The 72089-nt window shown below is 40.1% G+C and overlaps 4 protein-coding genes and 1 long non-coding RNA gene across 5 annotated transcripts in view; 1 reads left to right on the top strand and 4 right to left on the bottom strand.

The window, feature by feature from the left end:
* LOC149750929 (E3 ubiquitin ligase PQT3-like) overlaps positions 1-2815 on the bottom strand; it is a 5370-nt gene extending 2555 nt beyond the window's left edge. The window contains exon 1 of the mRNA XM_089928364.1: positions 2693-2815. Coding sequence (XP_089784490.1) covers positions 2693-2699 — 7 coding nt within the window. The 5' untranslated portion in view covers positions 2700-2815. The remainder of the gene's footprint in view (positions 1-2692) is intronic.
* On the bottom strand, positions 2692-15635 carry LOC149750928 (E3 ubiquitin ligase PQT3-like). The gene is made up of 10 exons (XM_089928365.1): positions 14481-15635; positions 14236-14363; positions 13945-14048; positions 4635-4734; positions 4327-4408; positions 3973-4139; positions 3716-3795; positions 3246-3311; positions 2984-3140; positions 2692-2815 (listed from the first exon to the last, which is right to left on the bottom strand). Exons 4-10 carry the CDS (start codon positions 4712-4714, stop codon positions 2755-2757), a joined length of 693 nt encoding a protein of 230 aa, XP_089784491.1. The 5' UTR covers positions 4715-4734; positions 13945-14048; positions 14236-14363; positions 14481-15635; the 3' UTR covers positions 2692-2754.
* Positions 15636-38368: 22733 nt separating this feature from the next.
* On the top strand, positions 38369-40162 carry LOC149750927 (uncharacterized). The gene is made up of 3 exons (XR_016399026.1): positions 38369-38586; positions 39342-39658; positions 39775-40162. It is a non-coding gene; the product is annotated as an uncharacterized LOC149750927 (long non-coding RNA).
* A 4050-nt stretch (positions 40163-44212) lies between these two features.
* Positions 44213-49586, bottom strand: LOC149750926 (E3 ubiquitin ligase PQT3-like). The gene is made up of 8 exons (XM_088714028.2): positions 49464-49586; positions 46339-46438; positions 46031-46112; positions 45679-45845; positions 45422-45501; positions 44952-45017; positions 44690-44846; positions 44213-44520 (listed from the first exon to the last, which is right to left on the bottom strand). The coding sequence occupies exons 1-8, from the start codon at positions 49468-49470 to the stop codon at positions 44460-44462; spliced, it is 720 nt and encodes a 239-aa protein (XP_088570154.1). The 5' UTR covers positions 49471-49586; the 3' UTR covers positions 44213-44459.
* Positions 49463-62408, bottom strand: LOC103699329 (E3 ubiquitin ligase PQT3-like). The gene is made up of 10 exons (XM_088714029.2): positions 61251-62408; positions 61006-61133; positions 60717-60820; positions 51406-51505; positions 51098-51179; positions 50744-50910; positions 50487-50566; positions 50017-50082; positions 49755-49911; positions 49463-49586 (listed from the first exon to the last, which is right to left on the bottom strand). The coding sequence occupies exons 4-10, from the start codon at positions 51483-51485 to the stop codon at positions 49526-49528; spliced, it is 693 nt and encodes a 230-aa protein (XP_088570155.1). The 5' UTR covers positions 51486-51505; positions 60717-60820; positions 61006-61133; positions 61251-62408; the 3' UTR covers positions 49463-49525.
* Between the last annotated feature and the right edge of the window lie 9681 nt (positions 62409-72089).

The following is a 72089-nucleotide window of genomic DNA, read 5'->3' as shown; positions in this document are numbered from 1 at the left end:
ATTGGAGACCATGAGGTCAAAATCGGTACCCCTTCCCAAATGCTTGGATTCAAAAATTCGTTCTTTCAAATTGGCAACAGATATGAATTGACCCTCAATTAGAATAGATTCGTAATATTTTGCACTTTTAAACTTATAATACACAGCCATTATTTTTTTTCCCTTTCCGGCCCTTCCTCTGATCTAATTGCAGACCAGCTCGACCACAATGAACAAATTGCCCGGAAAAAAGCAGCAAACTGAATTTAAAAGGCCGAAAATTAAAAAGCAGGCCTGATATTAAGGCCTGATACAAGCAATCCTTGATGTCGATAACGCTCAATTATCCCATCAAGAAACGATCTTTCCGGAAGGGAAAAGAGGAAGAGCTCGAGATGAGTTCTCCGCCGACCCCTTTACGTTCCGAACGAATAGAACAGCGATCCCAACAGCAAAGAGCCACGATCCGCAGATAAATCCCCAAGATCGCCGAACGCCCCCAGCCGCTACAAGAGGAGAGAGGCTTCCGCGAAAAGAAAAACCCCTTCGATCAAAGGGATTCAGCCGGAGGAGGAGAGATTGGATCCGAGCTCACTAGACCGTCATCGCCAGAGCAGAATCGCCCGAAGCCGCGGCGCATCCGAGGATCCCCCGAACAACCACTCCAACCGGGAAAATCGAGAAGAGAACGAAGAAACGACGGCTTCTACGATCGAGAGAACCCCAAATCGAACGGCAGAGGGACCTGGATGGATCAACCGGGGAAGGATCCGTAGAGAACTCAAAGCGATGGACAGATTTAAGGGGTGGAATCGGATCGAAGAGAGAGGATGGGGAGTTAAAAAAAGGGGTTAGGGTTAGGGATTCCCCGATCCTCCCCCTCTATTTCTCCAGCGCTCGGAGATGAAGAGGTGGGGAGCGGAAAGAGGGAATCCGGTTTCCTTTATAGAGCATCCCGGCGGCAGGCTTACCTTAATTTTTCACCAAAAAAAAAATCCTTACTTTACCAAAGAGGTGGGGCCCAGAGCAAAATGGTAGAGAATAGAGGCCACTGGAATGGAGATGCAGGCCTCCTTGTCCTTTTCCATTTGGGCTGGGTCTTGCAGGAGTTTAGATGGGACTCTGAGATGATTAGGGTTTCAACTTTAGATTAGAAGAAGGAATAGAGGACTCATGTTGTCACTTGGTTTGGCAATCCATTATGTTCTATTGGATTGTAAGTATTTGTAGTTGTGTTATTGAATTGCATTTGGTTGTAAAGCCAATGACTATTATCTGCGACACCAAGTTTGGCAAAAAGTTGTGAACATCAAGGTCATGTATATTGGCATGACAACATTGCATGCTTTGGTATTGCAAGAGTACTAGTTTCATGCAAGTCAAAAGTGTTGGATTAGTAAAGCACGACATCGGGTTATTGTAATGACTTGGTGGGTGAATGAGGCATTTCCCATACATAAAATAATTGCTCTTTTGATGCTTTCTAAGATCCATGCACACCGAGTCATATGAATTATGCATGTTGTGCATGACTAAATGTGGATGGCATGCCCTCACAAACAACAACAACAAAAACAAATGAATTATACATGTTTCTCAACATGCTTTGCTATGTATTATAAAACTTACCACAAAAGCATGTTGCCTCACACCATCACAAACCCCCCCCCCCCAACCAACAAAAATACGAAGAAGAAATCTCCTTCACCATTTTAAACTCGAAAAATAGTTTATCGAGCCTCAAAAGTATGCTTGGGCTTGGGTTGATCAACTTGGATTATAAGGCAAAACATAATGCATATTTAGATAGAGCCCCACATGTAGTGAATTTGCTGACCACTTATTATGTCTACAGAGATCATCTTTATCAAGTCATTCCACTCATAAAAAAAATTCAAAATTTAGAATCCTTCTTTATTGGTAGGTTTAGTTCAATTGGTTCGATATTGTAATCAAAAGTATGAGTTCATTATTTTATTGAGTCTAAACAATTTTGTCTAATCATGACTTGTACATAAAACAAGCCTATTTTAGCTTGAAGCAAGACATGTAAGAACTATTATAACTAATGAATGCTTGGAAGAATGAACATTTATAAAGAATCAATGGAACTGTAGACTAAACTATTGCATCTACCACATAATGTCATTTTATTTTTAACTGCCTTTCTTCTCTACATGTTGTAAATATTCACCCATGATTACATCCATCTACACTATGCCTATGAATATATGTGCATATTTTGGTCAACTATTTTATCTTATCTGATAAGTAATTATACTACTAGTTTCTCATGTAATATAGCAAATAAACCACTACGAGAAACTTAAAATTGAAAAAGAAAAAAAAAGATCAAGGAGTATCATGTGCATGTAATGTTATAGCTGTAACATTGTGTATATTAGCTTTCGCATAACACCATTAAAATTCTTATCTTTCAATTCCATTTAAACCACAAACAGCAAGCCTTGAACACATAAATTCCACAGCATAATTTTCATAAAATTACCAAACACCATTCTAGGACCTAGAAGCTGAAATCTCCTCAGCTGCCTAACACAGTTATCTTGTTCATGTGCGCAAATGCGTGTGCGTGCGTCCGTGTGTGTATATACACATTAAGCAACACTTCAGTTTGGCATTGCAAAAACATCAACAAATTCAGAAAAATGAAAAAAAAAAAACAGAACTAAAGAGTAACCATTTGAATTACCTTTCATTGAGTCGGCCCATTTCACGCTTCCATCTTAGATCAGCTTTCTTAGCCTCAAATTCTTACCTGGTCAAATATCCATGCCCCTGGTTCATACCCACGATGCCTAAATCGGACAGATCCCTGCAAAATGTATATTTTTTTCAATTTATGCAGCTTTCCCATATGCTATAAGTGAACTATGCATATAAAATCAAGAGAACTATGACAAAAAAAAGAGTTGGTCATCAGCTGTCATATCTATCACAATTCTGTAATAACAAGGAACATTGCATGAAGTCATCAACTTACTCATTTGGCTTAAGAACAGCAACAGCACCACCAGGCAATGCATAGGAACCATCAGGAGTTGCCATTAACATTGATTTAGGAATGCCAGTTGGGGGTCTCACCCTTTTAACATCATAACTTGGATCACCATTTGTGGGGCAGTGCTGGATAAAATTACCTGAATAAAATTAAAAAAAACTCTTAACATACATTAACTGGCGCTCGCAAATGCTGAAAACAATTAATTACAATGACCTCATTAGTCAACATATTATAAACGTACCTGGCACTTTGCATCTATGACAAACATAGCCTGCTGGAGGTGTCCTTCGCTCCAGCCCACCTCGGCCTTAATTTAATGAGAAAAATGAAAATGTCAGTATCCAGGAAAATGGGAAGATAAAATAAAGTGATACATGCAACATATATCATAAAACTAAGAATTTGACTGCTCTTGCAACAAAAAGTCTACAAAAGAATGGATAGCAAATGTTTTAATCCTAAAATGCATTTGTGGAATCCCTATCATCACAAACATATACAGGAACCAAGAGAGTATATGCTACTTTTAGAGGAATATACATATATAAAGATGCAATTAACCAAATCCTAGTTCAATTTAAAAAGTTAATGTTATTGTGAGGCTCTGAGTGTAAGACAGTCAAAGAAGGAAAATGACACAAGAATAAAAAGCTATACAAAGACGGGAAAAGAGACAAGCATGAAGAGTTCTACAAGTGTTCATGGGCTTACCAAAACCACGACCAGCCATCATCCTCCCACCCATTCCCCTACCAAAGCCTCTTCCAGCACCATAACCTTCTTGTGTTTGACTGCAAAGTTACATTGACCCAGTGAAAAACATTATGTTATAAATGATTCCTCATTGGTAAACAAAATGTGACTGCTATTGCTACTCCATTCTCTCGAACTTCTCTAAACTTTTTAATTTCTAAAAAATAAAACCACTGAAATATAAGAAATATCAATGATCCAATTAAATGTCTCACTGATTCCAGTCAAGGGCAGGTGTGTCAATTAAAGCCTTAATCTTGCTATCCTCATCAACCTTATTTGCAGGAGAAACATCTACCACTGAACAGCTTGACTGAGCAGGAAGGACTTCTGGAATAGCATACAAATCATTACCAAACTCATCCCATTCAGATTCTTCAGGCTGCAAAATGTGATTGAATGTGTATTATCAATATCCTTGCCATCAATCAAAGATGAGAACGTTCAGGAAAGATACACCCATTATCCACTCAAGAATTAAGATAATAATGGTGGCTGGCACCAATTCAGAATGAAAAAAAAAAAAATTAAGCACCTAGAGAATCATATTCAAAAATTATTAGTCTTACATATTTCATGGTAGATGGGTCGCCAACCAAAGTGTTACTTGCTGGTGGAAGATCTTCTAACTTATCCTCTACAACTTTTGTCCTGCAGATGGAATGCAAACTTTCAATATCAAAATCCAGTCAGGAAAGTCATCAACATTGTCTCAATTTTTATCTTACAAAATTTGATCCTAATAAAGTTTCAAAATATTTCAGTAACACTACATCCCTCCCACATAACCAAATCTACAAATCATTAGCAAAAGCATAATGTAAATGCAAATAGAAGAGCTCATCAAATGCTCAAGATTCAGAGTGTGAGATAGTACTCATCTCGTTCCGTAACAATGGGCTTCCATGGCCGTCCTGGGATGCGACAAATCAATACTGATGTATTTTTGGGTATCATAGCAGCTTCGTCTGCATATTCTGAAACCGAAAATGGAAGAACACAGAGTCTATAAAAATCCAGAGTGAGATTAGAGCAACCCACAGTGCTCCCAGCAAAGTAACTCAACAGACACACTATCAATCGAACAGTAGCCACAATCTCACCCCAACTCCATTACCCCTTATCTCTTAATTTTTCAAGCACAATTATCTAAAAATACTCCAATCAATCCTTTTTTTTATTAGTTTTTAGTCTAATGACAATTAATTCTGAATGAACTAAACTATCCTCCTACAAGTAAACTGCATGAATAAACCAATCAAGAGAACCTAGTCTAGAAGAAGAACCAACCTTCATTAGTCTGCGCATTGGAGACCATGAGGTCAAAATCGGTACCCCTTCCCAAATGCTTGGATTCAAAAATTCGTTCTTTCAAATTGGCAACAGATATGAATTGACCCTCAATTAGAATAGATTCGTAATATTTTGCACTTTTAAACTTATAATACACAACCATTATTTTTTTTTCCCTTTCCGGACTTCCTCTGATCTAATTGCAGACCAGCTCGACCACAATGAACAAATTGCCCGGAAAAAAGCAGCAAACTGAATTTAAAAGGCCGAAAATTAAAAAGCAGGCCTGATATTAAGGCCTGATACAAGCAATCCTTGATGTCGATAACGCTCAATTATCCCATCAAGAAACGATCTTTCCGGAAGGGAAAAGAGGAAGAGCTCGAGATGAGTTCTCCGCCGACCCCTTTACGTTCCGAACGAATAGAACAGCGATCCCAACAGCAAAGAGCCACGATCCGCAGATAAATCCCCAAGATCGCCGAACGCCCCCAGCCGCTACAAGAGGAGAGAGGCTTCCGCGAAAAGAAAAACCCCTTCGATCAAAGGGATTCAGCCGGAGGAGGAGAGATTGGATCCGAGCTCACTAGACCGTCATCGCCAGAGCAGAATCGCCCGAAGCCGCGGCGCATCCGAGGATCCCCCGAACAACCACTCCAACCGGGAAAATCGAGAAGAGAACGAAGAAACGACGGCTTCTACGATCGAGAGAACCCCAAATCGAACGGCAGAGGGACCTGGATGGATCAACCGGGGAAGGATCCGTAGAGAACTCAAAGCGATGGACAGATTTAAGGGGTGGAATCAGATCGAAGAGAGAGGATGGGGAGTTAAAAAAAGGGGTTAGGGTTAGGGATTCCCCGATCCTCCCCCTCTATTTCTCCAGCGCTCGGAGATGAAGAGGTGGGGAGCGGAAAGAGGGAATCCGGTTTCCTTTATAGAGCATCCCGGCGGCAGGCTTACCTTAATTTTTCACCAAAAAAAAAATCCTTACTTTACCAAAGAGGTGGGGCCCAGAGCAAAATGGTAGAGAATAGAGGCCACTGGAATGGAGATGCAGGCCTCCTTGTCCTTTTCCATTTGGGCTGGGTCTTGCAGGAGTTTAGATGGGACTCTGAGATGATTAGGGTTTCAACTTTAGATTAGAAGAAGGAATAGAGGACTCATGTTGTCACTTGGTTTGGCAATCCATTATGTTCTATTGGATTGTAAGTATTTGTAGTTGTGTTATTGAATTGCATTTGGTTGTAAAGCCAATGACTATTATCTGCGACACCAAGTTTGGCAAAAAGTTGTGAACATCAAGGTCATGTATATTGGCATGACAACATTGCATGCTTTGGTATTGCAAGAGTACTAGTTTCATGCAAGTCAAAAGTGTTGGATTAGTAAAGCACGACATCGGGTTATTGTAATGACTTGGTGGGTGAATGAGGCATTTCCCATACATAAAATAATTGCTCTTTTGATGCTTTCTAAGATCCATGCACACCGAGTCATATGAATTATGCATGTTGTGCATGACTAAATGTGGATGGCATGCCCTCACAAACAACAACAACAAAAACAAATGAATTATACATGTTTCTCAACATGCTTTGCTATGTATTATAAAACTTACCACAAAAGCATGTTGCCTCACACCATCACAAACCCCCCCCCCCCAACCAACAAAAATACGAAGAAGAAATCTCCTTCACCATTTTAAACTCGAAAAATAGTTTATCGAGCCTCAAAAGTATGCTTGGGCTTGGGTTGATCAACTTGGATTATAAGGCAAAACATAATGCATATTTAGATAGAGCCCCACATGTAGTGAATTTGCTGACCACTTATTATGTCTACAGAGATCATCTTTATCAAGTCATTCCACTCATAAAAAAAATTCAAAATTTAGAATCCTTCTTTATTGGTAGGTTTAGTTCAATTGGTTAGATATTGTAATCAAAAGTATGAGTTCATTATTTTATTGAGTCTAAACAATTTTGTCTAATCATGACTTGTACATAAAACAAGCCTATTTTAGCTTGAAGCAAGACATGTAAGAACTATTATAACTAATAAATGCTTGGAAGAATGAACATTTATAAAGAATCAATGGAACTGTAGACCATGATGATAGAGATGAAAGAAGAAGAAGAAGAATTGTAGATTGAGTGTTTGTCTACTCTCCTTTTGAAAGGATCAAGATCTTTTGTTTTACCAACTCAAAGTCGATAATGGACATTCTAAATTAAGAATACATAACATTGATCATGATATACATTAAGAAACCAAAAATCATGTTTCTTTGAAACCTCCTAACCATTCATCAAATAGCACAACCATCAACAGTTATAATAGTATTAATGTAGCAATGATATATGTAATAACTTATCTAAGCGGCTCATAACCAAAGTCTATACTCATTATTATATTTTACTAGTGGCTTCATCAACAATGACAAATTCTTGATCGAATTATAAACCTAGATTTGAGTTTGCTTTAGCACATTCAATTGTCTCCAATAATTATGAAAAAGATTTAGTAGCCCAATCCAAACATAAAAATTCAAATTACTAGTGTTTTCCACCAATATGAATGCTCTATAACCTTAAAAATAAAATAAAATAAAATCTATTAATAGAAATATACCTATTTATAGTATCCAAAAATGCCAATTACCTATATAATCCACATATAGATTCAACCACGAAGAACACTCCTTTTTGAAAATCTTTCTTAGTTCACTTTAGTACTATGAAAGATCCACATACAAATTCCACTTTAATACTATGAAACTCTTTCTTAGGCGATAAACTAGAATACGTGATCTACATATAGTTTCATTAGAGGTTATTGCCTCACAACTTCTTGCTAATAAATCCAAAATTTGCAACCGAACAATTAATAATAGAACAAGAACGTTATCATGGTTTGCACCCGCATCAAGTTTGGGATTCCAAATCACTTAAATGACGATTGAATAAGTACATATGGCATAATTAACCTACTAATGTAACACTATAATCCATAGCCAAAACCTCTTGCACTCATCTTAGGTCAACCCACTTATTGAAATTAGAAACATATATCATCTAGCCCTTCAGTACTCATCGTTTGCCAAACCCCATGCATAAATGTTATCACAATACCTAGCGATCTTAAACCTAGGCTCTGAATCTATTCTGTTACTTTTGTCATATCCCTAGTGATCATAACCTTAAGCTCTAATACAACTTTTGTCACAGTCCCTAGTGATCTTAAATCTATGCTCTGACACCACTTCTATCATGCTCCAAACCTATCATCCAGGTCGACCACATGACACAACTTGCATACTCCTTAGGACAAGGCTCTTCAGAACATGTAAAGCTTGAAGATTCATTGCAACCTCAATATTAGTAAATAATAATGATCTCGATTCATAACAAGTAATAAACTTGTACAATTTCAAAATTCAATCATCTAACTGGTATCAACCTATTTATCATTTCACCCATGATCCTAACCATAACCAAGTACTAAGAATTCTGCAACTCTAAAAAGAAAAGAAAAAAGTTAGTGTGAGCTTTACAGCCTCGTAAGATTCTCTGCCCATCTGTACCAATATAATATTATAATTTGAGAATAGTAATAAACGATATCAAAATGAAAACATAAATTATGGTACCTCTTTTCAAACATTCAGTATCACTCAATTAAACTGACAAATATCTGCATAAACATACATCAAATATTTGGCTTATCAAAAGGGATATATATATCACAAATACCAACAACCAAAACATTTTATTTAGCATTGGTTTCATATGTCTTATCATCCATTTCTTATTATCTCAATTCTAGGTTCTATAATAATTTACTTTCCAGCTTTGGACTAACCAAGATCATGTCTGAGTCCATGACTGATAAACAAAGTTTTTATGCATAAGCTCGTGGAGGCTACCCCACGTATAAGCTTGTGGAGGCTGTTCTACGTATAAGCTTATGGAGGCCATCTCATGCATAAGCTCATTGAGGCCGTCCCACACATAACCCCGTGAAGGCTATCCACATGACGAGTTAGTCCAAACCGCTTCTTATCTATCTGATTTTATACGTTATTCTTGTCAAATCAACTCTAATTAAATAATGTATTTCTCATAATTTCAAAATAATATGAATTAGAATTTATATAATTATAACTTCAATAGCTGATATCCATATATAATAACACATAAATATGTTCATATCTGAAAATCAAATAAAACATATCTCATACAAAACAAAATTTGTTGATGCAAATCTCACGATATAAACCCAGCGATACAAACCAATCAATCAGTATAAATCCAACCCGTCCTTGACCAAACATTAATATAAGAAATAAATCAATCATTGTTAGTTTCCTATTTTGGAGCTCTAATATCTAAATTACTCTTAAATCTAATTTTTCTTTCCTACCTAATTTGAGATTAAATAAATAAATAAGAAATTAGGGTTCTACCTTGATTGAAGAACTAGAGTATAAAATTCTTTTGTTCTTCTTCTTGTTTGAATGACTGCACCCCCAATCAATCTGTATAAATCCAACCCGTCCTTGACCAAACATTAGTATAAGAAATAAATCAATCATTGTTAGTTTCCTATTTCGGAGCTCTAATATCTAAATTACAGTTAAATCTAATTTTTCTTTCCTACCTAATTTGAGATTAAATAAATAAATAAGAAATTAGGGTTCTACCTTGATTGAAGAACTAGAGTATAAAATTCTTTTGTTCTTCTTCTTGTTTGAATGACTGCACCCCCATACATAACCAAGGCTGACCATAAAGTAGATATGCATATGAAGAAAAATGAGGCCGGTCGGGTGGCGGTGGCGAGTAGTCAGATTCGGTCAGCATAATGTATCCCAATTCATCTGATCAAGAAATCGGTCTCTGATCAAAGCAAATGTAACATGTCATATTTTTAGATAACCGACGAAGGTCGGAGTGGAGGAAAGACATGGCCAGTTAGGTAGTAACATCAGACGACTCCGGTTGATCTGATCTAGGTAATCTCACTAGTCCAATTATAAACCTAGAGTCAGACTATAGTATAGATAGCTCAAGAAAGATTAATGATGATGAAATTAAACTGTGCTTGGCAAGTGCTGCGGTGGGGGCTGACATGCTGCATAGCTACTCAAGGCAATCACAACAATGGTGCTCTAAGACTGTCTACAAGGTTGACCAAAGAACATGGAGAGGAACAAAAGAGGGAGAAGGATTCTCTACTGGATCCGCTTAGAAGCAAACAAAAGAGAGAGGAAGACAAGAGAGAAAGGAAGAGATAGAAAAGAGAAAGAAAAGTGGAAACTCTTTCCTTCTTTCTCAAAATAGGGAGGTTAGAGGTTGATCTAGATGGAGGCGACACTGGCGATCGGCTGCATCATCGTTAGCCTAATGTCTGGCCACTGGTGACAACCACAACAACATCAACGACTGTGTTGGTCAGCAGTGAATGAAGTCTAAATAGGGAAGGTTTGGTAACTTGAACTAGGGTGGAAGAGAGCCGGCATCAGTGGCAACTAGCACCTGCCACAGGCTCAGCCTCCAGTGAGGCTGCGATGGCGGCAGAGACAGCGGTAATGACAAGGTGGAAGAAAGAGAATAGAAAAACAATACAATGGTCAGCCTAAAACATGAACCGGAGCCTCACTCAGCTCAAATCACTCGCCGGCGGTCGAAGTTCCACCATGCGGGTCAAGGAGAGTCCCATGAAGACTTGGCCGAAGGTCCGACTGGCCATCATAAAAAATATCAAAGTAAGAAGGGGTAGATCACAAAAATAGGGGATTTGCTCCCGTTTCCAAGTTCGATGATCTCATGATGAGATCTCGGCTGGCAACGATGGCTCGATGAACGATGAGGTCAGGAGAGGTAGGGGTGTGGTAGCACAACTCCGGCGAGGCCCTGAGAAGAATGACAGCGAGGAAAAATGATGGTTGAGCGAGAGCGAATCTTTTTTTTTCTTCTTTCTGGCAACGACGAACCACTGACCCCTCGAGAGGGTAGAAGCTCGGCTTATAGGCAATGGAGGCTCCCCCCTACTTTTTTTGTTGGACCTATTTTAGCAATGGGCCAGGCCTTACACTATATCTTTTTTATTGAATATTATTTTAAAATTTTCTACCAGGTATACTTTACAGATAGGAATTTATTTTTGTATGTTAGAGAGACTAATGTAATTAAGATGCCTCACAATCCACCCAACTAAAATTATTGGCCACTTGTACTTACATTAAAAAGTAATAGGAAAAATTCTTAGGGAATAACCTTACGCTTTAGGTTATGCTATAAGAAATTTTGGAATAGATCCTAGTAAGCTATAAGATACTACCATAAGACATAAGCTTGGGCATAACCTTGAATCTGCATTAAGATTTATTTAATGGAGAGTGGAAATAACCTTACACTTTAAGGTACCTTATGAAGCCCTTCGCCTGGAGACATTGACTAACCAGCAAGAAGCCAATTGATACTTCCACTGTATATCAGCTCTTTTCATACAGAAATGGAATTGTTATTCATCTGCGTAATTTGCTGGAAGACACCAAATGGTACTTCCACTGCATTTAGATAGGTTGGAGAAAAAGACCTATCTGAGAAAATCAGAAATCTACACTGGCAAGCAAGAAGTCCAACCATTCAATCTGGCCAAAAAGGAAGGTAGGTTGGTTTTCGCCACTCGAACACATTTCGCCACCAGCTTTTCCTTAATTTTCATTCAAGGGTAGCAGTAAGGGTCTGGTTGTCTGCTAGGATTGGAGAGCTTCTAATCTTCTACAGACACGAAATCATATGTAGCCTAGTTGTTTTATATATACAAGTTGTTTAATGGACTTATGGGGGGCTAGTTAGAGTAATCGACCTGAAAGATCATGCATATGGTTGCATATTGAACGCTTACGAGAAAAGTAACATTTGCATAAGAAAGTCACAAGAAAAGAAATAGTTCGTGAACCATGAACTGGAACTCATTCTGATCTAACAAGCTTGCACATCAAACTTCAACAACCACTCTATGAGGTCATACTTGCATCACTAGGTGCAAAGAAAATTAATCCTACTAGAAATTTCACAGTTGGGAAAGCACTTTTAACAATCTGCATCTCAAGAAATGTAAGTAATATGCTCGTCCTTTAAGATCATGTGTTAATGGTCTCATCTGATCCATCTCTACTGGGTTAGACAGTAGCCTACAACAATGAAAAACACGATTCCCCTTGAAATATATGTTTTCATGCTAACAGAAGTACAATTGAAGCAATTTGGCACAAAATTGCGATTTTCCAAGAGCAGGATTTCATGTTCAAAGAGACGTAGTGGGGAACTGGAGTGTCCCTTTTCTTGACATTTTTAATAATGAGTTAAAACTGCAAGAGCTTCAGAGTTCAGTGATGTCCAGATTCAGAATGGGCAAATGGCCTTGGTACATACATCATGTATTTGCCTCCCATACTAAAGTAGCCAGGTATCTGTATTTATTGCCAGGAAAATATGAGAGCACGTGCCAATAATAGCTCCTCCTTTTCACGGATTGGAAATCTTATGTACTTCCACCAATTGCCTTCAAGAATTTTAATATAAAGCATGTGGCGTTGAAGAGTTTTGCTACAAGATTCGGCTTGAAGGCAATTTTCATATAACAAATTCATAAGGTCATCTTAGTCAAGAGAGTGAATTTAATAAATAGAAGCATATTGTTTCTCCCATCTAATTTTATTTGAACGTATAATGCACGTCAGGAAAAGATTTGAGGATTATTTTGGACTCCGTGAGGGTTCTATGTTTTCTTAATAAATATTACTTCAAAATGATCCACCAGGTATTCTTAACTGCAGGGTTTATTTCTCTTTGGGAGAGATACTAATATTTGGGGAGCAGGCACACGCATCTATACTCCGTGTAAATAAAAAATGGCTACACGCATTGCAATTAAGATGCTTCCTAATCCACCTAGCTAAAATTATTGGCCATTTGTAATTATATTAAGAATATTAAGAAAAATTGCTCAGCTACTACTTATCGAGGAAAAAAAAAATCTGCTGACATAAAAATTAGAGATTAAAAAAGATATCTTACTCTAATGAGCATTGAAAACGTTAAATAATATTTTTTTTAGAAAAACCGAAGAGCCAAAAGGCCCCTTTTTTTTATGTTTTCTCCCTCCTTAACTAACAAGCTACATATCTTACTGATAATACTAATATTTCCTCATTTGCCCACTAAAATAGAATTTTATATTATTTGTTTTAGTTTTCTTGTATATATCAATTTTGCTCTAAACTTGATTTTGTTTTTCTTGTTGTAATTGGCATTCCATATATTGCAAGTGAGCCTATATTCCACATAGTTTGTTTGGATTTTCCAAAATTTTTTGCTTCTTAAAACTTCCTTGATAATTCCAAACTAACACTTCGTTCTGCTATCCTCTATTAGCAATCTAAGATCTTCAAAGCGTGCAAAGTCAGGCCATTTCCACCCTATAACCAAAGCATATAATTTAATTTTCACAACCTACCATAAACGGTTATGCCAAACTTCAAAGATAAAGACCACATTGCCTCATTATATGCAGGGGCGGCCCAATGCATTTGGAGGCCTAAGGCGAACTTGCTAAGAAAGGCCTTTTTTTATTTTTTATTTTAAATAATAAAAAAATTTTAATAAGTGCAATATACTTTAGGAACCGTCTATTTACCAACCATTTGAAGTTACTAAGAAGGGTAGAAACTTATTTTTCTAATAAAAGCTTATGCTATCACTAGTGTTGGCGCCATCCTCACTTCACACCTCAACTCTCACATACAGGCACAGAATGAAAAACTAACAGCAGCAGCAAGGACAATAATCTTCAATTAATAAGCTATCAGAGAAAATACATACCTTATCCTGTGCAAGCAGAGGAAGATGTAGAAGAATTTCAAGTGGCTCTGTATCCACCGCCATCACAACAAACTCGGAGATGCCCCTGTTCAGAGTCTTCATCACTGTGCAGTCAAAGAATTAAAACCCAAATATAGATGTTCAACATAAATATAAGTAGCCGAAAAAAATCAAAAATGCAAACTTTTTCCTTCCCGATGCATCAAAATTCAGACTTTTTAAAGAAAAGCAACAGAGAGAGAAGCAGAGGGATGTTTGTGTATATATATATATATGGGCGAGAGTGGCAACCTTCATTAGTTTTCTTCTTGAGCTGCTTTTAGTTCGCTGCTTGCTGGACGAGATCGGAGATACAGTATGGTTATCATCAGCTGAGCATCGGCCAAAGGGTACGCCTTTGGATTCACAACCTCGACGCTCTATAAGTGATAGAAATAGAGAACGAATAGAAAAAACTAAAACAATCTAATTTACAAAGGGAAACAATGATACATATAAAAACCAGTACAAAACAAAGACAGAAAAGAGAAGATTACAGGGAAGCGAGATCGTGCAGGTGAGGGCAGACCGCTGCTTCTGGACGTTCGCAGACTTCTGCAGGCGTGTGATACCTTCCAGGCTACACATGTTTACAGGGAAGCGAATTGTGCAGCTGATTGGGTCGCTTCCTATGCGGCTCATCACACCGGGGATTTTATCTTGAGGGATTCCGACACAGTGCCGGAATCCCTTTCAGCTTTACTTGCTTCAGATTTTGCAGGCCGTATCCACACCCGTAGGGTGTGAGCCGCCGTTGTACCAAAAAAAAAAAAAAAAAAAAAAAGAGAAGATTAAAAGAGTTCTCAAGGAAGAAAAATACGACCGAAAACGCTAAAAAAATAGAAAGAAAACAACGGTCCAAGGGCGAGAAGGGAGAAGAGAGTGGAGGAACAGATCTATCACCATTTTTTTCATTGTGGATGGAGCCCCCCAAGAGAGAGGGATATTCGACTGTTGTCCTCTGCTCTCGGCGAAAGGGAGAGAGAGAGAGAGCATTGTATATCATGCGAGATAAATGCCATTTATTTTTCTATGAATAAACTTTCCCAACAGCTACCCACCTCTCTGAGCTCTCTCTCCCAGGAGAACGAGTATTAAAATGCCTCACATGGGCTCTCCAAAGCAAAAAAAATATTTCCGAACAAAACCATCAAGAAAGCTAAAGCTCGAACGATCTGAGGCTCTAAGCTATACTCCAAACACATCAGCTTTCCATTTTCCAACGAGACAAGATCTAAATCCACGGAGAGATCTTCCATTTCCAATATGTAACAGGATTAGGGATTTAGAATTTATGGTACAGAGTGGACTCACGACGAAGGCGAAGACGGTGCGGTGAAGCACAGAAGCAGAAGAGGAGGACGATGAGGTGAGGACTGAGGACTAGCCATGGTCGGCGGTACTCCTTGTAAGTTGTAACCCCGGTGGCCGGCCGGAGATGACCTCGCCCGCTCGCCGACGCCCTTGTTGATCACGACGAAGGTGAAGACGGTGAAGCAGAACTGCGGAAGAGGAGGACGATGAGGAGGCAAGGAGCAGAGGAGGAAGATACAGGAGAGCTGAAGAGGTAGAGGCGTAGAGCCAGAGGAGCCAGAGGCGTAGGTTTATAGCTTTTTGCCGTGGGCGATGGGATTGGGACTGGCGAACAGCGACTCCGGACTCACACCCTTTGACCCTCCTTTTCACACGTCTTTGTCGAGAGCCGTTGCTCTGCGACTGCAATTATAGCCGTTGCTCTGCGACTGCAATTCACTCATGTAGTGTAGATACGGGTTTGGGCGGGGGCCTTCCTATGGGCGGAGCCTTAGGCCTAGGTCGCTTAAGCTTGGGCCGGCCCTGGTTATGTGCGATTCTACATACCACAAGATTCTCAAAAGTTGTGGTGTTATCATGCTACACAATCACTGCAAGCCACAAATCTTTGAGATCCTAAAAACATTATTTATCGAATCATTTATTTCTCTTTGTATCTATCCACTTCTTTTTCCTTGCCAGCCTTGTTATCAGTGTCGAGTTTCAAATTTTGAAGGCCCTTGGTTATCTTGCTCTCTTGATATTTTTGATTTTTGGCAGGCAAAACTCCATGAGTGCGCTTGTCCATCCAAGCCACCTCCTAAACCACCTCCTGCTTTGTGCTTTGATACTCGGCAAATCTTATGGGACTGGCCGGCCTCCACTTTGGTGCTCAACGAAGCAACCCTTGACTGCAAGTGAGACGCGGAAATAAATAAATGCTAGATAAACATAAAATAGAATAAAATAAAGGAGGATGGGAAATATTTTATAGCTTGTGTAAACCAATGTAATCAGGGGCAGCCCAATACATTTGGAGGCCTAAGACAGATTCAGTGAATGAGGCCTTTTTTTTAATAATAATTTTTTTTAATAAATATAAAATACTTAGAAAAAAGATATAAAAATAGATAGTTATCAAGTACATTATTTCTAAAAAATGCATGTATGAAACAAAGACAGATAAAAAGCTTTTTTAGTTTAATATAATTTTTGAATGAAAGCACGAAAAAGTAATTATGCTTAAAGAAGGGCCATAAAATTGATTAAAAAACTGAGATAATGCTTGGGTTATCCCATGGCACTTCATGGTCAAGGTAAAGGAAAGAATTTGTCCCGGAAAGAATCTCTGTGAGAGAAAGTAGGGGCATTATGGGAAATTCACTCCATCTAATTAATAAAAGTCCCCCCCCCTCCCCTCCTCCCCCCCTCCCCCCTTTTCTTTCTCTACCCTCCAAGAAGTCCATCTCCAATCCCCCTATCTTTCTTCCTGATGGCCCGGCTGGATCAGGAGTAATGTGAGGGAAGGAAAACCAAGACCAAAACCAAAAAAGAGAAGGGATGAAAGATAAGAGTGGCTTCAGACGCGCGTGTATCAAGCCAACCAAATCCCTTCTCTCTCTTTCTCCCCACCCAGAACAAAACTACTGTCCCCAACTTCCCAAATTGCCCCTCTGCAGGCCAGGAAACTCTCCACCTCCCTTCCATCAAGAGAGAAGACTCGTAGCCAGCTCCTGTTCCCGTTTTATATGGGGCCTTTGCTTCCTTTTGGTCAGCCTCCCGGAGGCCTTCCATTGGCCCGAGGCCTTAGGCGACCGCCTCGGTCGCCTAGGACTCGGGCCGGCCCTGTCCAAAGCTATTTCTAGATACTTATGAATATAGGCTTAACCCAATCTATAATTCTATAATTTTGCTAGTTGTATTAACCCAATCCATAATTCTATAATTTTGCTAGTTGTATTAGCCCAATCCACGAATCCAATAAAATTTTCAGTCCAATTATTCAAACAAACCCTCAATTATAAGCTGTAGTAGGAAATTCTGGAAGACCAATAAATTCGTTGCGAGTCTTTATTTTCTCTGAACATAACACAGTTAGTTAATAAATTCAATATTCTCCAACTCGCATACATGAGGACTAGGGGCAATATCTCTTGTTACCGCGCTTGTGGCACTGCTCTATATAAATCCAGAAAATGCCTCTGACTTCTCTTGTTTGTGTCACTCATCTCGCTATCGCCAGACTACTCTAACTCAACTTTTGCATTATTGCTTTCCAAGCAGGCTTTGATATAAAAGCCATCCTCGAAAGAAACAATTGCATGTTTAGATCCTTTTTGTCCAGCTATCATCTTTGCAGTTTGTAATGCCTCAAACGCTGCATTCCTGCCAAATGGTATAAGATCACTTTGGCATTGCTCCATGACATGGACTACTTTACTAGAGGCTTTGGAGAGATACTCCTTGGATCCACACACTTCATCAAGAAGTTAATCATCTGAATGGTTGAGAGATGCTGCTGGGAGTTACTCTTTGCAGCACCAACAGATAATATCTATGAGCCAGATCGCATAAGCGACCTTGCATAAAGCTCGGTGATCATACCATTATGCTTCATCAAAGACATCGGCAAGCCCATATGAGTATTTACTTCGGTCACCTTCTCCACCTCCCACTCGATGTTGTGGATCACGCTGTCGGGGAGGACCACCATGTCCAGATGGACCATGGCGGTGAGGTCTACCTGGTTGGTTGCGCTCAAAGGTAAGGGCCTTCTCGATGAGCTCAACCAGCTTGCTACAATGAGAGTCAACGAGGGCAACAAGGATGGATTGGGTCGGCCTAGTCTTTCATCCCAGTTGGGTCAGGTCAACCTTATTGGGTTCTGGGCTAAGATAGGGCTGGGGCTCGGGTGAGATTTTGACAATTTTGAGTCATACTCAACTAAGGGCCTAGCCTGACCCAGCCTGCTTGATTCTAGCTCTAGCTAGTATCCTTGATGTTGGCATGATCGTCATTAATTAGCAAGCGAGATAGGCATCAAAGTAGAATCAAGTATGACATGTGAAGTTCATGTTATATTTTGCTACTGTAACCCTTTGGTTGATACCAATTAAGATGGTTCTTCAAATTTGTGCTCCTAAGGAATAAAGTTCTACATTTATCATGACCTCGCTAAATGTACACAAGTCCAATCATTATCTAGCCACTACCCCACCATAACAGTTCATAAATAACAACAAAAACAATTGCCATTCAAAATTTCTAGTGTTCAATAACATAAAATCTCTATATCTACCGGAAGATATTTATTTTCATCTTATCATGCAACACTTTTTTTTTGGTAATCATCCATTATTTTCAGTTATAATGGGCTGATTACAGTCGGATAGATAACAGCTGTTATTTCTATAAAATCCACAATTAACTGTTCCGTAGGAGCCCGTTACGTAGAAATATCGGTGTTATTTGGGTTACGAAACCGTAAACCCTAAAAACCACCTCCCTCTCTCTTATCAGGCCTCCACATCACATAGAGGAGAAAAGAGATGTGGAGATCCACAGGAGCTAGGGTTTTCCTTCTGAGATCCTCCTCGATTCAGAGGCCTCTTCCGTTCCATCCCCAATGTCTTTCTGAAATTCTAACCCAAATCCCACCACCAAACCCGATTCCATCCAGATGGATTCTCCCCACTCCCACCACCAGAACCATAGATTCTTCTTGTCCGGCAGCGAGGCGGTATCCGGAGAGGAGGATGGCAAAAGCACTAGCTTTAATTTTGTGGAGCCGGACAGCGCGTCGATTTCTGAATCCGGTGAGGCTGCAATCGATAAAAAATTCCGGTTTTGGCGACAAATCTAATGCTTCTCCAATGGCGATGTTGCTGAATTTGGTGAAAAAGGCGACACCTCTGGTGAAAATCCAGGCTTGATTTTGGAGGAATCAGAAAGTTGTTCGTTGGATTTTGGTGATGATAAGAGGGAGGTTGAGGGAGAGAAATGAGTTCTTCGTGGGAAGAAGGTCTCCATGGTGATGTTGTGGCGGATATTTTGCGCTAGAGGACAGAAGTGCTTGATAGTCCCAAACATCTAAAAGTCTAAAACAACCTTATCTTGACTGCATTGCTACAATGCTCCAAAGGAATTGCAACAGAACGTTTGAGCTTGCTGATAACATTGATATTTCAGCGGCCGAGTCAGCTAGAGGTCTTCAAACAACTGTTGAGATACTCAGGTATCCTGACCTTCAAAAACCTCTGCTTTAGTGGGAATATTTTGTGACTTCTGAGTTTCTATTGAATAGAAGTGCTCTTTTCATCTTAGGGGTTCACTTCTATCGAATTATGAGTTGGTTCCTGTGTATGCTTTGCTTAGTGATGAAAAACACATGTTTAGGTACACTGTTGGAGAATAATTAGTATATAAATATATGCTTATCTGAAAAAGTTAGAAACTCCACTTCTTGCCCTTTCCAAACTTTACCATAATAGAATTCTGTGTTTACTTGTTAAATTAATTCAAAATTCGTCAGTGTGTTGATGATGTATCCTAGTGTGGACCATCCTCTAAGTTCATCTGGGAAGGATATTGTAAATTCTTTGAGAATTTCTAGATTATCCAAGTTTTAACTGCAATGTTGTTGATGATGTTTGGGATGGCATAAGGCCCTAAGAGTACATTTCTGAATAAAATGCAATTAATTTTACTTTTTCTCTTCCTTTTAGGAGAGTAAACTAATAACTGATGACATGTTAGGGATGTATTTATGCAATTAACTTTGCAGATGTTGGATTCTTTACAAACACCTGGTATAGTTTATGTCTATTTTACAGGACAGGAAGTTTGTTTTCTCTATGCTTCTTGCTGAGAATGCATTGATACTAATGTGGATCCAACAAACCTGGTTCAAGTGATCTATGCTTCTGCCAGGAAGGCTTTTCAAGAAATGCATGTTCCTGCGACCGAAACTCAGAAGTAGAATTACACTGAAGCTCAAGAAAAAAAATGTGGTCATTTAAGACCTAATATTTTTAGCTAGTGATAGTTGTAAACATGACACACTATTTCTATTATTTTCATACCCAAAGCTTGATCTCATGTTAGGCCAGCTTGATAGGTCTCAGGCAGACTCATTTCTAGCTTTATTTTCTGTTACTAATTCAATGATCCTAAGTTGTGAGGACCTGGCCCTCTCATTAATTTGGCTCACCGGCCCATCTTGAGATAGGCTCATGTGGCCCGCATGTATGCATGTATGCCAATTTATGACCACATGCAGACTGAAAAAAAATAGCAAATCTTTCAATAATCTTCGTAGAGATACACTATAAAGGGTTTCCATTCTGTAACTACCAAAAATGGATTTCTATTATGTCACCATTAATAGTTTTCCTTTTTACGACCTATTCCAAAGAGCCCTTCATCCTTAAATCCCAATGCCAGCACCAAAAAGCCAAAGGCCCAAAACACCTTATATTTTTCCCCCCCTCATTTTTCTCTAAAGATGGCGGCCAAGCAGTCCTTGTTCATCGTCAGCATTCTCCTACTAGCTCTCGTTGTATCAGCCCACGACGGTCAGTATCACAAAAAATCCTCTCTCTCTCTCTCTCTCTCTCTCTCTCTCTCTCTCTCTCTCTCTCTCTCTCTCTCTCTCTCTCTCTCTATATATATATATATATATATATATATGTACATATATATCGATCTCTATTTTTTTTATATAAAAGTTTGTTTCTTTCAGCTTAGAGTTTTTGGAAAGCCTAATGGCGTCTTTGCATGCTTTTGGTTGGCAATGTCGAGCATTTGCAATTTCGCTGGGACGTGCAACTACTCGGACGAGTGCCCCAAAGTGTGCATTTGTTATCATAACAATGAATTCATATATGTATATATATAGTATATATGTAAAACCTCATCCTCAAATCCAGAACCAAACTAAAATTTGTTTACAATTTCCGATATTGTATGGATGCCCTTCACCAAGGCACATGTCTATCGTCCCCATCTAGAACGGCAACTACTCTTTTTCGATATTGTAGGGATGCACCTCATTAAGCCCTGTATGTTATAAGACTTCATTGGAGGAATGGGAAAGTTCTGGGAAACTAGTATAAAAATAATGCCTAGCCTAAAGCTCGACTGCTTCTGGAACCGAGGAAACTTAATTGTATGCGCGCGATCAAGTCAATGGAGGCCTCATTTGGTATCTGGGTTCTGGATTCAGCAACCACAAGCGACCCCCAAGACCACGTGCTTTGCCTTAAATGTCTCTAGGTACGCAGAGAAATTTTTATATCACGTTATAGGCAGAAATTCAGGCTTGTGTCAGCGCGTGGGATGGCTTTGGGCTCCCAGGAACCTAGAATGTACCTCAACTAATTCCCGTCTCCATGATGAAGGTCCTTCATCAGTTGAAGTAACCCAAGTCCGGCTGATGGCAATGCGGGACATCAATTCTATCCCCGAGTTATCCTTGCTTTACGAGATTTTTGACCGTAACCTGACCGACCAGCTGGAACATGCAGACTAGATAACTGAGAAATCCTCTACAAGGGAAACAGAGCAGAAACAGGTGTAATTATCAGTCTAGTTTAATCTAGCTTGCCCTAAACCCTATGTGGTGGTAGTGGTTCTTGCTCGGCTTCTACTATAATTAGCGGTTCATGTGGTGGTGGTGGTACTGGTTCTTGTGCGACTGCTACAATGTATTATTAGAACCGATATTTTTTTTTATACTTTTTATTTTTATTAGAGTAAAAAACAGATTTACACCATACCTTATCAACATGAGAGGGTATCAGAAAACTTTATAAGTGAGCAGGATAAATGATATAGTTAAACAAGATTGCCAATCATCTCGTAGTGATTTTCTCGATGCGAAAAAAAAAAAACACACACATTATCTACTTTTGCCCATATTGGTTTGATTATGTAGTGCTTCACAACATATATATATATACAGCCAGGTGCCTGCTCGTTCTTTGGACTGCAAGATTTTACTTTTAGTGAGCCCACATTTATAGATGATTCCTATATGTAGATTCTAAGGAAGAATTATTCGATTCCACTGGACAAGCTCCTGTCAACAGTGCAATGGGATACTGGTGCTACACCCCTCTCTTTTATGATAAACATTCGAAGGCGATACGGAAAGTGCCGGTGGGCAGAGGCAGCTGGAATCTGCGCGTGACAAAGACCATGGGCAGCGGGGGTGGAGAAAAGTGGTGCAAGCAAAATTCGAGGTATGACAAGAATAAAGTTGGCACACTCAAATTCAAGATGACACAATATTCGCTTGGAGGAGAAGATGATCAGGTTAGAACTAAGAAAAGCTCAGAAGATAGTTTAGCTCTCGACCCTTTTTCACTTTTTTTCTAGTAGAGATCTTATTTTGAGTTTGGCTTGAAAGTAAATGCCAGCTTGCCCAGACTCTCATTGACCCCGAGTGACGCATCTAATAAGATTGATGGTTTCTCTTGCCATCGTTATTGCAGCCCAAGTACGCTATCTGTCTGATTTTTCAGATCGCTCACACGACGGCTAGATTTCAGGGCGCTGCAACGGACTCTCGTCCTCCAGGCATAGGTTAGAGGGATCTCTCCCAAAACGGCGTTGTACCATCAGGTATTGGGGAAAAAAATATAGACTGGTCAAGATTTTTAATTTGATAAGTAAAATACAACATGCATGCGCACACGAGAGAAAATTTAACATTATCTAGAAATAATAATCACTTGAGCAAGATATATTCGACTCGAGAATAAATCAAAATGCTTGCATTCTGTGTCTTACTTTTTTCTAATTCATGCATCTGAATTTTCTTTTCTCGTTTGTTGTTGCATCAAGCAAGGTAATTTGTTTCATTAACCGTACGGCATACTATAGAACACATGTTTCATGCATACAAAAAGATATATATATATATATAAATATATATATATGAGTTTATTAGGATGTTTATTGAGAAATATGTATATAACATTTTATATTTTTAATACATAAAAATTTAAAAATAATATTTAAAAGTATAAATTAGTTAGAATTAAATTTATCCTATAGTCTTTGTATCTCTTTCTTTGCACCAGGGCCGGCCCGAGCCCAAGGTGATCGAGGCGGTCACCTAAGGCCTTGGGCCAATGGAAGGCCTCCGGGAGGCTGACCAAAAGGAAGCAAAGGCCCCATATAAAACGGGAACAGGAGCTGGCTATGAGTCTTCTCTCTTGATGGAAGGGAGGTGGAGAGTTTCCTGGCCTGCAGAGGGGCAATTTGGGAAGTTGGGGACAGTAGTTTTGTTCTTTTTTTTTTTTGCTGAAAACGGATTTTCATACAATACGTGTACGAATACACCCAATAAAGTCAAAAAATACTAACTCACGGAGTGCCAGTGGCAGCTCCCCCTCCCCCACCCAAAGGGTGTATCCTAAATGATGAGCCGCAAAGGCAGCCACCCAATCGGCCGCCCCATTGGCTTCTCTGAATACATGTTTGGCCTGGACGGCCACCCCAACTCCGCACATCATCCCTATATCCCGAACCAAGGGGTGGTCTGTGCCCTCACCCCTCAGCCTCTCCTGGATCCAACTGATGACTGTGGTTGAGTCGCCCTTCAGGACAACCGAGCCAGCCTGCAATACTTGCCTCGCATATCGAAGACCCGCCCAGGCAGCTCGTAGCTCTGCCCTGGGAACCGACGTGCCGAACAACTGACAGCCACCTGCTGCCACCACTCTGGAGTGCGGGTCCCGTATCACAAAGCTCGCACCACCTTACGCGCCTCCATCCAGAACCGATCCGTCGAAGTCGACCTTGAGGAAACTCGGGGGTGGGGGTTCTTAGGTGAAGAACACCGTCTGAGAAGCTTCTGGAGTAGAGAGGGAACCCCTGGTGTCCCGAGCTATTAAATGTCCATCTGAAGAAGGTCTGATCTCCAATGCATGTACTCACGCGAACTCCGCTACAAACCTCGGTGACACCCTGCGCTCACCGAAGGTGCGGGCATTCCTGGCCAGCCAGATCTGATGAGCTGTGCAGGTCGCTCTCATAGCCGCCTAACATGTCCGAGGGTTGGCCAACCACTGCTGTATCATCTGTAAAAACTGAAGCCTCCCACACCAGACCTCCCGCGGGATCCCTGCCCACTGTCATGCCGACCCCGCCCACGTACACTAGAAGAGCACGTGGTTGACCGACTTCTCAACACTGCATGTCGCGCACTCCGCTGGGATCCCCCAGCCTCGCCTGCTCAGCACTGCTCTCGTCGAAAGGCGGTCCCACGCCACCTTCCATAGAAAGACTGCCGCCCTCAGATGAAGCCCCTGTTGGGATTTGTATCCTAAATGTCATTCGTCAGCATATTGATGATTAAATTTTGAAAATGAATTGACAAATTAATAAAGTGTTATTTGGCATTATTCATCATTTCATCTTCAAATGAACTCTTATATGATAAAGTCCTTAGGACTTATGTTATAATAAAGGAGGATTTATCTTTGAGTCCTTAAACTTGTTCGTAACCAAATGATATGTTGTTACTAGGACGACAACATTATCGAGATTAGATCATTGTGTGACATATACGTTGGTTGTCCTCTTAACCAAAGAGTGTGGAGACACTGGTATGCCACACAGATGAAGTGTAGGAGTACATTTTACTGAACGTGACCAATTCCGGAATGCTCTACTGTCGAGAGATGTTCCGAGTAGATATGGATATAAGTTTGGCTCTCTGACCTGAGACCGCAATCTGTGACTACCAAGCAATTCACTGTACTTTGGTACCGGACTACCTAAATTTCTAATTCAGTGACGGAAGGTCACTGGGTACAGTCAAGTACTTGCGTAGTCAGTTATGAGTCAAGATGGAATTGACCCCTCCTGAAAGCAAGAGATAATGTCTTATGATTAATTTAGCAAAACCTTGGCCAGGGTAATTCCAGTGAGGAGTCATGGGATATCTAAAGTTAATCACATAATGGATGTACTAATTATAGGGTTGACAGTGAGCTCTAAGTCATCCTGGCATTAGGAGTCAAAGGGATTGAATTATACAGTAACCATAGTCTAGGGTTTCAGAATATTTGCTTCGCATATATTCAGCCTATCCGGACGTCGGGTACCATTGCTAGATGGTTACATCGATTAGTGTAGGAAGTCGTTCCTATACTACCGGCCTAAGTTCGAACCTATGAGGTCACACACATAGAAGATTTCTGATTGATCAAGAAGGCTGATGAATTATTAAGAATTATTCAGGGATAATTTGGTCAATTTGATTGGCAAATTATCTTATAAAATAATTAAAGTAATTATTGGAGGATTAATTAGTAATTAAATTACTAATAAACTCAATTTGATTGAGTAATTGTGCTAAGGATGAGCCAAATAGAATTGGATTCAACTTTGGGCTCAATCAGAGTTTTGACCTGATTGGATTAGGTCGGAACCAAAAAGGACTTAAGCTGATCAAATTAATTTTAAATTAATTTGCGCTTAATTGGGGATTGACCTAATTGGATTAGGTCCAACACAAAGTAATTAATTCAATTTGATTGAGTTTGGATGAGCCAAAAATTGAATTGGATTCAATTTGAGCTCAATCAGGGTCTGACCTCATTAGATTGGGTTCAACCAAATTGCTTTGTTTTAATCCGGGTTTGACCAAATTTGATTAGGTGCAACCCAAGAGGATTAGGCTCAGATGATGTGGCAATTAGTGGCGACATGGAATTGGATTTCATGAATTTTAAATAAACCAAAATTATTGCATGGCGCATGGACCCATTGCTTGACACATGGCGACATTGTTTGTTGTTTGAATTTGAATTCAAATATTAAGCAATATATTAAATGATTTCATACATCAAATAACTTCCCTAGCTGGCGTGTGAACCTCTGAATCATTTAAATTCGAATTTCAAATGAAATATATGCGACAAGAGGAAGGAAAATTATGCTGCATGGATTTCAAATTCCTCCCCTCTTGCACATGTGTTTAAAATTTGAATTTAAATCAGATTTGGTTGAGATCTGATTTGGGTTGTTCCTATTCCTTTGCATGCGGCAACTAAAGGAAGTTTTCTGAAGATAAATTTTGAATTTCGAATGAAAATTCGGAGGCCATTAAAAGGGGTCAAACATGGGCACCCAAAATATCTATTGCAGCCTTCTTCCTCACACGCCTCCTCCTCCTCTTCTTCTCCATTTTAGATAGAGTTTTCAGGTTGAATATCTAGAAGATTCAAGATCAGATCTGAGTCCTCTACTTTTCTTACAAACCTCATCTCCATCTGCTTCAAGACGATTGATCAAGAGTTGATTGAATCCCGACAAGTAGATTTCAGCTTTCAAGTGTTCTGCAACTATTAGCACTGCTGCGGAAGAAGATCCTTCAGGGCTTCGCGTGTACTTCTCGTAGAGGCCATTCGTGTGCATGGCTACGAAGTCAAGGATCAGATCCACAACTTTTATCCATCATAAAAGGTATTAATCTAGCATTAATCATTTATTATGGTGTCAAGGTCTAGGTCCGATTTTCCGAGATTTTACCCTCTTTTGGGACTCCTCACGGAGATATCTCCAGAATTCATTCAATGGATATTTGGAGATTAATTGGAATAGAGTTCTTAAGTTTCAGATCTGATAGTTAATCATGCATAAAAGTTTTAGCATAATTGTTTAAACGATTTCGGTATAATCCTATGTGTTCTTAATGTGCTGATTTCTAGATTTGATCTTGTAAGCATGCATGAATTAAATTATTTGATTCATTTTTTCGTTGTGTTTTTGAAACTTAAAAAGAACTACATGTGGCTTGATCCCCCTTATGAAGGGGTACATAGGCAACCCGATCAGGTTCAGCCATGGTTTTTTTAAAAAAAAAATTCAGCATGCTAAACACCGAAGAACCTAGGATGCACTTTCAGCCCCGACCTCCAGATCCAGGTGCAGTCCTGCCCCGGTTCATGCTCCTGCTGGATAACACGGGAAAGGTCTCCCAGTCTGATGCTGGACTAGCAAGAGGTGCCCCAAACCCTGATATCGGGTCCCCCACATCTGGGCACCAGAAGGGATCGGATCCTCTTAGCTAGGTATCCTTTGAATAACTATCGTAGCCTGGCGTCATCCCACGCAGACTCTCCCGAGGCAAGAAGATCGAAAACCAGCAACCCCTCCACTGCCTCCGTATCGACCATGGTCGGCCAGCACCTCAGCGGGGCGGTATCCACCCATGGGTCCGCAGTCACATCAATATTCTGCCCATCGCCTATCAGCCACCTGGTGTTTGCTGACACCATCGGCAAGTACCTTCCAATCTCATGCCACATGAAGGAGACTCGCTGCCCACTCCATGCCACCCTTGAGCCCTTGCGGCCATATCTGGCTGCCATCACCTGACTCCACAGCCCATGTGGCTCTAGCAGGAACCGAGCTGCATGCCGAGCGATGAAAGCCTCGTGCCGCTCCAGTAGGGACTGCACCCCGAGACCGCCCTCACTGGTAGGCCGGCAAACATGCTCCCAGGCCACCAAATGCACCCCGCGGCCTCCGCCATGTGACCCCCATAGGAAGCATCACCGCAGTCGCTCGACTCTCAGCAATGTCGTCTTCGGAACCACGGTGTTGGCCATGAGATATACTGGCATGGACCCCAACATCGATCTGATCAAAGTCAGTCTCCCCATCATAGACAAGAAAGCCGCTCTCCATCCCTCCAACCTGCTCTCTATCCGCTGCACCAGACTAGAGCACTCTGCCACCTGTAGTCTGCAGCCTGTGATGGAAACTCCTAGGTAGGTCAATGTCTCTTCCTGCTTAGGTATCTGCAGAATCCCTCGGATCTCCTGTATGACCCTGCTCTCCGTGCTCGGGCTGAAGTGAACAGCTGACTTTTGGAAATTAACTCTCTGACCTGACATCGTGCAGTAATCCGCCACCACCCTACGAAGGACCCGTGCATCAGAAACTCGCGCCCTGGCCAAAAGAAGACAATTGTCAGCGAAGAGTAAGTGAGAAAGAGGGCTAGCCCCGGGGCAGGGACATAGGCCTCCAGCTCCCTAAGGGCACACACTCTCTGCAAGTAACGAGACAAAATGTCAACATAAATAATAAACAAATAAGGTGATAGAGGGCATCCCTGATGCAGCCCCATGGTAGACTCGAAGAAAGGTGATGGTGTGTCGTTGACCAAGATAGAAAACTTTGGCCTCCTGACACACCCCAGAACCCAACCGATCCATCACATGTGGAACCCATACGTCTCCAGTGCCTGCTGAAGAAAACTCCATCTGATCCTTTCGTAAGCTCTCTCCATATCCAGCTTAATAGCCATCAAGCTACATCGCTTCGATACTCGCTGAAGATCCCACATCATCTTCTGGGCCAACAGAACACTATAGGAAATATTTCTGCCAGCTACAAACACCCCTGCTCCTGGCTGATGATGCCAGGCAGAAGGGGCTTCATCCTTCCGACCATTATTCTTGCCACAACCTTATACAAGGTTGTGCACAAACTTATGGGCCTAAAGTGACCAGGCTCAGCCGCCTCCTGACGCTTCGAAATGAGCGTGATGAAGGTAGCCTTCCAATCCTCCGACATCACCGCCTGAGAGAAGAAGCACTGAATAGCCTCTACCACCGCTGTCTGAATGATACCCCAATACTGTCGGAAAAAGAACGGGGGGAAATCGTCCAGTCCCGGGGCCTTATCTGGAGCCAAAGCCCAGACTACCTTCTGTACCTCCTATGCCGACATCAGTCGGACCAGGGCTACATTCTCATCATCCTTGATTCCCGCATCCACCCTCGGGGGGTGGTCTCTGTCGCCGGAATCCGCATCCTCCGTCCATCTGGCACGAAAGAAATCCAACAGGATCTGTCGAATGGCAGGCTCCCCTGCCACCCGATGTCCAGACCCATCTCGCAACGAATGGATCGTGCTCCGCTGCCTCCGGATAACCGTAGTCCAGTGGAAGAAACTAGTGTTGCGGTCACCCTCACGTACCCACTGAATTCGGGATTTCGGTCGCCAGAAGATCTCGTGCTGCCGTAGTAGTGAGTGGTGAGTCGCTAGAAGCCCCCAGAGGTCACCCATGTCATCCACCAAGAGCGCACCTTCTAGATCTTCTTTCCTCTGCAACGTAACGATCACAGTCTCGACCCCCTCAACTCTCCGAAAAATATCATCCACAACCTCACAGTTCCATTGCCGGAGATGCCTCTTAGCCAACTCTAGTTTGCGCGACACCCTGTGCATAGCATCCCCACGCACCAGGATGCGCCATGCATCACGGACAATATCCCAGGACTCGGGGTACGATAGCCAAACCTTCTCAAAACGGAAGGGGCTGTGATGACTAGGTCCCGATGATGTGGAAATCAGCAGGGGACAATGGTCCGAAGCAATCCGAGGTAAGTGACTAACCCTGCAGGTGGGAAAATAGAGGATCCAGTCAGAGGACGCAAAGGCCCTGTCTAGACGCTCCTAAACCTTAGCACTGTCAAGCTAATTATTGCACCAAGTAAATTGAGGTCCGGAGAACCCTAAGTCCACCAGGCCAATACGTGACACAAAATCGCGAAACTTCCTCCTGTCCGCTCTATCCATGAAGGCTGCCCCCCCTCTTGTCACTCGAACTCAAGATGCAATTGAAGTCACCAACTACAACTGTCGAGACACCCTGGGCGGTAAGACTGGTGATCTCCCGCCAGAGGACTCTCCTGATCCTGTAGTTCCTGATCCTGTAGGTGTCACTGGTGGATGGTGGGACTCACAGGGATTATCTCGATGATCAATAAACCCTAATGAGTTGAGTTGGAATCGTTCCAACCCATTAAAAGGAGTTTTCAATGATATTGTGATAGAGATCCCAATATATCTCACTACCAGTCAGAGTAGAACCTATGGGGTCACACACACCAGAAGTATTGACCGATCCGATGGTTGAAAAGTGATTATGAATCACAAATAATCAATTCGATTGATAAGAAGCTGAAGAAGGAACAAAGGGAATTAATTAATTGGACTTGAAACAAGAGTCTTACTTCGAGTAGGATTCCTAGAGTCCTAATTAGATTAGGACTGAAAATCCTAGTTGGAGTAGGACTGGGATTCCTACTTGGAATAGGATTCCTGCAATCCTAATGAGATTAGGAGTTTTGAATCAAAATTGGATTCCTACTTGGAATAGGATTCCTAGAGTCCTAATCGGAATAGGACTTCGGATTCAAATAGAGTCCTAATTGGATTAGGACTAAAATTAAACAAATCCTAATTGGATTAGGATTCCTTAAGTCCTAATTAATTATTAATCTAATGAATCAACATGACTCCTAATTGGATTAGGATTGAAGAGTTCAATTGAGTCATGGTTCATTCAAGTCCTAATTGGATTAGGACTAGCATAGATTGAACCCAATTGATTCATGATTTGGTTAAAGCCTAATAGAATTAGGACTTAGCCATAAGAGGGACACCTAATCCTCCTTAGAGGAGGATTAGGGCAACACAATAAAGAAGGATCACGCCCCTCCTTTGCTCTTCCTTAGTGCGGCATGAAGAGAGGGGCCGGCGCCCCTCTTTGGAAGAAAATAAGGAGCTCCTAAAAGTTAGGAGCTCCACACCTTTAAAAGGAGAGGCCTTGGCGGAACCCTAGGTGGGTGAATAACCTCCTTCCAGCCGTGGCCTCCTCTCTCCTTGGTTCAGCCGCCATCAGCAAAGGGAAAAGAAGAGGAGGCGTCTCCCTCCTCTTGGTCTTCTTCCTTGGCTCCAACGCATGAAAAGAGAAGAAGGCTGCAGGGGCTTTTGATCTTCTTCCCATCTTCATCCTTCTTCTTCCTCCTCTCAAGCACAATCAAGGATTGATTGAAAGAGAGGAGATCAGCCATCAAAAGCTATCTCTGCAAGGGAGATAGCACCCCGGTGAGATAGAGAGCTTGGATCGGTTCCTGCTTCGTGTGGACACCCGTAGAGGCCGGACACTTGAACGGCTTCAAGCGAACCTTCATCCTAAAACCACGAACTTCAGTTTGCGGTGATCATCTACCCGCACAAGGTGAAGATCTGATCTTCCTAAAGGTTTTAAAAGTTTTAATTCTTATCTAACTACGAACGGTTCATGAAACAACGTTCATGCGATGAACGTCGATCCCGCACATGTCTCTTCCGCTGCCATCTGAAAAATTTTTGAAATATCAGCGTCGTGTGCGGGTTCCCAACACGGCCACCCCCCGGCGGCTGGCGGCGATGAACGCGCGACGGCGACGAGCTTACGGGCCGAAACCCCGTTTTGGACCCAAGTCTGGCGCTAGGCCGGCTCAAAACCACAGTAAATCATGGCTAAATATCACGGAAGGAAGGAGATGAAAGTTAGAAGCCCTTACCTTAGCCTCCGACGAAGACCGGCGATCCTCTTTCTCTTCGGCGGTAATGGAGGAAGAGGAAGACCCGTGCCGAAGAAGACACACCTTTTTAATGTTTCTCTCTCTCTCTCTCTCTCTCTCCCCCTCTCTCTCGGCCGGCAGCAACTCCTCTTCCAATCTCTTTAATGAGAGGAGAAGCCCTAAAAAAGAACAGGGGAGCCGGCTTCTTCGAGATGGCTCCCCCCCCCCTCTCACCCGCCCTCACGTGCGCCGCACGTGAGGTCGAAATCCTTGGGCTGGGCCGGTCAATGGACCGGGCCCAGTTTCAGGGTCTCACATCCTTCCTCCCTTAAAAGAAATTTCGTCCACGAAATTTTCATACATGCAGTTCAAGAGTAGATTATACTTCTTCCAAACTAAGTCATAACACTCTTCAAATCAAAGTCGTCTTATCTGACCAATTTCAAATAATTCTATTCACTACATTTTCTCTGCACATTCTGATTTAAACCTCAACATACCCGTGTCAAGTCTAGATTTTTTTTTTCCTAGAATTACTTGCTTGTTGGTACATTCATTACTATGTCTTAATCTAGGTGAACACTTTCAAAATTTAAAAGTTCATATTCTTCTTTTGATAATTAATCAAAAAAATGTTATGTAACTATTGAATCTTTTCTAGTAGCATAATGAGTTGTCTAACAAAGAGAAGTGGGCATGGCAAAACAATAAATAGAAATAAATATTGGGACTAGATTAATACCTATCGTCAACACATCAGAAGCCTGTGCATCTTGTTGTGTAAGTGCAAATACTCTTCCTTGAGTCTTTGGCCCCTGGCTTCCTTCCATTGCCTGAGTAGATCTATTCTCGTTTCTTTGTGGGCAGTCTGCAATTTTATGACCTATCTTACCACATCTAAAACAGGCACCGGTGTTTCAATGGCAATCCTTGTTAGCATGAGCCTTACCACATCTAGAACATTTATTGATATTCACCTGCTTAGTGTTGTCACTCGTTGATTTCCTGTTCGAACTTTCGGCGTTTTCATTGCTCTGCCCCTGAAATTCATTCGATTTGTTCCTCTTCTTTTGATTTCTTTTCCTTTCCAACCGTTCATCATTAACTTCCCTTTCAATTATTAAAGTCTTATTTACCACAGCTGCATAGGTAGTCAATTCATAAGGTATCACTTATTTTCTACTTTCAGTCTTTAGTCCCATCTCAAATTTATGCACTCGATCTAGCTCATCCTCGACTAACTTTGGAACAAATTTGGCTAGCTCGGTAAATTTAGCTTCGTATTCTGCAACAGTCATATTCCTTTGCTTTAGATGAATAAACTCCTGCTCTTTTTGCATCCTTACACTCCGAGGAAAATACTTATCATAAAATGCTCCTCGAAATTTTTCCCAAGTGAGTGGCTCCCTATCCTGCTCATATTTATGTTCCAACATCCGCCACCAGTTGAATGCCTCACCTTGCATCATGTACGATGCAAACAAAATCTTTTCATCATCCTGGCATCTCAAGACAGCAAATGCTTTTTCCATCTCTATAAGCCAATTGTCTGCTTCCAACGGTTCTGTAGTCCCCTTGAAAGCTGGAGGAGCCAGCCTCTTAAATTCAGCTATACTGCTACGTTGTTCACATTGTTCCCCTCGTCCTTGCTGTGGTTGTGTCTGGGCCAACTGTGCTTGTTGTTGGAGCAACTGCTGTTGCACTTGCTGTTGCATCTGCATAAGGCCCACTCTGGTCTGCATAACTTGGCCTAGGCCTGGCTCTTGTTGTCCTGTCTGAGTATCACTAGCAGGATTGACGACTCTCTCCTGCTGAGGGGTGTTACCAGCTTGTTGGGGTGTACTGTCATTTTGCGGGTTGGGTGCCTTATTAGTAGCTCTGCGAGTAGTCTTTCTCGTCCGACGTGGAGGCATCCTGATCTATGTCTATCAGATAGCAGCATACCAATAATAAGCTTACCAGTTCATTACAAGTACATAGAATGGTTATTACAATCATCATAAACTAACGTCCCAATGTCCCTAGTGTCTACCCACCTACACTCATGTCATGTCAGAGTTTTTTTTTTTTTTAGAATTTATCCATTCATGCTCTCATACCATAAAAGTTGTCACGCCCCCGGCTCGCGATCTCACGCCCCCGGCCCGAGATCGCGAGCCGGGGGTCCACGCCAACCGCCGCACACCCGTAGGAAACTCTCCCCACGAGCATGCAAGGCATCTTAACCAAACATCTTAGTTATATAAATAAAATAATTCAGCTGAAATAAATGCAATCTTATTCCATTGACTGACACAATTTATATAGTCTCACAGTTCTAAATACACAGCGGAACAATAAATATAAAACATCAATTTAAATAAAGCCTAATCTAGGATAACTTGTGCTTCAGTTCTTCTAGTCGCTCTCCCATTTTAAATCCCCGATAGGTTAGTTCTCAGAATCTGTAAAACAACAAGAAATTGTATAATGAGCTAGACAGCCCAGTAAGTAATAAACACCTTAACTAGTCAATTCATATAATAACATAAAATATAAATACAAATTACGATGAATCAACATAATAACATAATCAATTCCTTTTCAAGCATAAATTCTTTAAAATTCGTATTTTTCAAATATCTATATACATAATCATAAATCTGATTCGAAACAAATCATATTCATCTCATCAGCCTTTAGCTACGACCACACTTATACCCTATGGCTAGGCCAGAAACAGAGCCGCACTTATACCCTGCGGAGTGGGCCAGAATACCGCACTTATACCCTGCAGAGTGGGCCAGAATACTGCACTTATACCCTGCGGAGTGGGCCAGAATACCACACTTATACCCTGTGGTGGGGCCAGAATTGCCAATGCATAACCCCCTATTGGCAGGATCCAGAACATAGCCAGGCTGAGAGTTCTAAATCTAATGCACATCAAAATTCTTTTGTAACATAATAGATATATCATAATCCGATCTAAATATGCATATACAATGCAAGAACAGTAATATAATAATAGTCTGAAAAATATTATTCCAATTTATATATCTATTTTTCATTCAAAGCATCATCTCGTAAAATTCATAAATCACATATAAATTTATTAACAATTTATTCGATACAAAAATAATATTATATAAATAAGAGTCTAGCGAAGGCAGTTCATTACTTACTTTGAACGCGATCCACAACAAATCCAATTAATCTCACAAATTCCTCGCAGGACCTAATATCCAAAAATCATATTTTCTTTTAAAACTAATCACAATATATATAAAAACTTAAATTTTAACATGCTCCCAGGGCCGATCCTGCCGAAGTGTCTAGCACCTCGGGTTCGAGTTCGGATTCAGATTCATACCCATAGACCACCCTCCTTTTATTTTATTATCATTATTTTTTTTTCTTTCTCTCTTTCTTTTCTTTTCTTTTCTTTTTCTTTTCTTTTCTTTTCTTTTCTTTTTCTTCTTTCTTCTTTTCTCTTTCTTCTTTCTTCTTTTCTCTCTCGACTCCCTTCCTCTCTTTCGGCGAAACAGGGATTCATCACCCCCTGCCGCCCCCTCCTCTTTGCTCTCGATCGAACCCAAGGGCGGCCGCGGCAGCCGGCCTTGGCAGCGGCAGGTGGTGGCGGAGCAAGCCCGGCCACCCCCCGGCGGCTGGCGGCGATGAACGCGCAACGGCGACGAGCTTACGGGCCGAAACCCCGTTTTGGACCCAAGTCCGGCGCTTGGCCGGCTCAAAACCACAGTAAATCATGGCTAAATATCACGGAAGGAAGGAGATGAAAGTTAGAAGCCCTTACCTTAGCCTCCGACGAAGACCGGCGATCCTCTTTCTCTTCGGCGGTAATGGAGGAAGAGGAAGACCCGTGCCGAAGAAGACCCACCTTTTTAATGGTTCTCTCTCTCTCTCTCTCTCTCTCTCTCCCCCCCCCCCCTCTCTCTCGGCCGGCAGCGGCTCCTCTTCCAATCTCTTCAATGAGAGGAGAAGCCCTAAAAAAGAACAGGGGAGCCGGCTTCTTCGGGATGGCTCCCCCCCTCTCACCCGCCCTCACGTGCGCCGCACGTGAGGTCGAAATCCTTGGGCTGGGCCGGTCAATGGACCGGGCCCAGTTTCAGGGTCTCACAATATCCTTATTAAATGGCTTATTCTTTTGTTCTTGTTTTTACTGGATCTTAAGTACAAAGTCAATATATATTTGCGGTCAAGAATGAAATGAGAAATAGAAAAAACTAAAGTGAAGAAACAAGTAGAATAGAACGGAGCCATGGAGAAAGTTTGGTTCATTATATATTGAATTTGAATACTTTTAGACATTTAATTAAATAGCCTAATACTGTGAATGAAGGTCTTAGGGGCTAAAAAGTTTGTCAGGGCAGTCCTTTGAGCGTGTTTTGAAAAGAAGTGGTCGTCATAGAAATAATTTAAAAGCAGCACTGGGTCTAAGGATGCCACGAAGCTCAAGTTCGTCTTGTTTTTCATATTGAATTTTGCAGGCATGGACTTCTTTGGGAATTGATAGCAATTGTTGGGCAAGGTTAAAATTTTGCAATCTTGAATGGAATCATATTTCATATTGAATACCAAGCAAATTGTACAATCCATCAGTGTTGGGTTGAGTTTTGGAGCTTTAGCCAAAAAGATTATGGAAAATCAACAAAAATAGAAAAAATAAGGAAAAATAAAGCAAGTATTTACTTAACATTTTTCTTTGTATTTTATAGTCTGGAATTTCTCGGTATTATATATAGTCTCAATGGATTCATGGCTTTTAAAATATAAGATTTATCAGAAATAAAAGTGTAAAATGTTTAAAAAATTAAAGTTGTAGCACAAAGTTTGAAAATTAAATCAGATACCATTTTAATGTTATAAGACGCTACTTAGAATCTTATCCCAAAATGTGTGTGTGGGCATCAATTTATAAATTTTTTAACTTTTATAAAAATATATCCATATTTGTGAATTTTTGGCCTTTTTGTGATACATGACAAAATGTAGATAAGGTTTACAAAACTCTGTCTAGTTTGAGTCAAATTTAAATCAATAACATTTTTGTTTTAGAAAAATTCATGTTTCCACCAAATGTTTTGCAACTAAACACCTGACTGCTTACAAGCGATTCAAAACTACAAGTTTTGAGTTCAATCTTGCAAATATTGCATTCTAGGGGCTTACTCTTTATCATCCAAAAGTACCTACATGAACAAAGAAGAAATTAAAGTGGCCATTTTTGTTCAAAATTAGGTTCCATAAGTTATTTTCTATCAAAACTTCAAAACTGACCCCAGATTCAGTTTTAGTTTTGGCTAAAAGTGTAGATTTTAATATCGAAGTTGCAGACAAAACTTCAAACGTTGTTTCCATCATCGCTGGATGATTAACTGAACATAGATTTCCCATTCCACTACCTTGCACATATCTTCAAAGTTGTGAATTGTGTGATCATGTCTAGTTGATGTTACCATTTCAGTTAGCATGCAAATGCACCATTTACTAGTACGCTCACTTCCGATAATTTCTCCACCATGATAAAGTTCAAGCTGCTCGAGTCTTTTTTATCATCCATTCCTCGAAAGATATTGCAAGAAGGGACATAACTTTTATTGGTGTGTTGTAGACCCCTATGTTTATGCACAGGTCAGATATATACTACAATTCTTTTTGTTTGCTATTCCGTGACTTCATTACTGGGTGATGCAGAAAGCCTATAACAAAGTCTATTGTGTGATTTTAGGAATTAAAGAAACTAAGATTTGCTATTCTGTGGCCTACAGCTAGCAGACCTAATGGTAAAGAGGAGTAATATTTGATGATTTTTGAGAGTGCTTCGAAGTCAAGATATCATAGAATAAGCCTAGAAAGGGTTACAGAATGGATGAATATTTTGATGCTGTTTCGGAGGATATAAGTTCAACTCAGATTAGACCTGTGGATTGGTTCGGGCACAAATATGATAGAGCTGAATCATTAGCGAAAATTAAGGTTAAGGTGGTGAGGTTGTTAAAATTGTTTAGCGAGAATCTGGACGGATTCGTAATCAATCTAGGTTCAGGTCTATTCTAGGTTGGTGCAAGCAGCTTCCCCTCATTTAAATAATTTGGCTAAGCTTAGTTTACTTATTTGACTTCATTTAAGGTTCTTAGGTTAAACAAAAGATGGAGGAGAAGAAATTAAGCAAGGAGATAGATATCTTGTAAAATCCTGTCTATGTTGGAAATGGACTTGTTCAACAGGCGAACCATGTAGGGTTCAGGTCGAGCTTACCCTTAAGGAATAACTAAAATCACTCATGCCCGGGCCTGGCTTCTGGGCCTACTTACTAGGTCCAAGCTCGGTTACTGGAGCTTTGGGCTAGCCCAATCTAAATAAACAGTTGTTCAATTCCTAAATCATGCTTTTTCTATAGCTGGATGGGGACAACGGTAATTTGAAAACTATACAGAGTTGAAAGATGCAGATCATGTAACCATCCTTTTGTAGGTCAAACCCCAATAAAGAATAAAAAATAATATAAAATTTATCTTTCAATGAACGGCCTTTCCTTGGGAGAATATCAAAATTATGAACGTGCCGTCACTTGGCCAATTGTCCTCCAAGTGGGTGCTGAGTGAGATAAGCTTCACTTGGCCATATGTCCCTTGCACTGATAAAGAATACCAAATTATCACGTTCTTATGCTGCTTGTCGTCGGATCAGGGACAAGAAAATAAATAAATAAAATTTTGATTCTTCCCCTCTCCCTGGGAGAGGGTACTCCCCTCTTTCCCTCTCCCCAGGGAGAGGGAATGGGGAAGGGAAAGCCCGATAAAATCTCATTATGCAATGGAAGCCATCATGCAATCACCTTCCACATGCACAAGCATTAGAGAAAGCCCGATTAGAAGAGTTCTTAGGCAGAAGCTCAGCTTGAGGGAGATCAGCATGGCTCAGAGGAAAGGTGAGTGAAGTTCATTCAGGAACTTTTGATCCACATTGGAGAGTCCTCATTGTGGTCATATGTATTTTTATTGCCATTTGATCTCTTCTTGAGTATGAGCATTTGTTAAAGTTCCTTTTTAACGTTACCTGTTCATTATTTGTCAGTCCGCTCGGCTTGCTAAAGCCCGAAATCCTTAGGACAAGTTCCAGACTCTGTGGGCTGAGCCATGCCCGGAAAACAAACCTGTTTAATAAATAGACCAGGCTCGGACATCAGGATTAAAGCCAGCTTGGCCTGAATATTTTTTATTTTTCTTGTATTGTTTGTTTCTATTTGATCTATTTATTTACTTATTTGACAATTGTTGCTGATACATGAACTTAATAGAACAATAAACATGTTTAGATTGTCAGCAATATTTAATCATTCATACTTCAGCCAGAAAACCCGAGATCCAACTTAAGGCCTGAAGCTCGAGTAAGGATTTGACTTGGACTTGGAAGATAAGCCTGAATCTATATAAATTATGTTGATATGCGGGCAAAGCCAAGCCCAGCCCGATCCACAAACACATCCACATGTAACATAAGAAGCCATGATGCACAACATGTCACGATTCCTCCAGCACTTTCCATTTCACATTGCTACATCATTAAATTCATATTAAGATATGTATTTCTACAATGTACCATCAAGTATCCTCAAGCATTTTCCGTTTCATGCTGCTACATCATTGAATTCATATTAAGATATGTATTTCTACAATATATTAGAAAAATCCAATCTTCGAGGAGATGCTCCTAGTTCCGGTGACAAAATTCTTCAAGGATCTGCTAAAGAAACCCCTAGCAAGCATGAGCCAAGCCACTTGCCTCTTCCTAAAGTATAACTTGGAGATAAGATGCTTAAGTTAGATATAAAATCGAACGACAAAGGTAAATGTTCAACTACAACAAAGGAGCTTCATATCGTCGATCTGTCAAATGGAACTAAATGGATAATCGATGACAAGATTGTAGTCGATCTACTCAAAAAGTACAAGTCTGCACCTGATCAGAAGACGAAAGATGAAATTATAAAACTTCTTCAGGTCAGCCAAAAGAGAAATTACATTGGACACAAGCTATAAAATATTGCCCATCCTCCTTTATTTTATCCTGTTTTATGTTTATCTAACATTTATTTATTTCCTTGTCTCACTTGCAGTCAAGGGTTGCTTCGTTGAGCACCAAACGTCGAGGCCGGCCAATCCCATGAGATTTGCCAAGCATCAAAGGACAGAGCAGGAGGTGGTTTGGATGGAAATCGTTTGGACTCCGACAAGCCCAAAAATCAAAAATATCAAGAGAGCAAGATAACCAAGGGCCTTCAAAATTTGAAACTCGACACTAATAACAAGGCTGGCAAGGAAAAAGAAGTGGATAGATACAAAATGAAATAAATGATTCGTTAAATAATGTTTTTAGGACCTCAAAGATTTGTGGCTTGCGGTGATTGTGTAGCATGATAACACCACAACTTTTGAGAATCTTGTGGCATGTAGAAGCTTGATGTTATCGCATATAATGAGGCAATGTGGTCTTTTACCTTTGAAGTTTGGCATAACCGTTTATGGTAGGTTTGTGAAAATTAAATTATATGCTTTGGTTATAGGGTGGAAATGGCCTGACTTTGCACGCTTTGAAGATCTTAGATTGCTAATAGAGGATAACAGAACGAAGTGTTAGTTTGGAATTATCAAGGAAGTTTTAAGGAGCAAAAATTTTTGGAAAATCCAAACAAACTATGTGGAATATAGGCTCACTTGCAACATATGGAATGCCAATTACAACAAGAAAAACAAAATCAAGCTTAGAGCAAAATTGATATAGACAAGAAAACTAAAACAAATAATATAAAATTCTATTTTAGTGGGCAAATGAGGAAATATTAGTATTATCAGTAAGATATGGAGCTTGTTAGTTAAGGAGGGAGAAAATATATAAAAAAAAGGGCCTTTTGGCTCTTCGCTTTTTATAAAAAAAATATTAGTTAACATTTTCAATGCTCATTAGAGTAAGATATCTTTTTTAATCTCTAATTTTTATGTCAGCTGATTTTTTTTCCTAGATAAATAGTTGCTGAGCAATTTTTCCTAATATTCTTAATATAATTACAAATGGCCAATAATTTTAGCTAGGTGGATTAGGAAGCATCTTAATTGCAATGCGTGTAGCCTTTTTTTATTTACACGGAGTATAGATGCGTGTGCCTGCTCCCCAAATATTAGTATCTCTCTCAAAGAGAAATAAACCCTGCAGTAAAGAATACCTGGTGGATCATTTTGAAGTAATTTTTATTAAAAAAAATAGAACCCTCACGGAGTCCAAAATAATACTCAAATCTTTTCCTGCCGTGCATTATACGTTCAAATAAAATTAGATGGGAGAAACAATATGCTTCTATTTATTAAATTCACTCTCTTGACTAAGATGACCTTATGAATTTGTTATATGAAAATTGCCTTCAAGCCGAATCTTGTAGCAAAAATCTTCAACGCCACATGCTTTATATTAAAATTCTTGAAGGCAATTGGTGGAAGTACATAAGATTTCCAATCCGTGAAAAGGAGGAGCTATTATTGGCACGTGCTCAGGGCCGGCCCGTCCGTTAGGCGACCGAGGCGGTCACCTAAGGCCTAGGCCCGAAGAAAGGCCCTGCATCGCTGAGAAATAGCTGTCAACTGTAGCTTGTCCCAATCCCATCGCCATGGCTGTAAAGCTGGTAAGCCGTAAACCTATCACCTATGGCATGCGGCTACGGGCTATTCCCCTTGTCCTTGACGTCTCCTTGCCTCCTTGGTCCCAATTCCCACTTTCCAGTTCCCAAATCCCAGCAAGGCAGCACGACTATTCCTTTTTCCTCCTCGGAAGTCAGACCTCATTTCCTTCAGGTATCATCGTCGATCAGTTCTTGATCCGACCCTGTCTCTTGGTTTTCTTTTTTCGATCCGGGCTCTCTATGTGGCCGTAGATTTCTAATTGGTTCTGGCTTGCTTTGCTCTCGTGATCTCTGTTGGCGATGGTTTTGTTTTTCCTAGCTTGGGTTTTGTATTGGATGGATTTGGATGGGTTTTTGTTTCAATTCATTTCTCATAAAGTTTGGGGATTTCAGTCGATCTGGAATTTAGGGGCTGTGGTTGTTGAACCACCATTTCCCCATTTTTATTCGAGTTTGATGGGGCTTTGTTGTGGGGTTTGAATCTTGATGGGGCTTGCCGCGGAGAAAGCTGAATGGCTTTGATGTGGCGCATGAAATGCTCTGTTAATGAGAGCTTCCCCACACAGCAAACAGTATGGGTTGGGATTTATTTTTTTAATCTGTTGAGGGCCAGGTTCCCTGTAGGTATTTGTTGTTGTTGTTGGCTTGCTGCTGCTGTTGTTTTAAGAGCTTAGCCGGTTGCCTGTAGGCTGTGGGTAGAATTAAATCCACCCTGTGTTTCTCAGAAAATAGAGACTCCCTCTGATTAATAATAATTAGAGGCTCTGTCCCTCACCGCTCTTCCTCTCTGATTAACAATGATTAAATTTTGGTTTTATTCGAGTTTTACTAGAGATTTTCATTTTCTTTTTGATAATTATATCGTCTCACTTGCTTACATTATCAGATAACTAGAGCTTATGTTTTGGATGGTGAAATTTGTATTGTATTTTTCTCTTCTCACCGGTGATCATGTTTTAATTTGGACAATCAATGTTCTTTTTTGTAATAATCAGGTTAATGTTATCCTGGTTGTGTAGTTCTTTTGTTTGAAACAGTCAATAATATTGCAACAAAAATGGGACTTGCATAGGTTGTCCAAGTTATAGCATGGCAAAAATGAGTTGTTTAAATCAGTTCCGATAGTTTCTATCTTTGTTTGACCTACCTATATACTTCTTATATAATGAAAATTAATATTGAGGATTCTTTAGCCCGAAAGTAGTACATCCAGTGGACCTTTGTGAATTTGATCTCAACTTTTCATGACTTATGTTAAAACTCTCTGACTCTTTAGCTAGTATTTAAACAGCCTAATTTTTTGTTTTTTCCAAAAAAAATAAATAGTCTGGTTTCTAAATATATGAAGTACTAACCACTATTTCATATGATTATAATCTCTAAGATACATAAATGTCATCATAATACCTTTACAATTTCTCTGGGATTTCAATTCATAGTAATCATTATATGACTATTGTATAACAGTGCAGTAGGAATTTTCATTATTTCAAAAAATGACACCCTTATAATGACACTGGCAAGAAAATGGAAAGATCTTCAAAAGAAAATAAAATTACAATAGCCAGATAAATGTATTGCAAAGCTTATGCTATTTTATAGCACTTCATGAACCCCCAAAGTTAGAGCTATTGTGGCTTGTTGAGTCCTTTTTTCATCCATTCTTGAGCCCTAGCAATGAACCCCGTATGGAACTCCATTCTTAATTAGCTGAAAGGTGATGTCTTATTTCTTTTTGTGGACGTGGGCTTTCCCATAATTGTATTGAAAGATGACAGCATGTGGGAATGCATAGCTAGTACAAATAAAATTCTACCGTTAAGTTATTGAATTAAAGTCAAAGTATGAAACCCAGTGACAAGCTAGTACAAATAAAATTCTACCGTTAAGTTATTGAATTAAAGTCAAAGAATGAAACCCAGTGACAATGGTATGCACAATATAATAAAAATGTTTAGTTTTGGCTGGCACTCATGAGCTTAATGGTAAAGTTATTCCTTTTTCTTACTCTAGTTAAGTTTTCTTACTCATGAGCTATTCGTGACGTGCTCTCATATTTTCCTGGCAATAAATACAGATACCTGGCTACTTCAGTATGGGAGGCAAATACATGATGTATGGGAGGCAAATACATGATGTATGTACCAAGGCCATTTGCCCATTCTGAATCTGGACATCACTGAACTCTGAAGCTCTTGCAGTTTTAACTCATTATTAAAAATGTCAAGAAAAGGGTGGTAGGTCCCAACCAGAGAAGAAACCAACAAAGATAGGGGAAAGGAAATGATATTCAGTGGCTCTTCCCAAAGCTCTTCCCAAAGAGAAGAGAAGCCATGCAAAATAGCAAAGATACAGTTCCCTCTTCGGGTGAGAGAAACCCAATACAAGTTAACCAACAGAACAAAGACAAAAACTCCCCTCACTCCCCCTTCCACTTAATTACTCCCGTACAAGGCGAGCCATCGTCCATCACACCCTATCACGTCCCCCCTCTGCTTCGGAATCCATCAGTGCCCTTTTCCCCCACGTCGACGCGGACTACGGGCCATCACACATCGCTCCCATTTCCCCACGACCACTCCGAAGCCCCTCTGGCTCTCCATCCTTCGTCCGCGTGTGATCCGAGCCATCACGCGTCTCCGCCCCTCGTCTCGCGTTCGCTTCAATTGTACTTTTGCTCTTTGAACATGAAGATCCTTTATCGGTTGAAGAAATCCGGATCCGACTGCTGACAATGAAAAACGGAGAAGATAGAGACAAATTATTAGAGCTTTACGAGATCCTTCACCTTCATCTGGCGAATGTCCGGCTGATAGATGCTGACAAAATCTATGAGGCATTCCTCTACAAGAAAAACAGAGCAGAAACAGATAATTACTGTTTCTGCTCTATTTTTCTTGTAGAGGAACGCCTCATAGATTTTGTCAGCATCTACCAGCCGGACATTCGCCAGATGAAGGTGAAGGATCTCGTAAAGCTCTAATAACTTGTCTCTGTCTTCTCCGTTTTCCATTGCCAGCAGCCGGACCCGGGTTTCTTCAACCGATGAAGGACCTTCAGAAGGAAGAGGGCAAAAACCCTTCTACCTTGTCACGCTTCCATCTTAGATCAGCTTTCTTAGCCTCAAATTCTTACCTGGTCAAATATCCATGCCCCTGGTTCATACCCACGATGCCTAAATCGGACAGATCCCTGCAAAATGTATATTTTTTTCAATTTATGCAGCTTTCCCATATGCTATAAGTGAACTATGCATATAAAATCAAGAGAACTATGACAAAAAAAAAGAGTTGGTCATCAGCTGTCATATCTATCACAATTCTGTAATAACAAGGAACATTGCATGAAGTCATCAACTTACTCATTTGGCTTAAGAACAGCAACAGCACCACCAGGCAATGCATAGGAACCATCAGGAGTTGCCATTAACATTGATTTAGGAATGCCAGTTGGGGGTCTCACCCTTTTAACATCATAACTTGGATCACCATTTGTGGGGCAGTGCTGGATAAAATTACCTGAATAAAATTAAAAAAAACTCTTAACATACATTAACTGGCGCTCGCAAATGCTGAAAACAATTAATTACAATGACCTCATTAGTCAACATATTATAAACGTACCTGGCACTTTGCATCTATGACAAACATAGCCTGCTGGAGGTGTCCTTCGCTCCAGCCCACCTCGGCCTTAATTTAATGAGAAAAATGAAAATGTCAGTATCCAGGAAAATGGGAAGATAAAATAAAGTGATACATGCAACATATATCATAAAACTAAGAATTTGACTGCTCTTGCAACAAAAAGTCTACAAAAGAATGGATAGCAAATGTTTTAATCCTAAAATGCATTTGTGGAATCCCTATCATCACAAACATATACAGGAACCAAGAGAGTATATGCTACTTTTAGAGGAATATACATATATAAAGATGCAATTAACCAAATCCTAGTTCAATTTAAAAAGTTAATGTTATTGTGAGGCTCTGAGTGTAAGACAGTCAAAGAAGGAAAATGACACAAGAATAAAAAGCTATACAAAGACGGGAAAAGAGACAAGCATGAAGAGTTCTACAAGTGTTCATGGGCTTACCAAAACCACGACCAGCCATCATCCTCCCACCCATTCCCCTACCAAAGCCTCTTCCAGCACCATAACCTTCTTGTGTTTGACTGCAAAGTTACATTGACCCAGTGAAAAACATTATGTTATAAATGATTCCTCATTGGTAAACAAAATGTGACTGCTATTGCTACTCCATTCTCTCGAACTTCTCTAAACTTTTTAATTTCTAAAAAATAAAACCACTGAAATATAAGAAATATCAATGATCCAATTAAATGTCTCACTGATTCCAGTCAAGGGCAGGTGTGTCAATTAAAGCCTTAATCTTGCTATCCTCATCAACCTTATTTGCAGGAGAAACATCTACCACTGAACAGCTTGACTGAGCAGGAAGGACTTCTGGAATAGCATACAAATCATTACCAAACTCATCCCATTCAGATTCTTCAGGCTGCAAAATGTGATTGAATGTGTATTATCAATATCCTTGCCATCAATCAAAGATGAGAACGTTCAGGAAAGATACACCCATTATCCACTCAAGAATTAAGATAATGGTGGCTGGCACCAATTCAGAATGAAAAAAAAAAAAAATTAAGCACCTAGAGAATCATATTCAAAAATTATTAGTCTTACATATTTCATGGTAGATGGGTCGCCAACCAAAGTGTTACTTGCTGGTGGAAGATCTTCTAACTTATCCTCTACAACTTTTGTCCTGCAGATGGAATGCAAACTTTCAATATCAAAATCCAGTCAGGAAAGTCATCAACATTGTCTCAATTTTTATCTTACAAAATTTGATCCTAATAAAGTTTCAAAATATTTCAGTAACACTACATCCCTCCCACATAACCAAATCTAAAAATCATTAGCAAAAGCATAATGTAAATGCAAATAGAAGAGCTCATCAAATGCTCAAGATTCAGAGTGTGAGATAGTACTCATCTCGTTCCGTAACAATGGGCTTCCATGGCCGTCCTGGGATGCGACAAATCAATACTGATGTATTTTTGGGTATCATAGCAGCTTCGTCTGCATATTCTGAAACCGAAAATGGAAGAACACAGAGTCTATAAAAATCCAGAGTGAGATTAGAGCAACCCACAGTGCTCCCAGCAAAGTAACTCAACAGACACACTATCAATCGAACAGTAGCCACAATCTCACCCCAACTCCATTACCCCTTATCTCTTAATTTTTCAAGCACAATTATCTAAAAATACTCCAATCAATCCTTTTTTTTATTAGTTTTTAGTCTAATGACAATTAATTCTGAATGAACTAAACTATCCTCCTACAAGTAAACTGCATGAATAAACCAATCAAGAGAACCTAGTCTAGAAGAAGAACCAACCTTCATTAGTCTGCGCATTGGAGACCATGAGGTCAAAATCGGTACCCCTTCCCAAATGCTTGGACTCAAAAATTCGTTCTTTCAAATTGGCAACAGATATGAATTGACCCTCAATTAGAATAGATTCGTAATATTTTGCACTTTTAAACTTATAATACACAGCCATTATTTTTTTTTCCCTTTCCGGCCTTCCTCTGATCTAATTGCAGACCAGCTCGACCACAATGAACAAATTGCCCGGAAAAAAGCAGCAAACTGAATTTAAAAGGCCGAAAATTAAAAAGCAGGCCTGATATTAAGGCCTGATACAAGCAATCCTTGATGTCGATAACGCTCAATTATCCCATCAAGAAACGATCTTTCCGGAAGGGAAAAGAGGAAGAGCTCGAGATGAGTTCTCCGCCGACCCCTTTACGTTCCGAACGAATAGAACAGCGATCCCAACAGCAAAGAGCCACGATCCGCAGATAAATCCCCAAGATCGCCGAACGCCCCCAGCCGCTACAAGAGGAGAGAGGCTTCCGCGAAAAGAAAAACCCCTTCGATCAAAGGGATTCAGCCGGAGGAGGAGAGATTGGATCCGAGCTCACTAGACCGTCATCGCCAGAGCAGAATCGCCCGAAGCCGCGGCGCATCCGAGGATCCCCCGAACAACCACTCCAACCGGGAAAATCGAGAAGAGAACGAAGAAACGACGGCTTCTACGATCGAGAGAACCCCAAATCGAACGGCAGAGGGACCTGGATGGATCAACCGGGGAAGGATCCGTAGAGAACTCAAAGCGATGGACAGATTTAAGGGGTGGAATCGGATCGAAGAGAGAGGATGGGGAGTTAAAAAAAGGGGTTAGGGTTAGGGATTCCCCGATCCTCCCCCTCTATTTCTCCAGCGCTCGGAGATGAAGAGGTGGGGAGCGGAAAGAGGGAATCCGGTTTCCTTTATAGAGCATCCCGGCGGCAGGCTTACCTTAATTTTTCACCAAAAAAAAAATCCTTACTTTACCAAAGAGGTGGGGCCCAGAGCAAAATGGTAGAGAATAGAGGCCACTGGAATGGAGATGCAGGCCTCCTTGTCCTTTTCCATTTGGGCTGGGTCTTGCAGGAGTTTAGATGGGACTCTGAGATGATTAGGGTTTCAACTTTAGATTAGAAGAAGGAATAGAGGACTCATGTTGTCACTTGGTTTGGCAATCCATTATGTTCTATTGGATTGTAAGTATTTGTAGTTGTGTTATTGAATTGCATTTGGTTGTAAAGCCAATGACTATTATCTGCGACACCAAGTTTGGCAAAAAGTTGTGAACATCAAGGTCATGTATATTGGCATGACAACATTGCCTGCTTTGGTATTGCAAGAGTACTAGTTTCATGCAAGTCAAAAGTGTTGGATTAGTAAAGCACGACATCGGGTTATTGTAATGACTTGGTGGGTGAATGAGGCATTTCCCATACATAAAATAATTGCTCTTTTGATGCTTTCTAAGATCCATGCACACCGAGTCATATGAATTATGCATGTTGTGCATGACTAAATGTGGATGGCATGCCCTCACAAACAACAACAACAAAAACAAATGAATTATACATGTTTCTCAACATGCTTTGCTATGTATTATAAAACTTACCACAAAAGCATGTTGCCTCACACCATCACAAACCCCCCCCCCCCCCCCAACCAACAAAAATACGAAGAAGAAATCTCCTTCACCATTTTAAACTCGAAAAATAGTTTATCGAGCCTCAAAAGTATGCTTGGGCTTGGGTTGATCAACTTGGATTATAAGGCAAAACATAATGCATATTTAGATAGAGCCCCACATGTAGTGAATTTGCTGACCACTTATTATGTCTACAGAGATCATCTTTATCAAGTCATTCCACTCATAAAAAAAATTCAAAATTTAGAATCCTTCTTTATTGGTAGGTTTAGTTCAATTGGTTCGATATTGTAATCAAAAGTATGAGTTCATTATTTTATTGAGTCTAAACAATTTTGTCTAATCATGACTTGTACATAAAACAAGCCTATTTTAGCTTGAAGCAAGACATGTAAGAACTATTATAACTAATGAATGCTTGGAAGAATGAACATTTATAAAGAATCAATGGAACTGTAGACTAAACTATTGCATCTACCACATAATGTCATTTTATTTTTAACTGCCTTTCTTCTCTACATGTTGTAAATATTCACCCATGATTACATCCATCTACACTATGCCTATGAATATATGTGCATATTTTGGTCAACTATTTTATCTTATCTGATAAGTAATTATACTACTAGTTTCTCATGTAATATAGCAAATAAACCACTACGAGAAACTTAAAATTGAAAAAGAAAAAAAAAGATCAAGGAGTATCATGTGCATGTAATGTTATAGCTGTAACATTGTGTATATTAGCTTTCGCATAACACCATTAAAATTCTTATCTTTCAATTCCATTTAAACCACAAACAGCAAGCCTTGAACACATAAATTCCACAGCATAATTTTCATAAAATTACCAAACACCATTCTAGGACCTAGAAGCTGAAATCTCCTCAGCTGCCTAACACAGTTATCTTGTTCATGTGCGCAAATGCGTGTGCGTGCGTCCGTGTGTGTATATACACATTAAGCAACACTTCAGTTTGGCATTGCAAAAACATCAACAAATTCAGAAAAATGAAAAAAAAAAAACAGAACTAAAGAGTAACCATTTGAATTACCTTTCATTGAGTCGGCCCATTTCACGCTTCCATCTTAGATCAGCTTTCTTAGCCTCAAATTCTTACCTGGTCAAATATCCATGCCCCTGGTTCATACCCACGATGCCTAAATCGGACAGATCCCTGCAAAATGTATATTTTTTTCAATTTATGCAGCTTTCCCATATGCTATAAGTGAACTATGCATATAAAATCAAGAGAACTATGACAAAAAAAAGAGTTGGTCATCAGCTGTCATATCTATCACAATTCTGTAATAACAAGGAACATTGCATGAAGTCATCAACTTACTCATTTGGCTTAAGAACAGCAACAGCACCACCAGGCAATGCATAGGAACCATCAGGAGTTGCCATTAACATTGATTTAGGAATGCCAGTTGGGGGTCTCACCCTTTTAACATCATAACTTGGATCACCATTTGTGGGGCAGTGCTGGATAAAATTACCTGAATAAAATTAAAAAAAACTCTTAACATACATTAACTGGCGCTCGCAAATGCTGAAAACAATTAATTACAATGACCTCATTAGTCAACATATTATAAACGTACCTGGCACTTTGCATCTATGACAAACATAGCCTGCTGGAGGTGTCCTTCGCTCCAGCCCACCTCGGCCTTAATTTAATGAGAAAAATGAAAATGTCAGTATCCAGGAAAATGGGAAGATAAAATAAAGTGATACATGCAACATATATCATAAAACTAAGAATTTGACTGCTCTTGCAACAAAAAGTCTACAAAAGAATGGATAGCAAATGTTTTAATCCTAAAATGCATTTGTGGAATCCCTATCATCACAAACATATACAGGAACCAAGAGAGTATATGCTACTTTTAGAGGAATATACATATATAAAGATGCAATTAACCAAATCCTAGTTCAATTTAAAAAGTTAATGTTATTGTGAGGCTCTGAGTGTAAGACAGTCAAAGAAGGAAAATGACACAAGAATAAAAAGCTATACAAAGACGGGAAAAGAGACAAGCATGAAGAGTTCTACAAGTGTTCATGGGCTTACCAAAACCACGACCAGCCATCATCCTCCCACCCATTCCCCTACCAAAGCCTCTTCCAGCACCATAACCTTCTTGTGTTTGACTGCAAAGTTACATTGACCCAGTGAAAAACATTATGTTATAAATGATTCCTCATTGGTAAACAAAATGTGACTGCTATTGCTACTCCATTCTCTCGAACTTCTCTAAACTTTTTAATTTCTAAAAAATAAAACCACTGAAATATAAGAAATATCAATGATCCAATTAAATGTCTCACTGATTCCAGTCAAGGGCAGGTGTGTCAATTAAAGCCTTAATCTTGCTATCCTCATCAACCTTATTTGCAGGAGAAACATCTACCACTGAACAGCTTGACTGAGCAGGAAGGACTTCTGGAATAGCATACAAATCATTACCAAACTCATCCCATTCAGATTCTTCAGGCTGCAAAATGTGATTGAATGTGTATTATCAATATCCTTGCCATCAATCAAAGATGAGAACGTTCAGGAAAGATACACCCATTATCCACTCAAGAATTAAGATAATAATGGTGGCTGGCACCAATTCAGAATGAAAAAAAAAAAAATTAAGCACCTAGAGAATCATATTCAAAAATTATTAGTCTTACATATTTCATGGTAGATGGGTCGCCAACCAAAGTGTTACTTGCTGGTGGAAGATCTTCTAACTTATCCTCTACAACTTTTGTCCTGCAGATGGAATGCAAACTTTCAATATCAAAATCCAGTCAGGAAAGTCATCAACATTGTCTCAATTTTTATCTTACAAAATTTGATCCTAATAAAGTTTCAAAATATTTCAGTAACACTACATCCCTCCCACATAACCAAATCTACAAATCATTAGCAAAAGCATAATGTAAATGCAAATAGAAGAGCTCATCAAATGCTCAAGATTCAGAGTGTGAGATAGTACTCATCTCGTTCCGTAACAATGGGCTTCCATGGCCGTCCTGGGATGCGACAAATCAATACTGATGTATTTTTGGGTATCATAGCAGCTTCGTCTGCATATTCTGAAACCGAAAATGGAAGAACACAGAGTCTATAAAAATCCAGAGTGAGATTAGAGCAACCCACAGTGCTCCCAGCAAAGTAACTCAACAGACACACTATCAATCGAACAGTAGCCACAATCTCACCCCAACTCCATTACCCCTTATCTCTTAATTTTTCAAGCACAATTATCTAAAAATACTCCAATCAATCCTTTTTTTTATTAGTTTTTAGTCTAATGACAATTAATTCTGAATGAACTAAACTATCCTCCTACAAGTAAACTGCATGAATAAACCAATCAAGAGAACCTAGTCTAGAAGAAGAACCAACCTTCATTAGTCTGCGCATTGGAGACCATGAGGTCAAAATCGGTACCCCTTCCCAAATGCTTGGATTCAAAAATTCGTTCTTTCAAATTGGCAACAGATATGAATTGACCCTCAATTAGAATAGATTCGTAATATTTTGCACTTTTAAACTTATAATACACAACCATTATTTTTTTTTCCCTTTCCGGACTTCCTCTGATCTAATTGCAGACCAGCTCGACCACAATGAACAAATTGCCCGGAAAAAAGCAGCAAACTGAATTTAAAAGGCCGAAAATTAAAAAGCAGGCCTGATATTAAGGCCTGATACAAGCAATCCTTGATGTCGATAACGCTCAATTATCCCATCAAGAAACGATCTTTCCGGAAGGGAAAAGAGGAAGAGCTCGAGATGAGTTCTCCGCCGACCCCTTTACGTTCCGAACGAATAGAACAGCGATCCCAACAGCAAAGAGCCACGATCCGCAGATAAATCCCCAAGATCGCCGAACGCCCCCAGCCGCTACAAGAGGAGAGAGGCTTCCGCGAAAAGAAAAACCCCTTCGATCAAAGGGATTCAGCCGGAGGAGGAGAGATTGGATCCGAGCTCACTAGACCGTCATCGCCAGAGCAGAATCGCCCGAAGCCGCGGCGCATCCGAGGATCCCCCGAACAACCACTCCAACCGGGAAAATCGAGAAGAGAACGAAGAAACGACGGCTTCTACGATCGAGAGAACCCCAAATCGAACGGCAGAGGGACCTGGATGGATCAACCGGGGAAGGATCCGTAGAGAACTCAAAGCGATGGACAGATTTAAGGGGTGGAATCAGATCGAAGAGAGAGGATGGGGAGTTAAAAAAAGGGGTTAGGGTTAGGGATTCCCCGATCCTCCCCCTCTATTTCTCCAGCGCTCGGAGATGAAGAGGTGGGGAGCGGAAAGAGGGAATCCGGTTTCCTTTATAGAGCATCCCGGCGGCAGGCTTACCTTAATTTTTCACCAAAAAAAAAAATCCTTACTTTACCAAAGAGGTGGGGCCCAGAGCAAAATGGTAGAGAATAGAGGCCACTGGAATGGAGATGCAGGCCTCCTTGTCCTTTTCCATTTGGGCTGGGTCTTGCAGGAGTTTAGATGGGACTCTGAGATGATTAGGGTTTCAACTTTAGATTAGAAGAAGGAATAGAGGACTCATGTTGTCACTTGGTTTGGCAATCCATTATGTTCTATTGGATTGTAAGTATTTGTAGTTGTGTTATTGAATTGCATTTGGTTGTAAAGCCAATGACTATTATCTGCGACACCAAGTTTGGCAAAAAGTTGTGAACATCAAGGTCATGTATATTGGCATGACAACATTGCATGCTTTGGTATTGCAAGAGTACTAGTTTCATGCAAGTCAAAAGTGTTGGATTAGTAAAGCACGACATCGGGTTATTGTAATGACTTGGTGGGTGAATGAGGCATTTCCCATACATAAAATAATTGCTCTTTTGATGCTTTCTAAGATCCATGCACACCGAGTCATATGAATTATGCATGTTGTGCATGACTAAATGTGGATGGCATGCCCTCACAAACAACAACAACAAAAACAAATGAATTATACATGTTTCTCAACATGCTTTGCTATGTATTATAAAACTTACCACAAAAGCATGTTGCCTCACACCATCACAAACCCCCCCCCCCCCAACCAACAAAAATACGAAGAAGAAATCTCCTTCACCATTTTAAACTCGAAAAATAGTTTATCGAGCCTCAAAAGTATGCTTGGGCTTGGGTTGATCAACTTGGATTATAAGGCAAAACATAATGCATATTTAGATAGAGCCCCACATGTAGTGAATTTGCTGACCACTTATTATGTCTACAGAGATCATCTTTATCAAGTCATTCCACTCATAAAAAAAATTCAAAATTTAGAATCCTTCTTTATTGGTAGGTTTAGTTCAATTGGTTAGATATTGTAATCAAAAGTATGAGTTCATTATTTTATTGAGTCTAAACAATTTTGTCTAATCATGACTTGTACATAAAACAAGCCTATTTTAGCTTGAAGCAAGACATGTAAGAACTATTATAACTAATAAATGCTTGGAAGAATGAACATTTATAAAGAATCAATGGAACTGTAGACCATGATGATAGAGATGAAAGAAGAAGAAGAAGAATTGTAGATTGAGTGTTTGTCTACTCTCCTTTTGAAAGGATCAAGATCTTTTGTTTTACCAACTCAAAGTCGATAATGGACATTCTAAATTAAGAATACATAACATTGATCATGATATACATTAAGAAACCAAAAATCATGTTTCTTTGAAACCTCCTAACCATTCATCAAATAGCACAACCATCAACAGTTATAATAGTATTAATGTAGCAATGATATATGTAATAACTTATCTAAGCGGCTCATAACCAAAGTCTATACTCATTATTATATTTTACTAGTGGCTTCATCAACAATGACAAATTCTTGATCGAATTATAAACCTAGATTTGAGTTTGCTTTAGCACATTCAATTGTCTCCAATAATTATGAAAAAGATTTAGTAGCCCAATCCAAACATAAAAATTCAAATTACTAGTGTTTTCCACCAATATGAATGCTCTATAACCTTAAAAATAAAATAAAATAAAATCTATTAATAGAAATATACCTATTTATAGTATCCAAAAATGCCAATTACCTATATAATCCACATATAGATTCAACCACGAAGAACACTCCTTTTTGAAAATCTTTCTTAGTTCACTTTAGTACTATGAAAGATCCACATACAAATTCCACTTTAATACTATGAAACTCTTTCTTAGGCGATAAACTAGAATACGTGATCTACATATAGTTTCATTAGAGGTTATTGCCTCACAACTTCTTGCTAATAAATCCAAAATTTGCAACCGAACAATTAATAATAGAACAAGAACGTTATCATGGTTTGCACCCGCATCAAGTTTGGGATTCCAAATCACTTAAATGACGATTGAATAAGTACATATGGCATAATTAACCTACTAATGTAACACTATAATCCATAGCCAAAACCTCTTGCACTCATCTTAGGTCAACCCACTTATTGAAATTAGAAACATATATCATCTAGCCCTTCAGTACTCATCGTTTGCCAAACCCCATGCATAAATGTTATCACAATACCTAGCGATCCTAAACCTAGGCTCTGAATCTATTCTGTTACTTTTGTCATATCCCTAGTGATCATAACCTTAAGCTCTAATACAACTTTTGTCACAGTCCCTAGTGATCTTAAATCTATGCTCTGACACCACTTCTATCATGCTCCAAACCTATCATCCAGGTCGACCACATGACACAACTTGCATACTCCTTAGGACAAGGCTCTTCAGAACATGTAAAGCTTGAAGATTCATTGCAACCTCAATATTAGTAAATAATAATGATCTCGATTCATAACAAGTAATAAACTTGTACAATTTCAAAATTCAATCATCTAACTGGTATCAACCTATTTATCATTTCACCCATGATCCTAACCATAACCAAGTACTAAGAATTCTGCAACTCTAAAAAGAAAAGAAAAAAGTTAGTGTGAGCTTTACAGCCTAGTAAGATTCTCTGCCCATCTGTACCAATATAATATTATAATTTGAGAATAGTAATAAACGATATCAAAATGAAAACATAAATTATGGTACCTCTTTTCAAACATTCAGTATCACTCAATTAAACTGACAAATATCTGCATAAACATACATCAAATATTTGGCTTATCAAAAGGGATATATATATCACAAATACCAACAACCAAAACATTTTATTTAGCATTGGTTTCATATGTCTTATCATCCATTTCTTATTATCTCAATTCTAGGTTCTATAATAATTTACTTTCCAGCTTTGGACTAACCAAGATCATGTCTGAGTCCATGACTGATAAACAAAGTTTTTATGCATAAGCTCGTGGAGGCTACCCCACGTATAAGCTTGTGGAGGCTGTTCTACGTATAAGCTTATGGAGGCCATCTCATGCATAAGCTCATTGAGGCCGTCCCACACATAACCCCGTGAAGGCTATCCACATGACGAGTTAGTCCAAACCGCTTCTTATCTATCTGATTTTATACGTTATTCTTGTCAAATCAACTCTAATTAAATAATGTATTTCTCATAATTTCAAAATAATATGAATTAGAATTTATATAATTATAACTTCAATAGCTGATATCCATATATAATAACACATAAATATGTTCATATCTGAAAATCAAATAAAACATATCTCATACAAAACAAAATTTGTTGATGCAAATCTCACGATATAAACCCAGCGATACAAACCAATCAATCAGTATAAATCCAACCCGTCCTTGACCAAACATTAATATAAGAAATAAATCAATCATTGTTAGTTTCCTATTTTGGAGCTCTAATATCTAAATTACTCTTAAATCTAATTTTTCTTTCCTACCTAATTTGAGATTAAATAAATAAATAAGAAATTAGGGTTCTACCTTGATTGAAGAACTAGAGTATAAAATTCTTTTGTTCTTCTTCTTGTTTGAATGACTGCACCCCCAATCAATCTGTATAAATCCAACCCGTCCTTGACCAAACATTAGTATAAGAAATAAATCAATCATTGTTAGTTTCCTATTTCGGAGCTCTAATATCTAAATTACAGTTAAATCTAATTTTTCTTTCCTACCTAATTTGAGATTAAATAAATAAATAAGAAATTAGGGTTCTACCTTGATTGAAGAACTAGAGTATAAAATTCTTTTGTTCTTCTTCTTGTTTGAATGACTGCACCCCCATACATAACCAAGGCTGACCATAAAGTAGATATGCATATGAAGAAAAATGAGGCCGGTCGGGTGGCGGTGGCGAGTAGTCAGATTCGGTCAGCATAATGTATCCCAATTCATCTGATCAAGAAATCGGTCTCTGATCAAAGCAAATGTAACATGTCATATTTTTAGATAACCGACGAAGGTCGGAGTGGAGGAAAGACATGGCCAGTTAGGTAGTAACATCAGACGACTCCGGTTGATCTGATCTAGGTAATCTCACTAGTCCAATTATAAACCTAGAGTCAGACTATAGTATAGATAGCTCAAGAAAGATTAATGATGATGAAATTAAACTGTGCTTGGCAAGTGCTGCGGTGGGGGCTGACATGCTGCATAGCTACTCAAGGCAATCACAACAATGGTGCTCTAAGACTGTCTACAAGGTTGACCAAAGAACATGGAGAGGAACAAAAGAGGGAGAAGGATTCTCTACTGGATCCGCTTAGAAGCAAACAAAAGAGAGAGGAAGACAAGAGAGAAAGGAAGAGATAGAAAAGAGAAAGAAAAGTGGAAACTCTTTCCTTCTTTCTCAAAATAGGGAGGTTAGAGGTTGATCTAGATGGAGGCGACACTGGCGATCGGCTGCATCATCGTTGGCCTAATGTCTGGCCACTGGTGACAACCACAACAACATCAACGACTGTGTTGGTCAGCAGTGAATGAAGTCTAAATAGGGAAGGTTTGGTAACTTGAACTAGGGTGGAAGAGAGCCGGCATCAGTGGCAACTAGCACCTGCCACAGGCTCAGCCTCCAGTGAGGCTGCGATGGCGGCAGAGACAGCGGTAATGACAAGGTGGAAGAAAGAGAATAGAAAAACAATACAATGGTCAGCCTAAAACATGAACCGGAGCCTCACTCAGCTCAAATCACTCGCCGGCGGTCGAAGTTCCACCATGCGGGTCAAGGAGAGTCCCATGAAGACTTGGCCGAAGGTCCGACTGGCCATCATAAAAAATATCAAAGTAAGAAGGGGTAGATCACAAAAATAGGGGATTTGCTCCCGTTTCCAAGTTCGATGATCTCATGATGAGATCTCGGCTGGCAACGATGGCTCGATGAACGATGAGGTCAGGAGAGGTAGGGGTGTGGTAGCACAACTCCGGCGAGGCCCTGAGAAGAATGACAGCGAGGAAAAATGATGGTTGAGCGAGAGCGAATCTTTTTTTTTCTTCTTTCTGGCAACGACGAACCACTGACCCCTCGAGAGGGTAGAAGCTCGGCTTATAGGCAATGGAGGCTCCCCCCTACTTTTTTTGTTGGACCTATTTTAGCAATGGGCCAGGCCTTACACTATATCTTTTTTATTGAATATTATTTTAAAATTTTCTACCAGGTATACTTTACAGATAGGAATTTATTTTTGTATGTTAGAGAGACTAATGTAATTAAGATGCCTCACAATCCACCCAACTAAAATTATTGGCCACTTGTACTTACATTAAAAAGTAATAGGAAAAATTCTTAGGGAATAACCTTACGCTTTAGGTTATGCTATAAGAAATTTTGGAATAGATCCTAGTAAGCTATAAGATACTACCATAAGACATAAGCTTGGGCATAACCTTGAATCTGCATTAAGATTTATTTAATGGAGAGTGGAAATAACCTTACACTTTAAGGTACCTTATGAAGCCCTTCGCCTGGAGACATTGACTAACCAGCAAGAAGCCAATTGATACTTCCACTGTATATCAGCTCTTTTCATACAGAAATGGAATTGTTATTCATCTGCGTAATTTGCTGGAAGACACCAAATGGTACTTCCACTGCATTTAGATAGGTTGGAGAAAAAGACCTATCTGAGAAAATCAGAAATCTACACTGGCAAGCAAGAAGTCCAACCATTCAATCTGGCCAAAAAGGAAGGTAGGTTGGTTTTCGCCACTCGAACACATTTCGCCACCAGCTTTTCCTTAATTTTCATTCAAGGGTAGCAGTAAGGGTCTGGTTGTCTGCTAGGATTGGAGAGCTTCTAATCTTCTACAGACACGAAATCATATGTAGCCTAGTTGTTTTATATATACAAGTTGTTTAATGGACTTATGGGGGGCTAGTTAGAGTAATCGACCTGAAAGATCATGCATATGGTTGCATATTGAACGCTTACGAGAAAAGTAACATTTGCATAAGAAAGTCACAAGAAAAGAAATAGTTCGTGAACCATGAACTGGAACTCATTCTGATCTAACAAGCTTGCACATCAAACTTCAACAACCACTCTATGAGGTCATACTTGCATCACTAGGTGCAAAGAAAATTAATCCTACTAGAAATTTCACAGTTGGGAAAGCACTTTTAACAATCTGCATCTCAAGAAATGTAAGTAATATGCTCGTCCTTTAAGATCATGTGTTAATGGTCTCATCTGATCCATCTCTACTGGGTTAGACAGTAGCCTACAACAATGAAAAACACGATTCCCCTTGAAATATATGTTTTCATGCTAACAGAAGTACAATTGAAGCAATTTGGCACAAAATTGCGATTTTCCAAGAGCAGGATTTCATGTTCAAAGAGACGTAGTGGGGAACTGGAGTGTCCCTTTTCTTGACATTTTTAATAATGAGTTAAAACTGCAAGAGCTTCAGAGTTCAGTGATGTCCAGATTCAGAATGGGCAAATGGCCTTGGTACATACATCATGTATTTGCCTCCCATACTAAAGTAGCCAGGTATCTGTATTTATTGCCAGGAAAATATGAGAGCACGTGCCAATAATAGCTCCTCCTTTTCACGGATTGGAAATCTTATGTACTTCCACCAATTGCCTTCAAGAATTTTAATATAAAGCATGTGGCGTTGAAGAGTTTTGCTACAAGATTCGGCTTGAAGGCAATTTTCATATAACAAATTCATAAGGTCATCTTAGTCAAGAGAGTGAATTTAATAAATAGAAGCATATTGTTTCTCCCATCTAATTTTATTTGAACGTATAATGCACGTCAGGAAAAGATTTGAGGATTATTTTGGACTCCGTGAGGGTTCTATGTTTTCTTAATAAATATTACTTCAAAATGATCCACCAGGTATTCTTAACTGCAGGGTTTATTTCTCTTTGGGAGAGATACTAATATTTGGGGAGCAGGCACACGCATCTATACTCCGTGTAAATAAAAAATGGCTACACGCATTGCAATTAAGATGCTTCCTAATCCACCTAGCTAAAATTATTGGCCATTTGTAATTATATTAAGAATATTAAGAAAAATTGCTCAGCTACTACTTATCGAGGAAAAAAAAATCTGCTGACATAAAAATTAGAGATTAAAAAAGATATCTTACTCTAATGAGCATTGAAAACGTTAAATAATATTTTTTTTAGAAAAACCGAAGAGCCAAAAGGCCCCTTTTTTTTATGTTTTCTCCCTCCTTAACTAACAAGCTACATATCTTACTGATAATACTAATATTTCCTCATTTGCCCACTAAAATAGAATTTTATATTATTTGTTTTAGTTTTCTTGTATATATCAATTTTGCTCTAAACTTGATTTTGTTTTTCTTGTTGTAATTGGCATTCCATATATTGCAAGTGAGCCTATATTCCACATAGTTTGTTTGGATTTTCCAAAATTTTTTGCTTCTTAAAACTTCCTTGATAATTCCAAACTAACACTTCGTTCTGCTATCCTCTATTAGCAATCTAAGATCTTCAAAGCGTGCAAAGTCAGGCCATTTCCACCCTATAACCAAAGCATATAATTTAATTTTCACAACCTACCATAAACGGTTATGCCAAACTTCAAAGATAAAGACCACATTGCCTCATTATATGCAGGGGCGGCCCAATGCATTTGGAGGCCTAAGGCGAACTTGCTAAGAAAGGCCTTTTTTTATTTTTTATTTTAAATAATAAAAAAATTTTAATAAGTGCAATATACTTTAGGAACCGTCTATTTACCAACCATTTGAAGTTACTAAGAAGGGTAGAAACTTATTTTTCTAATAAAAGCTTATGCTATCACTAGTGTTGGCGCCATCCTCACTTCACACCTCAACTCTCACATACAGGCACAGAATGAAAAACTAACAGCAGCAGCAAGGACAATAATCTTCAATTAATAAGCTATCAGAGAAAATACATACCTTATCCTGTGCAAGCAGAGGAAGATGTAGAAGAATTTCAAGTGGCTCTGTATCCACCGCCATCACAACAAACTCGGAGATGCCCCTGTTCAGAGTCTTCGTCACTGTGCAGTCAAAGAATTAAAACCCAAATATAGATGTTCAACATAAATATAAGTAGCCGAAAAAAATCAAAAATGCAAACTTTTTCCTTCCCGATGCATCAAAATTCAGACTTTTTAAAGAAAAGCAACAGAGAGAGAAGCAGAGGGATGTTTGTGTATATATATATATGGGCGAGAGTGGCAACCTTCATTAGTTTTCTTCTTGAGCTGCTTTTAGTTCGCTGCTTGCTGGACGAGATCGGAGATACAGTATGGTTATCATCAGCTGAGCATCGGCCAAAGGGTACGCCTTTGGATTCACAACCTCGACGCTCTATAAGTGATAGAAATAGAGAACGAATAGAAAAAACTAAAACAATCTAATTTACAAAGGGAAACAATGATACATATAAAAACCAGTACAAAACAAAGACAGAAAAGAGAAGATTACAGGGAAGCGAGATCGTGCAGGTGAGGGCAGACCGCTGCTTCTGGACGTTCGCAGACTTCTGCAGGCGTGTGATACCTTCCAGGCTACACATGTTTACAGGGAAGCGAATTGTGCAGCTGATTGGGTCGCTTCCTATGCGGCTCATCACATCGGGGATTTTATCTTGAGGGATTCCGACACAGTGCCGGAATCCCTTTCAGCTTTACTTGCTTCAGATTTTGCAGGCCGTATCCACACCCGTAGGGTGTGAGCCGCCGTTGTACCAAAAAAAAAAAAAAAAAAAAAAAAAGAGAAGATTAAAAGAGTTCTCAAGGAAGAAAAATACGACCGAAAACGCTAAAAAAATAGAAAGAAAACAACGGTCCAAGGGCGAGAAGGGAGAAGAGAGTGGAGGAACAGATCTATCACCATTTTTTTCATTGTGGATGGAGCCCCCCAAGAGAGAGGGATATTCGACTGTTGTCCTCTGCTCTCGGCGAAAGGGAGAGAGAGAGAGAGCATTGTATATCATGCGAGATAAATGCCATTTATTTTTCTATGAATAAACTTTCCCAACAGCTACCCACCTCTCTGAGCTCTCTCTCCCAGGAGAACGAGTATTAAAATGCCTCACATGGGCTCTCCAAAGCAAAAAAAATATTTCCGAACAAAACCATCAAGAAAGCTAAAGCTCGAACGATCTGAGGCTCTAAGCTATACTCCAAACACATCAGCTTTCCATTTTCCAACGAGACAAGATCTAAATCCACGGAGAGATCTTCCATTTCCAATATGTAACAGGATTAGGGATTTAGAATTTATGGTACAGAGTGGACTCACGACGAAGGCGAAGACGGTGCGGTGAAGCACAGAAGCAGAAGAGGAGGACGATGAGGTGAGGACTGAGGACTAGCCATGGTCGGCGGTACTCCTTGTAAGTTGTAACCCCGGTGGCCGGCCGGAGATGACCTCGCCCGCTCGCCGACGCCCTTGTTGATCACGACGAAGGTGAAGACGGTGAAGCAGAACTGCGGAAGAGGAGGACGATGAGGAGGCAAGGAGCAGAGGAGGAAGATACAGGAGAGCTGAAGAGGTAGAGGCGTAGAGCCAGAGGAGCCAGAGGCGTAGGTTTATAGCTTTTTGCCGTGGGCGATGGGATTGGGACTGGCGAACAGCGACTCCGGACTCACACCCTTTGACCCTCCTTTTCACACGTCTTTGTCGAGAGCCGTTGCTCTGCGACTGCAATTATAGCCGTTGCTCTGCGACTGCAATTCACTCATGTAGTGTAGATACGGGTTTGGGCGGGGGCCTTCCTATGGGCGGAGCCTTAGGCCTAGGTCGCTTAAGCTTGGGCCGGCCCTGGTTATGTGCGATTCTACATACCACAAGATTCTCAAAAGTTGTGGTGTTATCATGCTACACAATCACTGCAAGCCACAAATCTTTGAGATCCTAAAAACATTATTTATCGAATCATTTATTTCTCTTTGTATCTATCCACTTCTTTTTCCTTGCCAGCCTTGTTATCAGTGTCGAGTTTCAAATTTTGAAGGCCCTTGGTTATCTTGCTCTCTTGATATTTTTGATTTTTGGCAGGCAAAACTCCATGAGTGCGCTTGTCCATCCAAGCCACCTCCTAAACCACCTCCTGCTTTGTGCTTTGATACTCGGCAAATCTTATGGGACTGGCCGGCCTCCACTTTGGTGCTCAACGAAGCAACCCTTGACTGCAAGTGAGACGCGGAAATAAATAAATGCTAGATAAACATAAAATAGAATAAAATAAAGGAGGATGGGAAATATTTTATAGCTTGTGTAAACCAATGTAATCAGGGGCAGCCCAATACATTTGGAGGCCTAAGACAGATTCAGTGAATGAGGCCTTTTTTTTAATAATAATTTTTTTTAATAAATATAAAATACTTAGAAAAAAGATATAAAAATAGATAGTTATCAAGTACATTATTTCTAAAAAATGCATGTATGAAACAAAGACAGATAAAAAGCTTTTTTAGTTTAATATAATTTTTGAATGAAAGCACGAAAAAGTAATTATGCTTAAAGAAGGGCCATAAAATTGATTAAAAAACTGAGATAATGCTTGGGTTATCCCATGGCACTTCATGGTCAAGGTAAAGGAAAGAATTTGTCCCGGAAAGAATCTCTGTGAGAGAAAGTAGGGGCATTATGGGAAATTCACTCCATCTAATTAATAAAAGTCCCCCCCCCCCCCCCTCCTCCCTTTTCTTTCTCTACCCTCCAAGAAGTCCATCTCCAATCCCCCTATCTTTCTTCCTGATGGCCCGGCTGGATCAGGAGTAATGTGAGGGAAGGAAAACCAAGACCAAAACCAAAAAAGAGAAGGGATGAAAGATAAGAGTGGCTTCAGACGCGCGTGTATCAAGCCAACCAAATCCCTTCTCTCTCTTTCTCCCCACCCAGAACAAAACTACTGTCCCCAACTTCCCAAATTGCCCCTCTGCAGGCCAGGAAACTCTCCACCTCCCTTCCATCAAGAGAGAAGACTCGTAGCCAGCTCCTGTTCCCGTTTTATATGGGGCCTTTGCTTCCTTTTGGTCAGCCTCCCGGAGGCCTTCCATTGGCCCGAGGCCTTAGGCGCTAGGACTCGGGCCGGCCCTGTCCAAAGCTATTTCTAGATACTTATGAATATAGGCTTAACCCAATCTATAATTCTATAATTTTGCTAGTTGTATTAACCCAATCCATAATTCTATAATTTTGCTAGTTGTATTAGCCCAATCCACGAATCCAATAAAATTTTCAGTCCAATTATTCAAACAAACCCTCAATTATAAGCTGTAGTAGGAAATTCTGGAAGACCAATAAATTCGTTGCGAGTCTTTATTTTCTCTGAACATAACACAGTTAGTTAATAAATTCAATATTCTCCAACTCGCATACATGAGGACTAGGGGCAATATCTCTTGTTACCGCGCTTGTGGCACTGCTCTATATAAATCCAGAAAATGCCTCTGACTTCTCTTGTTTGTGTCACTCATCTCGCTATCGCCAGACTACTCTAACTCAACTTTTGCATTATTGCTTTCCAAGCAGGCTTTGATATAAAAGCCATCCTCGAAAGAAACAATTGCATGTTTAGATCCTTTTTGTCCAGCTATCATCTTTGCAGTTTGTAATGCCTCAAACGCTGCATTCCTGCCAAATGGTATAAGATCACTTTGGCATTGCTCCATGACATGGACTACTTTACTAGAGGCTTTGGAGAGATACTCCTTGGATCCACACACTTCATCAAGAAGTTAATCATCTGAATGGTTGAGAGATGCTGCTGGGAGTTACTCTTTGCAGCACCAACAGATAATATCTATGAGCCAGATCGCATAAGCGACCTTGCATAAAGCTCGGTGATCATACCATTATGCTTCATCAAAGACATCGGCAAGCCCATATGAGTATTTACTTCGGTCACCTTCTCCACCTCCCACTCGATGTTGTGGATCACGCTGTCGGGGAGGACCACCATGTCCAGATGGACCATGGCGGTGAGGTCTACCTGGTTGGTTGCGCTCAAAGGTAAGGGCCTTCTCGATGAGCTCAACCAGCTTGCTACAATGAGAGTCAACGAGGGCAACAAGGATGGATTGGGTCGGCCTAGTCTTTCATCCCAGTTGGGTCAGGTCAACCTTATTGGGTTCTGGGCTAAGATAGGGCTGGGGCTCGGGTGAGATTTTGACAATTTTGAGTCATACTCAACTAAGGGCCTAGCCTGACCCAGCCTGCTTGATTCTAGCTCTAGCTAGTATCCTTGATGTTGGCATGATCGTCATTAATTAGCAAGCGAGATAGGCATCAAAGTAGAATCAAGTATGACATGTGAAGTTCATGTTATATTTTGCTACTGTAACCCTTTGGTTGATACCAATTAAGATGGTTCTTCAAATTTGTGCTCCTAAGGAATAAAGTTCTACATTTATCATGACCTCGCTAAATGTACACAAGTCCAATCATTATCTAGCCACTACCCCACCATAACAGTTCATAAATAACAACAAAAACAATTGCCATTCAAAATTTCTAGTGTTCAATAACATAAAATCTCTATATCTACCGGAAGATATTTATTTTCATCTTATCATGCAACACTTTTTTTTTGGTAATCATCCATTATTTTCAGTTATAATGGGCTGATTACAGTCGGATAGATAACAGCTGTTATTTCTATAACATCCACAATTAACTGTTCCGTAGGAGCCCGTTACGTAGAAATATCGGTGTTATTTGGGTTACGAAACCGTAAACCCTAAAAACCACCTCCCTCTCTCTTATCAGGCCTCCACATCACATAGAGGAGAAAAGAGATGTGGAGATCCACAGGAGCTAGGGTTTTCCTTCTGAGATCCTCCTCGATTCAGAGGCCTCTTCCGTTCCATCCCCAATGTCTTTCTGAAATTCTAACCCAAATCCCACCACCAAACCCGATTCCATCCAGATGGATTCTCCCCACTCCCACCACCAGAACCATAGATTCTTCTTGTCCGGCAGCGAGGCGGTATCCGGAGAGGAGGATGGCAAAAGCACTAGCTTTAATTTTGTGGAGCCGGACAGCGCGTCGATTTCTGAATCCGGTGAGGCTGCAATCGATAAAAAATTCCGGTTTTGGCGACAAATCTAATGCTTCTCCAATGGCGATGTTGCTGAATTTGGTGAAAAAGGCGACACCTCTGGTGAAAATCCAGGCTTGATTTTGGAGGAATCAGAAAGTTGTTCGTTGGATTTTGGTGATGATAAGAGGGAGGTTGAGGGAGAGAAATGAGTTCTTCGTGGGAAGAAGGTCTCCATGGTGATGTTGTGGCGGATATTTTGCGCTAGAGGACAGAAGTGCTTGATAGTCCCAAACATCTAAAAGTCTAAAACAACCTTATCTTGACTGCATTGCTACAATGCTCCAAAGGAATTGCAACAGAACGTTTGAGCTTGCTGATAACATTGATATTTCAGCGGCCGAGTCAGCTAGAGGTCTTCAAACAACTGTTGAGATACTCAGGTATCCTGACCTTCAAAAACCTCTGCTTTAGTGGGAATATTTTGTGACTTCTGAGTTTCTATTGAATAGAAGTGCTCTTTTCATCTTAGGGGTTCACTTCTATCGAATTATGAGTTGGTTCCTGTGTATGCTTTGCTTAGTGATGAAAAACACATGTTTAGGTACACTGTTGGAGAATAATTAGTATATAAATATATGCTTATCTGAAAAAGTTAGAAACTCCACTTCTTGCCCTTTCCAAACTTTACCATAATAGAATTCTGTGTTTACTTGTTAAATTAATTCAAAATTCGTCAGTGTGTTGATGATGTATCCTAGTGTGGACCATCCCCTAAGTTCATCTGGGAAGGATATTGTAAATTCTTTGAGAATTTCTAGATTATCCAAGTTTTAACTGCAATGTTGTTGATGATGTTTGGGATGGCATAAGGCCCTAAGAGTACATTTCTGAATAAAATGCAATTAATTTTACTTTTTCTCTTCCTTTTAGGAGAGTAAACTAATAACTGATGACATGTTAGGGATGTATTTATGCAATTAACTTTGCAGATGTTGGATTCTTTACAAACACCTGGTATAGTTTATGTCTATTTTACAGGACAGGAAGTTTGTTTTCTCTATGCTTCTTGCTGAGAATGCATTGATACTAATGTGGATCCAACAAACCTGGTTCAAGTGATCTATGCTTCTGCCAGGAAGGCTTTTCAAGAAATGCATGTTCCTGCGACCGAAACTCAGAAGTAGAATTACACTGAAGCTCAAGAAAAAAAATGTGGTCATTTAAGACCTAATATTTTTAGCTAGTGATAGTTGTAAACATGACACACTATTTCTATTATTTTCATACCCAAAGCTTGATCTCATGTTAGGCCAGCTTGATAGGTCTCAGGCAGACTCATTTCTAGCTTTATTTTCTGTTACTAATTCAATGATCCTAAGTTGTGAGGACCTGGCCCTCTCATTAATTTGGCTCACCGGCCCATCTTGAGATAGGCTCATGTGGCCCGCATGTATGCATGTATGCCAATTTATGACCACATGCAGACTGAAAAAAAATAGCAAATCTTTCAATAATCTTCGTAGAGATACACTATAAAGGGTTTCCATTCTGTAACTACCAAAAATGGATTTCTATTATGTCACCATTAATAGTTTTCCTTTTTACGACCTATTCCAAAGAGCCCTTCATCCTTAAATCCCAATGCCAGCACCAAAAAGCCAAAGGCCCAAAACACCTTATATTTTTCCCCCCCTCATTTTTCTCTAAAGATGGCGGCCAAGCAGTCCTTGTTCATCGTCAGCATTCTCCTACTAGCTCTCGTTGTATCAGCCCACGACGGTCAGTATCACAAAAAATCCTCTCTCTCTCTCTCTCTCTCTCTCTCTCTCTCTCTCTCTCTCTCTCTCTCTATATATATATATATATATATATATATATATATATATATATATATATATATATATATATATATATATATATGTACATATATATCGATCTCTATTTTTTTTATATAAAAGTTTGTTTCTTTCAGCTTAGAGTTTTTGGAAAGCCTAATGGCGTCTTTGCATGCTTTTGGTTGGCAATGTCGAGCATTTGCAATTTCGCTGGGACGTGCAACTACTCGGACGAGTGCCCCAAAGTGTGCATTTGTTATCATAACAATGAATTCATATATGTATATATATAGTATATATGTAAAACCTCATCCTCAAATCCAGAACCAAACTAAAATTTGTTTACAATTTCCGATATTGTATGGATGCCCTTCACCAAGGCACATGTCTATCGTCCCCATCTAGAACGGCAACTACTCTTTTTCGATATTGTAGGGATGCACCTCATTAGGCCCTGTATGTTATAAGACTTCATTGGAGGAATGGGAAAGTTCTGGGAAACTAGTATAAAAATAATGCCTAGCCTAAAGCTCGACTGCTTCTGGAACCGAGGAAACTTAATTGTATGCGCGCGATCAAGTCAATGGAGGCCTCATTTGGTATCTGGGTTCTGGATTCAGCAACCACAAGCGACCCCCAAGACCACGTGCTTTGCCTTAAATGTCTCTAGGTACGCAGAGAAATTTTTATATCACGTTATAGGCAGAAATTCAGGCTTGTGTCAGCGCGTGGGATGGCTTTGGGCTCCCAGGAACCTAGAATGTACCTCAACTAATTCCCGTCTCCATGATGAAGGTCCTTCATCAGTTGAAGTAACCCAAGTCCGGCTGATGGCAATGCGGGACATCAATTCTATCCCCGAGTTATCCTTGCTTTACGAGATTTTTGACCGTAACCTGACCGACCAGCTGGAACATGCAGACTAGATAACTGAGAAATCCTCTACAAGGGAAACAGAGCAGAAACAGGTATAATTATCAGTCTAGTTTAATCTAGCTTGCCCTAAACCCTATGTGGTGGTAGTGGTTCTTGCTCGGCTTCTACTATAATTAGCGGTTCATGTGGTGGTGGTGGTACTGGTTCTTGTGCGACTGCTACAATGTATTATTAGAACCGATATTTTTTTTTATACTTTTTATTTTTATTAGAGTAAAAAACAGATTTACACCATACCTTATCAACATGAGAGGGTATCAGAAAACTTTATAAGTGAGCAGGATAAATGATATAGTTAAACAAGATTGCCAATCATCTCGTAGTGATTTTCTCGATGCGAAAAAAAAAAAACACACACATTATCTACTTTTGCCCATATTGGTTTGATTATGTAGTGCTTCACAACATATATATATACAGCCAGGTGCCTGCTCGTTCTTTGGACTGCAAGATTTTACTTTTAGTGAGCCCACATTTATAGATGATTCCTATATGTAGATTCTAAGGAAGAATTATTCGATTCCACTGGACAAGCTCCTGTCAACAGTGCAATGGGATACTGGTGCTACACCCCTCTCTTTTATGATAAACATTCGAAGGCGATACGGAAAGTGCCGGTGGGCAGAGGCAGCTGGAATCTGCGCGTGACAAAGACCATGGGCAGCGGGGGTGGAGAAAAGTGGTGCAAGCAAAATTCGAGGTATGACAAGAATAAAGTTGGCACACTCAAATTCAAGATGACACAATATTCGCTTGGAGGAGAAGATGATCAGGTTAGAACTAAGAAAAGCTCAGAAGATAGTTTAGCTCTCGACCCTTTTTCACTTTTTTTCTAGTAGAGATCTTATTTTGAGTTTGGCTTGAAAGTAAATGCCAGCTTGCCCAGACTCTCATTGACCCCGAGTGACGCATCTAATAAGATTGATGGTTTCTCTTGCCATCGTTATTGCAGCCCAAGTACGCTATCTGTCTGATTTTTCAGATCGCTCACACGACGGCTAGATTTCAGGGCGCTGCAACGGACTCTCGTCCTCCAGGCATAGGTTAGAGGGATCTCTCCCAAAACGGCGTTGTACCATCAGGTATTGGGGAAAAAAATATAGACTGGTCAAGATTTTTAATTTGATAAGTAAAATACAACATGCATGCGCACACGAGAGAAAATTTAACATTATCTAGAAATAATAATCACTTGAGCAAGATATATTCGACTCGAGAATAAATCAAAATGCTTGCATTCTGTGTCTTACTTTTTTCTAATTCATGCATCTGAATTTTCTTTTCTCGTTTGTTGTTGCATCAAGCAAGGTAATTTGTTTCATTAACCGTACGGCATACTATAGAACACATGTTTCATGCATACAAAAAGATATATATATATATAAATATATATATATATGAGTTTATTAGGATGTTTATTGAGAAATATGTATATAACATTTTATATTTTTAATACATAAAAATTTAAAAATAATATTTAAAAGTATAAATTAGTTAGAATTAAATTTATCCTATAGTCTTTGTATCTCTTTCTTTGCACCAGGGCCGGCCCGAGCCCAAGGTGATCGAGGCGGTCGCCTAAGGCCTTGGGCCAATGGAAGGCCTCCGGGAGGCTGACCAAAAGGAAGCAAAGGCCCCATATAAAACGGGAACAGGAGCTGGCTATGAGTCTTCTCTCTTGATGGAAGGGAGGTGGAGAGTTTCCTGGCCTGCAGAGGGGCAATTTGGGAAGTTGGGGACAGTAGTTTTGTTCTTTTTTTTTTTTGCTGAAAACGGATTTTCATACAATACGTGTACGAATACACCCAATAAAGTCAAAAAATACTAACTCACGGAGTGCCAGTGGCAGCTCCCCCTCCCCCACCCAAAGGGTGTATCCTAAATGATGAGCCGCAAAGGCAGCCACCCAATCGGCCGCCCCATTGGCTTCTCTGAATACATGTTTGGCCTGGACGGCCACCCCAACTCCGCACATCATCCCTATATCCCGAACCAAGGGGTGGTCTGTGCCCTCACCCCTCAGCCTCTCCTGGATCCAACTGATGACTGTGGTTGAGTCGCCCTTCAGGACAACCGAGCCAGCCTGCAATACTTGCCTCGCATATCGAAGACCCGCCCAGACAGCTCGTAGCTCTGCCCTGGGAACCGACGTGCCGAACAACTGACAGCCACCTGCTGCCACCACTCTGGAGTGCGGGTCCCGTATCACAAAGCTCGCACCACCTTACGCGCCTCCATCCAGAACCGATCCGTCGAAGTCGACCTTGAGGAAACTCGGGGGTGGGGGTTCTTAGGTGAAGAACACCGTCTGAGAAGCTTCTGGAGTAGAGAGGGAACCCCTGGTGTCCCGAGCTATTAAATGTCCATCTGAAGAAGGTCTGATCTCCAATGCATGTACTCACGCGAACTCCGCTACAAACCTCGGTGACACCCTGCGCTCACCGAAGGTGCGGGCATTCCTGGCCAGCCAGATCTGATGAGCTGTGCAGGTCGCTCTCATAGCCGCCTAACATGTCCGAGGGTTGGCCAACCACTGCTGTATCATCTGTAAAAACTGAAGCCTCCCACACCAGACCTCCCGCGGGATCCCTGCCCACTGTCATGCCGACCCCGCCCACGTACACTAGAAGAGCACGTGGTTGACCGACTTCTCAACACTGCATGTCGCGCACTCCGCTGGGATCCCCCAGCCTCGCCTGCTCAGCACTGCTCTCGTCGAAAGGCGGTCCCACGCCACCTTCCATAGAAAGACTGCCGCCCTCAGATGAAGCCCCTGTTGGGATTTGTATCCTAAATGTCATTCGTCAGCATATTGATGATTAAATTTTGAAAATGAATTGACAAATTAATAAAGTGTTATTTGGCATTATTCATCATTTCATCTTCAAATGAACTCTTATATGATAAAGTCCTTAGGACTTATGTTATAATAAAGGAGGATTTATCTTTGAGTCCTTAAACTTGTTCGTAACCAAATGATATGTTGTTACTAGGACGACAACATTATCGAGATTAGATCATTGTGTGACATATACGTTGGTTGTCCTCTTAACCAAAGAGTGTGGAGACACTGGTATGCCACACAGGTGAAGTGTAGGAGTACATTTTACTGAACGTGACCAATTCCGGAATGCTCTACTGTCGAGAGATGTTCCGAGTAGATATGGATATAAGTTTGGCTCTCTGACCTGAGACCGCAATCTGTGACTACCAAGCAATTCACTGTACTTTGGTACCGGACTACCTAAATTTCTAATTCAGTGACGGAAGGTCACTGGGTACAGTCAAGTACTTGCGTAGTCAGTTATGAGTCAAGATGGAATTGACCCCTCCTGAAAGCAAGAGATAATGTCTTATGATTAATTTAGCAAAACCTTGGCCAGGGTAATTCCAGTGAGGAGTCATGGGATATCTAAAGTTAATCACATAATGGATGTACTAATTATAGGGTTGACAGTGAGCTCTAAGTCATCCTGGCATTAGGAGTCAAAGGGATTGAA

Source organism: Phoenix dactylifera, chromosome 18, assembly GCF_051530095.1.
Source record: "Phoenix dactylifera cultivar Ajwa chromosome 18, Ajwa_hap1_PhDact_Kaust_v1.1, whole genome shotgun sequence".
Classification (NCBI taxonomy): domain Eukaryota; kingdom Viridiplantae; phylum Streptophyta; class Magnoliopsida; order Arecales; family Arecaceae; genus Phoenix; species Phoenix dactylifera.
The sequence above is the reverse complement of the archived record's forward strand: the minus strand, read 5'-3'. Positions and strand labels throughout refer to the sequence as shown.

Bases quoted from the DNA above. Each gene is read 5' to 3' on its own strand.
- LOC103699329 (XM_088714029.2), bottom strand. From the start codon at position 51,485: ATGATACCCAAAAATACATCAGTATTGATTTGTCGCATCCCAGGACGG. The intron at 50,567-50,743 runs GTGAGACATTTA...GTAACTTTGCAG, and splicing joins CCTGCCCTTGACTGGAATCA to TCAAACACAAGAAGGTTATG. The intron at 49,587-49,754 runs GTAAGTTGATGA...TACATTTTGCAG, and splicing joins GCTGTTCTTAAGCCAAATGA to GGATCTGTCCGATTTAGGCA.
- LOC149750928 (XM_089928365.1), bottom strand. From the start codon at position 4,714: ATGATACCCAAAAATACATCAGTATTGATTTGTCGCATCCCAGGACGG. The intron at 4,140-4,326 runs GTAAGACTAATA...CACATTTTGCAG, and splicing joins ACCCATCTACCATGAAATAT to CCTGAAGAATCTGAATGGGA. The intron at 3,796-3,972 runs GTGAGACATTTA...GTAACTTTGCAG, and splicing joins CCTGCCCTTGACTGGAATCA to TCAAACACAAGAAGGTTATG.
- LOC149750926 (XM_088714028.2), bottom strand. The intron at 45,018-45,421 runs GTAAGCCCATGA...CATTAAATTAAG, and splicing joins GATGGCTGGTCGTGGTTTTG to GCCGAGGTGGGCTGGAGCGA. The intron at 44,521-44,689 runs GTAAGTTGATGA...TACATTTTGCAG, and splicing joins GCTGTTCTTAAGCCAAATGA to GGATCTGTCCGATTTAGGCA.